Below are 70583 nucleotides of genomic sequence, written 5' to 3' on the forward strand. Positions count from 1 at the left end.
CCAAATTCCGGCTATTCTCCGGCGAACTCAACTTTCTACAGCAAACGTAAACCGATTCCGTTTCCGGCGAATGAATCTCTTGATGTAACCACTTTCATTTCTTCACGAGCACATAGTGGGAAAATCGCTTTCATCGACGCTACCACCGGTCGGAAACTCACTTTCTCCGACGTCTGGAACGCCGTTGAATCCTTAGCTACCAGTCTATCCGTTGATATGAGTATTCGTAAAGGTGACGTTGTTCTTCTCCTTTCTCCTAATTCCATCTTCTTCCCCATTATTTGCCTCGCCGTAATGTCACTCGGAGCTATAATCACTACAACAAATCCACTCAACACGAACAACGAAATCGCTAAACAGATCAAGGATTCGAACCCTGTTCTCGCCTTTACAATCCCTCAACTCCTCCCGAAACTCACCGGATCTAATCTCCCGGTGATTCTAATCGACGGAGTGAATGATTCAAATTCAAATCTCAAAATCGTTGGGGATTTACAAAAAATGATTCAGAGAAAACCCAGTGAAAGCAGATTGAAAGAGCGAGTTACACAAAACGACGTAGCTACTCTGCTTTACTCATCTGGTACTACCGGAGCAAGCAAAGGAGTTATTTCGTCTCACAAAAACTTAATCGCCATGGTTCAAACTATAGTCGGTCGATTCAATCTAGACGAAGGTGTACGAACCTTCATTTGTACTGTACCTATGTTTCATATTTACGGATTAGCAGCTTTTGCAGCTGGGTTATTAGCATCTGGATCTACTGTTGTTGTACTATCAAAATTCGAAATGGATGAAATGCTCTCATCGATTCACAAATACAAAGCAACTTCTCTACCATTAGTGCCTCCGATTCTCGTCGCGCTTGTGAATAACGCTGATTTGATTAAGAAAAAATATGATTTGAGCAGCTTGGTGAGTGTTCTCTCCGGCGGTGCGCCGTTGAGTAAGGAAGTAATTGAAGGATTTGTAGAGAAATATCCATCTGTGAGGATTTTGCAAGGGTATGGGTTGACGGAGTCGACCGGAATTGGGGCGTCGACGGATTCTTTGGAGGAGAGCCGGAGATATGGAACGGCGGGAATGTTGTCGCCGAGCATGGAAGGGAAAATTGTTGATCCGGAGAGTGGGAAGGCTTTGCCGGTGAATAAGACCGGTGAGCTTTGGCTAAGAGGGCCTACCATTATGAAAGGTATGACTCTTTACGAGCATAATATATAAATATGTCATTTAACTTACGTATTTTAACTTGTAGATACATATATCTTATGTGAAATGATAATATCGTCTCGTATAGGAGGTAAATTGCTATGTAAAACGTGTAACTAATTATTCAACTTTATACACGTTTAAATATCCTTAGTATATATCCAAAGTCAGGGAATAAATGACACGTTTAGGTATTATGTTTTTTTTTAAAAAATATTTTGTTTTGGACTTATGTTTTGTTAGCAATAATTGAGTTATATATGGTACATGTTTGGACTAGACGGGAATTATAAAGAAATTATTGAAAGAGATGGTCAAAATTTTTATTTTATTTTTATAACAGTGATGTCAGGTGCTAGTTAGAATACATATAGGATCGGAGTAACTAATTTTATAGGTTAGTTGTTAATTTCCGCACCACTCGGCTAACTCCATTCACCAAAACATGGATAAATTGAAAGAAAACATCTTATATTTTTTGTTTTAGATTTTGAATTTGAGATATCATAGTTCTCTATTCACTCAAACACTCTTTCCTTTTTGATGTGTCAAAAAATGGTTTAACTTGAGCTTCAGCATGCATGTTTTTATAATCATTAAGATAATCATGCTATGTAAGCTAAATAAAAAAAATTATGCAAGGTTATGATTATAAGTTTCAAAACGTTTTTTTAAAATTTTTTTTACTCAAATCACTATCATATAAAATGAAAACTGTTGGGATATTTTTCTTTTTAAAAGAAATTTTCAATTTACATATCATTTAATTTGATAAAAATGCCTCTGCACTCTTTGCTTTGGAAAAGATCTTCTTCTTTGGTAGTGAGCTTTTGTTCCAGTCCATACATTATGAAAGTGTAATTATTAATATCAGCTTTGCATTATGTTTTGTCTGTCCCACTGCTTTTTCATAGTGCTTTGATGGTCCCATAAACTATTGGGGGACTGAAGAAATATTCAGCACTTTCTCCATTTCTTTATTATTTTTTTTACTCCAGAAACAATTTCTTTATCTTCACGAGATAGGGAAAACGACTATGTACACTCTCTCGTCCTTCACTGGGTATATTGTACATCAACTGAATAGTCACTTGCACAACATAGGATCAAATTAAAGTCAGTTCAATATCACCTTAAAGGATTTACTTTCACATGTTAGAAATTGTTTGTCATATTTAGGTATTTGGAAATTAGTTTGATGTTTTGAGTTTTGACCCAAGCGTAGATCATGGGTTCTAGCCAGGGAAGTAATGCTTGCATTAGGGTAGATTGTTTACATCATACATCTAGAGGTGCGGTCCTTCCACAAACCCTGCTAAGCGAGATGCTTTGTGCACCTGGTTGCCCTTTTCTTTTCGTATCAATTGCTTAGTTCATTGATAATTCACAAGTTTGTGAGAGTGATATTCATTGACCGGCATAATACATAAATATGCCTTTTAACTTGACCTCATTTCACATTTATACTCTCCAACTTTGGGTGTGCATAAATAGACGCTTAAACTTGTATAAAGTTGAACAAGTAAACACATAAGTCCTAAGTGGCATAATACACATAGGACACCACGTAGGACGCAAATTGTCATGTAGGATGCCACATAGGGCGTGTGTGTCTATTTGTTCAATTTTATACAAGTTTAAGTGTCTACTTGTGCACACTCAAAGTTGGACACTCAAAGTTGGAGGACATAAATATAAAATGAGACGAAGTTAAAGGGCATAATTATGTATTATGCCTTCATTGACCTATTGTTATAGCCTTCATTCATGATTGTGTTGCGTATTTTCTATTGCTGGAATATCCGTTAAGTTATTCAATTCTTGCTGCGAAAAACAGGTTATTTCAGTAATGAAGAAGCTACTGCTTCCACTCTAGACTCTGATGGATGGTTAAGAACTGGAGATCTATGCTATATAGATGAAGATGGTTTCATTTTCGTGGTTGATAGATTAAAGGAGCTCATCAAATATAAAGGATATCAGGTAAATGAAAACAAACTTCTCATTCTTCCAATATATTGTTGGCTTTTCGCCAAATGCCCTAAAACATATTTTGCACATCAATGTTATCTAAGGTGAAAAACGCAAAAAAGCTCTAAGGTCCGTTGGGGGCTAGAAGCATAAAGCACAAAAAAAACTTAATGAAAAAAGGCGCAAAGGGAGAACAAAATACAAATATGTATATGTAGTATTTGAATAAACTGAAAAAAAAATGATAAAGTGAAATATCAACTATTTAGCATTGCATTTCACGATTATGCTCATTGATAAGGAAAAGTGTGCTTTAGAGTCTTGATGACGACATTGCAGTGGCTAAGTGAGGCAAAAGATTCAACATGTCTTGCTCCTTGCTTCAGAGCTTAAGTGCGCCTTATACATGATCTGACACTTTTCTTTATAGTTAAAACCTACAACAGTACTCTCTTAACAACTTTTCATATCATCTTCTAGGTTCCTCCAGCAGAGTTAGAGGCTTTGTTGCTCACTCATCCAGAAATTTCTGATGCTGCTGTTATACCGTGAGTATTACTTCAAATCGCGCTTCCTCATATGCTTTACTGTTTCAGTATGAATCTCTGATGATCGTTTCATAAATCTCATTGTGTTTTAAGGTTTCCGGATAAGATGGTTGGACAGTTTCCTATGGCATATGTAGTACGAAAAACTGGAAGTACTATATCAGCGAGTGCAGTCATGGATTTCATTGCGAAACAGGTAAATTTAGAATGTCACATTTTACTAGATCAATATATATGATATGAACTCAGATTTGAAACAGGTTTTCGATTTCTGGTAATAGAATCTGTAAAGATGGCCAAATTTATCGCGTTTGTTTGTGTAGGTTGCTCCATACAAGAGAATTCGGAGAGTTGCATTTGTGGCTTCCATACCGAAGAATCCTTCTGGCAAAATACTTAGGAAGGATTTAATAAAGCTAGCAACATCAAAACTCTGAGAACAAAAGTTATGATTTTTGCATTTTAGTAAGTGTAACTTTTCAGCAGCCATAGTGTTGTTATTGTGCTAAATAATGAGTGTATACTGAAGTTTATTCTTGTTGATTATAAGTAATTTGAAGAGTTCTATCTTCTCAATGAATGCGTGAGCTTCTGTTAACTTGGTATGATTGTGAAGTTGGTATGAAGGGAATGATTCGTGATTTCGCATTTATTAACTCAGTTCATTTTGACCTGTCTAAATTTAACTCGACCGCCCATTTGACACCCCTAATGTTGTGCAAAAAGTAAACAAATGAAGCAGTTCTTAACAATAGCAAATTGCAAGTGGAAAACATTTCTCATCAACGTATGAAAATGTGGCTTTTGGTAACAGGTAAAGTTGTTGTCATGTGATCATGAGGTCACAGGTTTGATCTATGTAAACAGCCTCTTGTAGTTTACTGAAATGCAGGGTAAAGCTACAAATAGACCCATAGCAAGAGCTTAGCGCACTAGACTACCCTTCAAACGAAAATGTGGCTTCTATGATCTCCATTTTTATCTTTCTACAACTTCAACTAGATGACTGCACAACAGGTTGCAGCCATTTTTATTTTGCTTGCTAAGCATTATTTTAGGGTCATTCTATTCCTGTAAGCATCTAATGAAGATAATTGGTCGGCAAAATAGAATGCACATAAGCAAAAAGAAAGAAATTACTCGATCTATTTCCATATCGCTCATGATATATATCAAAACTCTTGACATCCATTGCAACTGTATATTGCACTATTGCCCAGCAGGGTAATGAAAATCCACGAGATAAACGAAAAGGTATATGAAATTTCATAATATGATGAAGGATAAAACCAACAAGACCAAACATCACCAGCAGGAACATCTGCAGTAATAGGAGCGGGCGAAATAGCTCTATTGTTAAACTATATCCCAAAACATTTGATCAGCTTCCCTCTAATTCCATTGCGTATTAAGGAAACAAAAAAGCACCAAAGGTCAAAATAGCAGTAAGATATTTCTCTTAATTTACAGGAAAAAGAGTTTGTCCCCGTTGTAAAATAATTCTTGCATCCTACACCTCTCTACATGGATAATGGGAGAAGCATCCTTCGCTTCCTTTTCCGCGCTGATCTTACTTGCTTTGCTATTTTCATGCATAAAAGCAATAGCAAGGTCACACATACTAAAATAAAAGCAAGCTTTAGATGCCTGAAGTACAGTGATACAGCAGAGAAAACCAGGAAAGCTAAAATAACCAGTTCCCATATCACAAAGATGACAACATCCACCCTGCATCAACAAAGAGAAAAGAAATAAGAGAAGGCACAGTGGAAAGCGTATTTTAAGTTACAGCCGGAAGTGGCAATGATGCATAGACAATGATAGTCCTTCACAGCAGGAATTTGCAAAAAGAGGTTATTTAAGAGACCTACACAGTTCTAGGAACCAAGAAGTAAGGATCCATTCACTCAAGTCTTCATCCGGTCCATTATTAAAGGTCTGGCCTTAACATTTTCACTTGATCCAGCATTTGCTGCCTCCACATGTACTAGTATATTCAATGTTTTTGAATAAATCTCTCAAAATAAATGACTGATAAATCATCTCTGCCTTTGAGATTTTAATTTGCTAATTTCTTGTTATTACCAATAACTCATCTGACTCTCAACACTATCGAATAGAGAGGAAGAACTTGCACATCAACCTATGCCATAGCTCATATCAACTCCTAAAATGTGTTAAACATACCAAATTTTTCTTTCTGAAGGTTAGCTAATACTCCCTCCATTCCATATTAAGTTAATTTTTGAGGTGTTTCACACCCTTTAAGAAAAGTAGATTAAGACATAAATTGAACTTACTTTTCCATTTTTACCCTTATTAATTATTGTCAAATTTATGATTAAAATAACTAAATATTAATTAATCACTAATTCCAATACTAACTAATGAAGGGTAAAATTGGAAAAACACTCTAAAAGTAGTCTTGAAAACTAAACAATTAAGTTAATTTGAAAAATGAAAAATGCCTCAAAAATTAACTTAGTATGGAATGGAGGGAGTAGTAGATAACTCTTTGGTAAAAGTAAGAAGAGGCAACTTATCAACAATATAAAAATACAAAAAGAGGTAGAGAAGCCTCAAAATGTTAGGAGCCACTTTTAATAATCCATGGAAAAAGTGACATTTCAAAAGAATTTAGATATGATTGTATAGTATATAATGATTAGACTCAACAAGAGTGGGATGACACTGCGTAATATTTGTCAGTAAATATTCTGTCATTTGAAGTGGAGAAAGTCCCTTATACCGTAGTCTACTTCTCAATGCATCTAGTGGAAAGGTTTTGAGGAAAGACTAGCAAGGTGGAAGATGCATTGTTTAGAAACAGGGGCAAGTTTAACCAGATAATACATATATTGCCTTTTCTTATTTCATATTAGAAAAACATCCTCATACTAGAAAGCACCAATGAAATGTAAACGGTATTAAAAGTATTCCAGCTTACATTGTAAACGGTATAAAAGTATTCCAGCTTACATTCCATACAGAGTCGGTAACCATTGAATGTAATTATTTTTTCTTATTCAATACTGCAGCTTTAGTAGCCAAAATAGTCTAGCAAATCTAAAAGAACTTATGAGGATGAAATAAGGGGAAAAAGAAGGCATGTAATAACAGATGTAAAGGCTTTTGATGTGGTTGTATTTCACCACAGGTGATCTATCCTGAGTTTGCAGAAATTCAATAAATTAAGGCGGGGATCATGTCAAAAGGTTTTTGGGTGGAAGGCAATACTAAAAAAAGTGGGTAAACCTAGACTGCTGAGTAAGCTATCCTACTAGGTTGAGCATTATTGATGAAAATATAACTAGAAAGAGGGAAACAGGAGAAGTTCAAAAAGCTGTATAGCAGTCACTCCTTAAAGTATTATGGATACTCAGGAGTTATCGAATAAATATCGGCTGCTGAGTGAGATGATATCTATAATAATGAGGGATATATGTGAGGGTTTTCAACATTTAAGACTTAGGAGAGAAGTGAAGGAACGGAAGCTTGTTAATTCCAAGGAGCTGTTGGAGGACTTGGAAAACTACAACAAGGAGAAGGATAAATGTTCATTGAGAACTGAGCATCAAATGAACAACACATTCAGTCTCAAATGCTTCGGCGTGTTATTATTGAAACAAGGAGAAACTCAAGCGACTTCATGGAGAAAGAGGAACCCAATGAAGAGGATTCAAAAGATTCAAAGAAGGGTAGGAAATGACCAACTGCACTTAAGAGCAGTTTAGTGACCTTTGTGTATAAATAACCCATTGTAATCAGTTTACCCTTGTCTAATACAAAACTTACGTCATCTTCTGTATTTTTCTTCTTTTAGAGCCATTCGATCAAAATTCCTTGGTTCCCTGAATTGTGAAACCTCGAATACTTCTTGAAGTCCTAGTTTTTCATGTAACGCATTCATTGCATAAATGGCCTCATCTCTTTAGACTAATTAGTGAAACAGGATTGTCCACATCAGAAAACTTTTCTGGCAAACAAATACTTGGAGTATATCGAATAGCTTCACAATATTCCTCTATTCAAAAGACCCAATCTTTAACCATCCAAAGAACTTTGACGAGCCAAAATCATCAACTGACAACAACATACCAAATGTAATCCTACAAAGTGCAGTCTGGGGAAGGTAGGTGTATCTTACCCTACCCTGAAGGTAGAGAGGTTGTTCCCTATAGACCCTCGGCTTGATGAAAACAACAGCAACAACAATATACCTAGTGTAATCCCACACGTGAGATCCGGGGAAGGTAGTGTATACCCCCTACCCCCTACCTTGGGAGGTAGAGAGGTTGTTTCCCCTCTGCTCACAAGAGTCAATAAACAAAGGCAAAATACTACACAAGCAAAACAAAGGAGTCGGAAAAAGAACACTATACGATTATCGAAGTATCCTATATTATAATCCCGAGTATAATCACAAAAATTAACCTCCAAATGCTGGAATTTACCAAATCAAATCCAATTCTCACAAGTATCAATTCAACAACAATCTCATATAACATACATATGCTTTAAGGAGTGCAATTCCATAGGATAAGCAAAAACATGAGAGATATCAATTCAAAAGGTAAAACAGAAAAAACCTAATCGGAAATGAATGATACCTTGAGGATGTTAAGTTAGAGGTAGAAGAGAAGAAAGAGACGGATGCCCAATCGTGCTTCGATCTAATCTGATACTCTCTCAGCTGCTCTGCTAGCTTCGATCTCGTAATCATCGCTCCGTTCCACCTTCCGATTCCTCCCCCGCGCTTCCTCTCTCTCTATAGCTCTCAATCGATTCAAATGTTGATTCTGTGCGTAAACCTACAGCTCTCCTATGCGCGCATCGATAGAGAGGAGATTCCGAAGAGACGAACGTGCCGGCGGCGACGCGGCGGCCGGCGATCGGAAGGGATTTTGAATTATTTTATTACTAACAGAAAAAACTTATGTTCGTTTGGGTTATTTTCCGATTTCTCGTACAATATTGTGACTCTTTTCTAATATTTCAACTAAATCTTTTTATTATTTTATTTTTATTTCCATATATTAGACATAAATCTAAAAAAAATAAAAATTATTTTGTTCTATTGTATATATATATATGTCCCTAGTTATCAATTTCTAGCAATCGTCACAATTTGTAACAAGCCAATTTTAATTTTTATAGCAATTCATCGTAATGTCGAGATTTAGTAGCTAATTCTGACAACTCGTCTTTAACTTCAAAAAAGAAGGTTATAATAACGAAAAGAACATATGATAATTTGGTTTTAGCTAGTGAAAACAAGAAAGACATGAATTTGTATTCAATACGATCAAAAAAATTGACACTCCTTGCTCGAGGAGTGGCATACCATAAAAAAAATAAAAAATCTTAGAGTAAGTTATTACTATATAAATTGTGCCCTTAAAATGTGAATGTTTGTGAGCGCATTAAGTAATATGTTTATTTACTTCACTCCTTTAACTTCTGATTGTGCTTCAAATGAAAGCAGACAACAGAAAGATTCAACAAAAATATGCAAAAGAGTAATAACATTACACTGAAATATTCTTGATCTTGTATAATCCTAGTTACATATCGAATTAACGTCACGATTCATATGGATTATGAAGCAATCCTTTTTCAAGAACACGAGACAAGTATAGTTACAGATTGAATTAACGTCACGATTCATATGGATTATGAAGCAATCCTTTTCAAGAACACGAGACAAGTATAGTTACATATACGAATTAACGTCACGATTCATATGGAATATGAAGCAATCCTTTTTTCAAGAACACGAGACAAGTATAGTTACATATCGAATTAACGTCACGATTCATATGGAATATGAAGCAATCCTTTTCAAGAACACGAGACAAGTATAGTTACATATTGAATTAACGTCACGATTCATATGGATTATGAAGCAATCCTTTTTTCAAGAACACGAGACAAGTATAGTTACAGATTGAATTAACGTCACGATTCATATGGAATATGAAGCAATCCTTTTTCAAGAACACGAGACAAGTATAACAGGGATCGATCACTTATCCATCCAAATAACACATCGTAGACTCTTTCCTTCAACGAGTAAATCAAAAGCCTTGTTGATGTCTTGAAAACTCACTTCGTGTGTTACAAACTTGTCTAGTTCCAATTCCTAAAGCAACACGAAAAAGTAGGGACTAGTAAAGATGCAAATGATAAACGACACACACAAGAATCAGACCAAAATTGCATTTACCTTGTCAAGGTAACGTTTGACAAGAAGAGGAACGTCAGATTTGGGTTTGAGACCTCCAAACAGTGATCCCATGATGGTTTTCCCCATATGAAGAATGTCGAAAGATTTAAATGTCAGCATTGCTCCCGGTTTATCAACTCCTAGGACAATTGTCTTTCCCCAACCCTGATATAACAGCCAAAGTAGGAACTATAACAACATATATATGTATGAAGAGTAGTTATAAGGAACTTATTTTGATGGTTATGAATGGAAAAGCTATGTGGGAAAACCTTTCGACAGCAGGCATATGCTTCCTGCACGAGTGTTCCCATACCAACACACTCGAAGCAGTAGTCAGCACCTCCGTTAGTCATCTCATTTATCACCTGGTCAAAAAATGGCCAAAAGGAAATGTGATCATCATCGGCATGAGAGGATCTAATATAACGTACATTTGTCATCTCATTTATCATCAGCACAAGAAATGAGAGACATGTAAAAACTTGGGCATGGAATATAAGAATCCACGCCATATGTTGAGCTAAATATAGAAATGATTCGTGCTACTTGACCAATTCAAAATTGGCAAGATTTTTACTTGAAATATCATGTTGTCATCAAGAACGATAAGTGATAGCTTTTGGAACATCGAATATCAAGCTGATCAATAAAAAACCGACCTGGCTAATAGGTTTATCCCCATAGCTATTCGAATTGACAAAGTCAGTCACTCCAAATTGCTTCCCTGAGTCAAATGAGAAAAGAAAAGAGCATGGAGGACACGAGAAATGCGGAAGAGTATTATTATTCAATCTTCTCCTCGGATGAATAGCTCAAGTTTCTAGTAGCAAACAAACAGAGAACGAAACGAATTGGGAAGAATGAAGAAGAAAGTTCACCTATTTCGAACTTGTCAGTGTTTATATCTACGCCAATAATTCTTGAAGCACCACATATCCTTGATCCCTCTGCGACCTATAAGACGTACCGTAAGCATATAAATCCACCAACTCGACTACCAATATAAGCAAGAAGAAGCAGAAGAGAAACATACTGCTAATCCAATTCCGCCCAAACCAAATATTACAACAGTTGATCCTTGTTCCACATTTGCAGTTTTCAGGGCAGCACCTACTCCTGAGCTCATCTTACATAATATCAGACTTGAACTTATTCAAAATTTTAAAGAGAGTTAGATAAATTTGTATTCGTCTTTACACATTCGTCTATAGATTTCCTTTTAGACATCTGATGAATAAGATTACAGAAAACAATTTCGTATGATGATTTAAGCACGGCGGCTATTAAGAAGTTGAAACCGAAATGACATTAAGTCTAAGAAATGATCATGCTGGAAAAGGAAATTTAGACGGGGTCAGAAACTAACCTGTTGATACTCCACAGCTAAAGAGGCATGCCCTGTTAGGTGGAACACGAGGATCAATCTTTGTTACATTAGCAATGTCTACAACAGTGTACTCGGTGAAACTTGATACAGACAGAAAATGGTATAAAGTTTCTCCATCAACGGTAGTGAATCTACTTGTATCATCTCTAAGCATCCATGGAGATACCTTAAATTGGAATTTTGAACAATTGTTGCTCTTCTTGGATGTGCAATCTATACATTCAGTACAGTCGGGCAAAAATATCGGGATAACTGAATCTCCTTCTTTTAAATCCTGGACATTTTCTCCAACACTCTCCACAATCCTTCAGTGAATAACATGCGATAAGGAAAGTGTGTTTTCACGCACTGGTCAATTGACGGTAAAGGTCATAAGGATAACAAAAGGAACGCCTTTACATATTACACTAAAAGTACCAGAGGAAAATGAACTTTCAGAGAGAAAAATCTTAATCTCACAAGAACGCAAGCTTAAGGATAACCACGCCATCATCAATGCACAGTTGTCTCTTTAAAGCATGCATGATTGACTTAAAGACATAGCCTAGTAGCTTTACGATAAGTGGCTAGCGCTACATGAAATTCTTAAGGAGTTACATACTAAAGCCCAATTATTCCAAACATGGGCTAAAAAAATCTGCTTCGAAATTACAGACTGGCGAAAAGGGGTCTGCAGTAACTTCCAGCAATAGAATAAATATCGAGCTGACCCTCCGTTTCCATTTAAGTGTCTTAGTTTGACTAGGCATGGAGTTTCAGAAAATAAATGAGACTTTCGAATCCCATGGTCTTAACTCTTAAGCTAAAGGTGTGTCAAGTACTAAATGTGCTTTTGAATCTTTGTCTTAGACGTGCTATGCGGAATATAGCATGAAAAATCTACCAAACATAGATAGATACATCCTTTTTTTTAGCAGACGGAAAGTATGATACTTGACTTGAAACAAAGGGAATAACATTTACAAACAATCAAGTATTCTTTAAAACCCTTACAACAGATAATAAACCAATTTGATAGGAGAATATACTAAAAGTACCCGAAAGCTTCATGGCCCAATATTCTTGGAAAGGATCCAGGAAAGTCCTAAAGGAAAACCAAGAATCAGATGATTCAAAAACAAGTTCAGCAAACACTTTCTACAGTAAAAAGATTAAATTTTTGCAACTTTAATTAGCACAAAATTACATACTTTCAACTTCCAGAAGGTAACATCACTGTGACAGAGAGAGGTACAAATGATCTTTATACGAACTTCACAGGATTTAGGAGGAGCCACAATTACTTCCTCTATCACCAGAGGTTCTCCTGCTTTTCTTGCCACTGCAGCTGCGATGTCACTCACAATTAAGTGATTTTTTTCACTAAATAAAACAAAACTGACAAAATTCCTCCTACCCCTTTTCAAGATTCCTCAAAAGATTCAACCTTTGATCCATATAAAGAACAAAGAACTTTTCCATAGGCTGACACCAACTAAAATTACTCAAATTTACTCATATTCCTTAGCCTTTAAGTGGACCTAACTTAACCCCACAAGCTAACTCGACCAATGGACATGTTAGGGGGCACAAGTTACATCGTATATATAAGGTCATTATTTAGGGGCACAAGAGGTTCATCCGTAACTACTTCGTAATAAAATTACACTGTATATATAAGCTCATTATTTTAAGTATATATCTCAACTTCTTTACCCCCATTTCAAGATTCCTCAAAGATTCAACCTTTGCTTGCAAAACATAGGCAATCCTTAGATCCACATAAAGAAACAAAATTGTTTCTATAGCTAACAACATCAACTAAAATTATAATCAAAGATTCTTTAAAGATTTGATTTTGAAAAGATGGGGACATTGAGGTGGTGGGAGTGGGGGCGGGGGGGTGAAGGTAGTTTCTGAAGAGTACCTCTGCAATGAATTGGCTTTCCAGCAGTTTTGCTCAGTTCAGCTTGTGTGGCAGCCATTGTTAAAAGCTAAAAAAAAAAACTAAACACTCTTGGAGAGGGTGAGTGGTGTGATTGTATTTTCAATTTTTAGTGTTGGTCAATTTTTATGGTGTCATTCTCATCTATCTTTCTCATTTTAGGAATAAAAAATTTATGATACAAGTAGATTTTGACTTATGTGTTTATAAATGGATAATGGTAGTGTGTTAGGTGTGGAGGAAAAGAAAATGTTTTTTTTTTTTTAAAAAAGAAAAATTCTAAAAGTTTATTAAGATATTTTAGAAAATATATTTTTAGAAAAATGAGTTCTTTAAAAATTATGAAAATGATATTTATGTCCTCTAACTTTGGGTGTGTACAAGTAGACACACACTTAAACTTGTACAAATAAACACATTCGTCCTATATGACTTCTTAAATCTTACATGACAATTTTGTGTTCTACGCAGAGGCGAATCTAGGATTTTTCAAATATGGGTGCACCCAGAAAAATGTATTAAGTGGGAATTGATCCGAACATGGATGCATCAAGAAAAATGTATTAAGTGAGAATTGATTCTTCATCCTCAAGGTAGAAAGCTCAACATTTAACCATGTGGACCAGATAGACTTCTTATAGCACGGGTGCAAGAATATAATAATATACAAATTTTAGAAAATATATACATAAAATATCTAGTTTTACGAAGAGACCACGGGTTCCGGTGCCCTATTTTTTACCTTTAGATTCGCCACTGGTTCTACGTGACGTCCTATGCGTATTATGTCACATAGGACACGTGTGTCTACTTGTTTAATTTTATATAATTTAAAATGTCTACTTATACAAATCAAAAATTGAAAGGCATAGATATCAGCTGAAGTCAAATTAAATAACATATTTATGTATTATGTCTATTTTTAAAGTATATCGATAATATAATTTAAGGGAAGGAAACATCGTGACACACATTTTGACCAACTATGCAAGGATATATAGCGTTTTCCACTAACTTACCTATTATTAAATAAGTAAGTTTGAGAATATATACTAGTATCCCAAATGTAATAGTTTTTTTTTTTTGTAGAAAAGGATATATATTATATATAGTTAAAACAGTACATGAAATATAAAATTTCCTTTCTCTTAAAAAAAAAAAAGTTTTTCAAGAACATGTGTCCTATTATTTTCTATGAAAAGAACTAACCCATTGTGTTTCAATTGCTATAGCCTATATATATAGATGGCCCCCAATCTTTTTTCACTCAATCTGAAGTGGAATTTTAAAATTTTCAAGATTTTTTTTGAAAAAAAAAGTATTTCCACTTTAAATTATTTATAAAAAGTTAAAAACAACTTCAACTTATATTCATAACCAAATTTCTGAATGAAACATAGTGAAATATCCGCAATAAAATATAACAACAAAATAATTGATTTAACTAGATTAAAAGTGTCGGATTCGAACCTTGGGTATAGAAAAGTCCTCGGTAGAGAGCACTTCCCCCGAATGGAGCCCTACGATGCGAATTTGAAATAGTTAGACTTCAATGCGGATACCAAACATCAGATCGGATGAATATTTAAAAATAAAATAAAATAAAATATATAAGATTTAACTTTTTTTGATTGAATTTTCTATTGCTTAGTTTGCAGGCTATATATTAGGGGTGTGCATCCGTTTTTTCGGTTTGATTTTGCACTATTTGGTTTGGATTTTTTTGATTTTTGGTTTTGTAAAAGTGTAACCCAATTCGATTCAAAATAAATTTGGTTTGGTTTTCCTCTATTCTGTTCATCTTTTTTTGATTGGGTTATTTGGTTATGTCAATAATTAATAACATAACGAAAGTAATAATATTGAATATCTTAAATATACTTTCTAATATAACTCATAAATAAACTTAAAACACAATATTAATAGGTATCCCTATTATAGATGTTCAAACATAAAATATAAACTTAATCATAATGAAAAGCAATAACAAAAAAGAGACAAAAGTGGTTAACTCCAACTTAATTTTAATCCTAAACATTTTATTTATAAATGTATTTGTATATATATAAAATAATTCGATTTTTCCAATTTTTATTTTTTAAAATTCAAAATCAACCAAAAAAACCAAACAAAGTAGATTATTAATCCAAAATCAATCAAAAAACCAAACAAGTAAATTATTAAATCCAAAAAATCAATTCAAATAAAATTTGATTTGATTTGATTTGGTTATTCTATTTAATCCAAATAACGCACCTATAGAGAGAGAAATAAAGCATAGATACTTGTAAAAGAAGTTATTGTCAATTGTTCCAACGAAGAAATGGCTGATACCAAATTGAACCCAAATTCCGACGAAGAAATGGCTGACACCAAATCGAACCCAAATTCCGACGAACAACTCCTTGTTTGGCAGAGGGAACTGCCCCGCCGGTTCTTGGCCGGTGAGGTTCTCTGGGACGACGACGTATTCATCCCTGCAGGCGTTTCGAAGGAGCATAGCGCTATATTACAGAAAGTTTACACGAAATACTTCTCTCAGATTTGTGAAACTGATGTCAGTGTTCTTCCCCTGCTTTATCTATCGAGTATCTGTATTCATACATTGTTTACTATCTGTAAACCTGTTCATAATCTGATTTGTGAAAAATTGTTTTGAGGAATTGTTGTTTAAGGTAGTTGCGATCAGTTTTATGATCAATAAGAGTACCAATTATTAAGAGAAGCTTTCGTTGGCTGAGGGTGATCTTAATATTAGTAGTATATTTTTAGATGTTGATTAGGTGTTTAGCCTGTTTATCTAGAGTATTCTCAACCCTAGGATTTTTAGATGTTGATTAGTATCCCCTGCTTTATCTATCAAATATCTGTATTCATACATTGTTACTACCTGTAAATCTGTTCATAAACTTATATTGTCAATTTGCATGCCAATGAAAAAGTGTTTTGAGGAATCGGTGTTTCAGTTAGTTGTGATCAGTTTTAAGATCAATGAGAGTACCAATTATTAAGAGAAGCTTTCGTTGGATCAGTAGTATATTTTTTTAGATGTTGAAGTTGTTTAGCCTGTTTATCCAGAGTATTCTCAACACTAGGGTTTTTAGATGTTGATTAGTTGTTTAGCCTGTTTATCTTAATACAATTCCTGCCGCGATCACCTCCCTCTAATTTGAGCCTAGCTAACCTGTAATGTCCCAAGCTCTGCCCAGTCTGATCTCCCCATGCTTTTAGAGGCGCAAGTGTGGCAGATAAGATTGTGTAACTTACTTACAAGTTACAAGTCATTATTGTTTTGGTGTTACATGTTAAAATATATATATATATATATATATAAGAGAATTCATGCGGTGGTGTTCAAGTGAGTTGATTAGTACTACTTAATAGAACAAATACTGAAAGAGCCTGTTAGCTCCATAAACTTATATTGTCAATTTGCATGCCAATGAAAAAGTATTTTTGAGGAATCATTATTTCAGTTAGTTGCAATCAATTTTAAGATCAATGAGAGTATCAATTATTAAGAGAAACTTTCGTTGGCTGAGGGTGTTCTTAATATTAGTAGTATATGTTTAGATGTTGATAAGTTGTTTAGCCTGTTTATCTAGAGTATTCTCAACTCTAGGATTTTAAAAAAAAATTATTATTCCGGATATTAAATCTACTCCGATCACCTCCCATGCATGTACGATTCCTGCCGCGATCACATCCCTCTTATTTGAGCCTAGCTAACCTGTAATATCCCAAGCTCTGCCCAGTCTGATCTCCCAAAGTTTTTAGAGGCTCAAGTGTAGCAGATAAGATTATGGGGCTTACTTACAAGTTACAAGTCATTAATTTTTTTGTGTTACATGTTAAAATAAATACATAAGAGAATTCATGGTTCTGTTGGCTGAGGGTGTTCTTAATATTAGTAGTATATTTGTAGATGTTGATTAGTTGTTTGGCCTGTTTATCTAGAGTATACTCAACACGAGGAGTTTTCTTTCTCTTCTTCCGGATATTAAATCTACTTTGAGACGTGCTTGAGGAGGTTGTGCAATCTAATTGATCAAATAAAATAGACAGAACAAATTGACTGATTATATTTATACTCCAATTCGTTATAGTCTCCGTTGTGTATCTTTTTCTTTTTTGGATGATACATATGACATGCTTCTTGTTCATCTATATTATCTGTAACATGTCAAACTCTCATGAGCCGAAGTTCTGCAAAAAAGATAACTGATACTTAAGACTTACATCCACATGTTCTCAATTCTTCCCAATTCCTGCCACGATCACCTCACTCTTATTTGAGCCTAGCTAACCTGTAATATCCCAAGCTCTGCCAGTCTGATCTCCCTAAGTTTTTAGAGGCTCAAGTGTGGCAGATAAGATTATGGGGCTTACTTACAAGTTACAAGTCACTATTGTTTTGGTGTTACATGTTAATAGAAAATGCATGGTGCTATTAGCCGTTGTGTTCAAGTGATTTGATCAGCACTGCTTCTCTTTATTAAACAAAAAGACCAAATACTGAAAGAGCATGTTAACTACAAAAATTAAATTTATGTACTTGATTGAATATCTGCTTCTTTGACTTTCGCTTCCTCTAACTTTGTCTCTGCATGACTAAAATTCTGAACCGATCTGTGCAATAGAACTTGAAAATGAAATCATGTCTGATTGGCTAATTTGACAGGGTTTCGACATTGACATCTATCCGGGTAAATCCCAGGCAGCTATGTATATACCTTATCTGGATTTTGAGAATGAGAATGACTTGTTGATGGATCTGGCTAACCAAGCTATTCAGGACTATAATGATAACAAAATCGATGTATGCCTCTATTCATCTAATCGTATTTTCTCTGTTTGAACAATCACCCTGAATGTCCTTACAGTATTTTCTTCATGCCTTGCAGGGTTTTGAGTATAAGGCCGAGTATGTTGAAAAAGTGAACTTTATTATGGCTGAATGCCGTGAATTCTTTATCACTGTTAAAGTCAGAAATCTCACTCTGCGTACACCTTTAGTAACTTTCCAAATCCATGCATATAAAGGGCCAAATGAGGAGAATGTTGTTCGTCTTTGCCGGAGAAAATGAGGTGAGGTATACAGATTCCCTCCCCTTTTTAGGGGTTGGGGAAGAAATATGTCATTTTGAGTGAATCTTAGTGCTATATATTTTTTGTTGTTTCTTTGGCTTTGGTTACTCTTTTGGGAATTGGGATGGAGGCGTAGTTTTTCTTGTTGACTTTGGTTACTCAAATCTATGTGGATATGGATATTATAAGATGATAGATAACCCATGAAAAATTAAATATTTGCAACGTTTTTTGGGGTAAGCTTTGAAAAATATTTTTACCGAGACAATTTTATTGCCACTGCATAACAAAGCACATACATTTTGTAGGAGCGCCAGACTAACCTTCTTGTACATGGTGAGAACTTGTTGAACCAAGTTGATGAAACTCAAAATGTTATCTTAACTATCACCAATTCTAAATGTTATCTTAACTATCTTAACTTTTCTTTATCTCATTTACAGTACCCTCAAGCTTATATGCCTGCACATTCCCTATCTCATTCACCTTGATTTTGTATTTGTTTCACTTCCTTCAGCAGTAGATGCATCTTTGGAAATGCTAACGTTATTACCATTATTCTTCCTTCTCTTATCTGTTTGTCATGCTTCCCCCTTTGCTGCCTCTCCCATTTTTCCCTCCGTTATCACATCATTAGTATTCTAATTTGTCGCATATGTTGTCCTGAACTTCATCTTGAGACACACATTCGTAGGAGTTGAGAATTCGATAGGACACACAAATATGAAAGTATGTGTTGCTGGACCTTCTTGTCTTTAGGGAAAAGACAAATATGATTATCAACCTGATGACTTGCACTGGATTAGTGGTTGTTTAGTTGTCAAAGAGTTGGAGTTCAATATTGACCTATACTTAATAGTTAATTTGCCTTGGTTTGCATCTATACTTTACGGCTAATTTAGTTTAGTTTTTTTTTTTGGTGCAGTTCAGATGAATTGAGAAGAAACTTGACTGGAGGCAGTTGAACATTGTTTTCTAAATCTTTTTTTAACAGACAGATGCTGTGGAGGAAGGGTCCAATGGATACATAAATAGTTTCTCTGGCTTTGGTTACTCTTTTGGGACGGAGATGTTAGTTTTGTTGTAGGCTTAGATCTTACTAGACATTGTTGGCAAAAGAGATTGGCCTTCAATGGAAGTTTTTGAAGTGAGACATTGAATCATTGTTGCAGGGTTATAGAGTATTGACGTTTGATTTTGTGTTTAGTGTTTAGTTTAACATGATTGATGCTTTCAACAGCATATTCTGGTTAATCTCCAATGTTGCTTCATAATGATTTGTCTGTTAACCCCATTCCTTTGTTAGTGATTTGCTAAGTTTAGTTGTCTAGTTGGAAGGACTCATCCAATTTCTTGATTTGAATTGTCTGGAGAGTATCTTATATGTGTATTATAGATGGAAAATCAAGCCTGTTTTTCGATGGTTGAGCTCAGACGCTAAATCTGGAATCAACAATGAGGGCGTCTAGTTTAGAAGTTCCGGTCCCTGAGCAAAAAGGCGAATGGCTTGGAAGCTAGTGATTGTCACAGTGGTAATGTAGGCAGCAGGTCTAATGTATCTGTAGCAACAGCTACAACACGGGGAAGAAGGGAATCGAAATATGTATGGGTGGTAAATGCAAGCAATCAGGTGGTGGAGCTAGCGATATCAATTAGAATTCCAACGCATTAGAAGAAGAACAACAACAACAAGAAGCTCAACCTTTGTACCCTACCCTGGTGAGTTCCATATATAGGGAAAATTAGCATGTCTAATCATATCTTCTTTGGTAATTCATCATTAATATTGTTGTTCAACCATATTCGATCGCCTATTTATGACCAATAAGAAGTGATTGCATCATTACCTTTCTGAAAATGAGAGGTTTACCGTCACATTATTATATGCGAATTAAAGAGAGCTTGCTTAGTTCGTAGATTGGTCCGATTTGTAATTCACTTCATCCTGTGATCAATAGCCCAATTATAATGATGTTAATTGTTTACATTCATAATAACTAATAGTAGTATTTTCCTTGGTTTCCTCCTAGATCTACGTAATGTAAAACACGTGACATTTTTCTTTGTTCAATATTGACTTTGCACATCCTTTAAGAAGTAATGTAAAATAAAGTGTTGTTTGTTATTATTAGCACTACGTTTTTACGATGTTACTGATTCACAAAGTACTTATTTATCACTCTTTGTATGGAAGAATTGAAAACTTTAAATAGAAATGTTTGGCTAATCATCTATATTTGGGGACATTGCTCAAACATGTCCTTGAGCAATGGTGGTGCACTACCTCTTGTTCCGACGAAGGGGTGTCGGTCGACACCCCTCAATTGTATGTGGCTCTGCCACTTGTAGATGAACATGTCCTTACGATATGTGAAAGAGTGAAACAAAGAGGGTTAGAATTAGGTTGAGCGGAGTTAACAACACATGATAAGGAATGAAAGAATGTAAGTGTAGCTGATAAGTACATTTTCGTACCGAGCCACAAAAATCTCCTAGACAATATTTTTGTACTCAAGAGACTGGTGGTGAACATGCTTTGATATTAAATTATCACAACCCAAAAATTCTTAGTCGTAATGAAACCTACCCAAACCCCGTAGGCAAACCAATAGCACAACTAAATCCATTTTGAAAGCAGAAGTAAGAAAACACCAAATGTAAAGTAAAAACATGGAACCCTCCGTATAGAGTTGGGGGAGTAGTATGAGAAGCCTCACCATTTTTTGCACATATTTTGGGCATTTAAGAGCTATTTCACAGAAATTAAGTGTTTTTCTAAGTTTTTCGTGTGTGTTAGCCCATGAATATTTTGGTGATATTTCATGATTGTTTTGCAAAACCTTTACAAAACCCTCTGTACGGAGTTGGGGGAGCAAGTACATGAAGACTCGTCATCTTTTTACACATATTTTGGCTATTTAGGAGTAATTTTAGGAGAATTAGTGATTTTTTCAGTTTTTCGTTGGTGTTAGTTAGCCCATGAATATTTTTGTGATATGACTTCTCAATGGTGTTTTGCAAAATCTTTATGGAACCCTCCGTAGGGAATTGGGGGAGCAGTACATAAAAGTCTCACCATTTTTTGCACATATTTTGGGCATATAAGAGCCATTTCATAAGAATTAGGCGATTTTCTCAGTTTTTTTTGTGTGTTAGTTAGCCCATGAATATTTTGGTGATATGACTCCCAGACTTTTTTTGCAAAACCTTTACGGAACCCGCCGTAGGAAGTTGGGGGAGCAATACGTGAAGCCTTACCATTTTTTGCACATATTTTAGGCATTTAAGAGCCATTTTACAGTAATTAGGAAATTTTCTCTGTTTTTTTGTGTGTGTTAGTCAATGGATATTTTATGATATGACTTCCAAATGATTGTTTTTGCAAAACCTTTACAGAACACTCTGTAGGTAGTTGTGGAGCAGTACATGAAGTCTCACAATTTTTTTTGCACATATTTTGGGCATTTATGAGCCATTTTTCACGAGTTAGGCTATTTTCTCAATTTTACGATTGTGTTAACCCATAAATATTTTGATGATATGGCTTCCGAACGATTTTCTAGCAAAAACCTTTACGGAACCCTCCTTAGGGGTTGGGGAAGCAGTATGTGAAGCCTCACCATTTTTTGCGTATATTTGGGCATTTATGAGCAATTTTACAGGAATTCTATGATTTTCTCAGTATTTCGTGTGTTAGCCAATTAATATTTAGGTGATATGGCTTCCACATGATTTTCTTGCAAAATATTTACGGAGCCCTCCGTAGGGAGTTAGGGGAGCAGTATGTGAAGGCTCACCATGTTTTGCACATATTTTGGACATTTAGCAGTCATATTACAAGAATTAAGTGATTTTCTTAATTTTTGTGTGTGTTAACGCATGAATATTTTGCTGATATGGCTTACAAATGATTTTTTTTTTGCAAAACCTTTATGAAACCCTCCGTAGAGTGTTTGGGAGCAGTACGTGAAGTCTCACCATTTTTTACACATATTTTGGGCATTTAGGAGTCATTTTAAGGAATTAGACAATTTTCTTAATTTTTCGTGTGTGTTAGCCAATGAATCTGGTGCCTTAGGGCACCTGAAAATCTTTTATAAAAAAACTTTATTAGGACCTCTGTAATGAGTTAGGGAACCATCATTATGAAAAAACTTTATTAGTATATCCACGTATACTCGCACCATTTTTAACGTCTATTTCCACATTTATGGTCCTTTTTTAGGAATCACGCAAATTTCTCAATTTTTTGTGTGTATTAGCCCATGGATCTGCCGCCTCAGAGCACCCCAAAAAATGTTCGCAAAAAACTTTATGAGGATCTCTTTAATGAGTTGGAGAACCATCACGTATACGCGAACCATTTTTTCAATGCTCATTTCCACATTTACATGCCTTTTTAGGAATCGCACAAATTTCTTAATCTTCATGTGTATTAGCCCATGGATCTGGCGCCTTGGAGCACCCAATTTCTCTCTCTCAAAAGACTTTATAAGGACCTCCATAATGAGTTGGAGAACCATCACGTATACTCGCACCGTTTTTAATGCCTATTTCCGCATTTACAACCTTATCTTAGGAATCACGCAAATTCCTCAATATGCAAATTTTTTCTCTAAAAAAACTTTATGAGAACCTCCATAATGAGTTGGGGAATCATCACATATACTCGAACCATTTTTTTTAATGCCTATTTTTGCATTTACATGCCTTTTTTTTTAGGAATAACGCAAATTCCTCATTTTTTCTTGTGTATTAGCCCATGGATTTGACGGTTCGGAGCACCCAATTTTTTTTCTCAAAAAACTTTATGAGGACCTGCGTAATGAATTAGAGAGCCATCATGTATACTCGCACCATTTTTATAATGCCTATTTTCGCATTTACATGCCTTTTTTAGTAATTGCACAAATTTCTCAATTTTTCATGTGTATTAGCCCATGAATTTGGCACCTCGGAGCACCTAAAAAAAATTTCAAGAAAAAATTTATGAGGTCCTCCTTAATGAGTTGGATAACCATCACGTATACTCGAACAATTTTTTAGCGTCCGTTTCCGCATTTTTAGGCCTTTTTTTAGGAATCGCGCAAATTTCTCAATTTTTCATATGTATTAATCCATGGATCTGGTGCCTCGGAGCACCCAATTTTTTTTCTCAAAAAATTTAATGAGCACCTTCGTAATGAGTTAGGGAACCATCACGTATATTTTTAATGCCTATTTCCACATTTAAAGGCCTTTTTTATAAATCGCGCAAATTTCTCAATTTTTCGTGTATATTAGCCCATGGATCTGGCGCTTCAGAGCATCCAAAATATTTTTCTCAAAAAACATTATGAGGACCTCCGTAATGAGTCGGAGAACCATCACGTATACTCAAACTATTTTTTAAACACCCATTTCCGCATTTACAGGTCTTTTTTAGGAATCACGCAAATTCTTTAATGTTTTGTGATTATTATTGTATAGATTTGGCGCCTCAGAGCACCCAAATTTTTTCTCAAGAACATTAGGAGGACCTCTATAATAAGTTGGGGAACCATCACGCATACTCACACCATTTTTTGAATACCTATTTCCGCATTTACAGGCCTTCTTTTAGAAATCACGCAATTTTCTCAATTTTTCGTGTGTATTAGCACATGGATCTGGCGCCTCAGAGCAGCCAAAATATTTCTCTAAAAAAACTTTATGAGGACCTCTGTAATTACTTGAGGACCATATTGTATACTTGAACCATTTTTAACGCCCATTTTCGTATTTACAGGCATTTTTTTAGGAATCGCGCAAATTCTTCAATTTTTCGTGTGTATTAGCCTATGGATCTGGCGCATCGGAGCAACCAATTTTTTTTCTCAAAAACCTTTATGAGAACCTCCGCAATGAGTTGGAGAACCATCTCATATATTCTAACCATTTTTTAACGCCCATGTCAGCATTTACAGGCCGTTTTTTAGGAATTGCACAAATTACTCAATCTTTCATGTGTATTAGTCATGGATCTGGCGCCTCGATGCACCCAATTTTTTTTAAGTACAAAACTTTATGAGGACTTTCGTAATAAGTTTGGGAACCATCACATATACTCGCACCATTTTTAATGCCTATTTCCACATTTAGAGGCCTTTTTTAGGTATCACTCAAATTCCTCATTTTTTGTATGTATGTATTAGCCCATGAATCTGGCGCCTCGGAGCACCCAAGATTTTTTCTCTCAAAAAACTTTATGAGAACCTCCGTAATGAGTTGGGGACCCTTCACGTATACTCACACCTTCTTTTTAACGCCCATTTCCGCATATACAAGCCATTTTTAAAGAATCGGCCAAATTCTCCGATATTTCGTGTGTATTAGCCCATTGATCTGCCGCTCGGAGCACCTAAATTTTTTTTCTCAAATAAATTTATAAGGATCTCCGTAATGAGTTGGGAACCTTCACGTATACTCACACTATTTTTTAACGTTCATTTCTATATTTACAAGCCCTTTTTTAAGAATCGCCCAAATCTCAATTTTTCATATGTATTAGCCCATGGATCTGGCACCAAGATCACTTAAACAAATTTTCTCAAAAAACTTTATGAGTACCTCCATAATGAGTTGGGGAACCTTCATGTATACTCATACCATTTTTAACGTCTATTTCTGCATTTACAAGTCCTTTCTTAATAATCGCTCAAATACCTGATTTTTCGTATGTATTAGCCATGGATATGGCACCAAGAGCACCAAAAATTTTTTTTCTCAAAAAACTTTATGAGGACCTCCGTAATGAGCTAGGGAACCTTCACGTATACTTACACCATTTTCTTAACGTCCATTTATGCATTTAAAAGACTTTTTTAAAAAATCACTCAAATTCTCCGATTTTGTGTGTATGCCCATGGATCTGGCGCCTAGAGCACTTAAATATTTTTTCTCAAAAAACTTAATGAGGGCCTCCGTAATGAGTTGGGGAACCTTCACGTATACTCAAACCATTTTTTTAATACCCATGTTCGCATTTACAAGCCTTTTTTTAAGCAAGCCCAAATTCATTGATTTTTTTGTGTGTAAATCCCAATGGATCTGACGCCCAGAGCACCAAAAAATATTTTTCTCAAAAATCTTTATTAGAACCTCCGTAATGAGTTGGGGAAGTCTCTCGTATACTCACACTATTTTTTTAACGCCCGTTTTCGCATTTACACCCCATTTTTAAGAATCACCAAAATTTCCCAATTTTTAGTGTATATTAGCCCATAGACATAGCGCCCAGAGCACCCAAATTTGTTTTCTCAAAATGTTTTACGAGGACCTCCGTAATAATTTGGGGAACCTTCACGTATACTCACACCATTTTTTAACGCACATTTCTGCATTTTACAAGCCATTTTTTAAGAATCGCCCAAATTCAAGATTTTTCGTGTGTATTATTAGCCTATGGATATGGCGCCAAGAGCCTTCAAATTATTTTTCTTAAAGAAACTTTATGAGGATCTCAATAATGAGTTGGGGAACCTTTACGTATACTCACACCATTTTTAATGCCCATTTCCGCATTTAGAAGCCCATTTTTAAGAATCACCAAATTCCCCAATTTTTCGTGTGTATTAGCCCATAGATCTGGTGCCTTGAGCAACCAAATTTTTTTTCTCAAAAAACTTTATGAGGACCTTCGTAATGAGTTGGGGAACCTTCACGTATACTAACACCATTTTTTAATGCTCATTTCCCCATATACAAGCCCTTTTTGAAGAATCGTACCAATTCTTTGAATTTTCGTGTATATTATATTATCACATGAATATGGCTCCCGAAAACCTTAAAAAAATTTCTCCAAAAAATTTATGAGGACCTCCGTAATGATTTAGGGAACCTTCACGTATACTCACACAATTTTTTAACGCCTATTTCCGTATTTACAATCCTTCTTTAAGAATCACCCAAATTCCTCAATTTTTCGTGTGTTAGCCCATTGATCTGGCGCCCGGAGCACCCAATTTTTTTTTCTCAAAAAGACTTTATGAGGACCTCCATAATGAGTTTGAGAACCTTCGCGTAGACTCCCACCATTTTTAACGTCAATATCTGCATTTACAAGACCTTTTTTAAGAATCGCCCTAATTCTCCAATTTTTCGTGTGTATTAGCCAATGGATCTGGCACCCGGAGCACCTAAAGTATTTTTCTCAAAAACCTTTATAAGGACCTCCGTAATGAATTGATGAATCTTCACGTATACTCACACCATTTTTTTAACGCTCATTTAAATATTTACAAGCCCTTTTTAAGAATCCCCCAAATCCATAATTTTTCATGTGTATTTGCCTATGGATTTGGTGCTCGGAACACCCATCATTTTTTTCTCAAAAAACTTTATAAAGACCTCTGTAATGAGTTGGGGAACATTTATGTATACTCACACCATTTTTTTAATACTCATTTCTTCATTTACAAGCTCTTTTTTAAGAATCTCCTCAAATTTCCTAATTTTTCGTATGTATTAGCCCATGGATTTGGCGCCCGGAGCACCCAAATTTTTTTCTCAAAAGACTTTATGAGGACCTGCATAAAGAGTTTGGGAACTTTCACGTGTACTCACATTATTTTTTGAACTCTCATCTCAGCCTTTTTTTATGAGTCGCCCAAATTCATTAATTTTTCATATATATTATTAGGCTATAGATCTGGCGCCCAGAGCACCCAAATGTTTTTCTTAAAAAAATTTATGAGGACCTCCGTTACAAGTTTGGGAACCTTCACGTATAATCACACTATTTTTTTAACGCTCATTTATGCATTAACAAGTCCTTTTTTAAGAATCATCCAAATTTCCCAATTTTTCAAGTGTATTAGCCCAAGGATCTAACGCTCGGTGAACCTAAACTTTTTTTCTAAAAAAACTCTATGAGGACCTCCATAATGAGTTTGGAAACCTTCAAATATACTCACACCATTTGTTTTACGTCCATTTCCACATTTACAAGCTCTTATTAAAGAATCACCCAAATTTCCCAATTTTTCGTATATATTATGCCTAAGGATCTGGAACTCGGAGCACCCAATTTTTTTCTCAAAAACTTTATTAGGACCTACGTAATGAGTTTGGGAACCTTCAAGTATACTAACACAATTTTTTAACGCTCATTTCGGCATTTACAAGCCCTTTTTTAAGAATCGCCCAAATTTCTCGATTTTTCGTATGTTAAATAATTAGCCAATGGATCTGGCGCCTAGCGCACCCAATTTTTCTTTCTCAAAAAAAAGTATGAGGACCTCCGTAATGAGTTGGGGAACCTTCATATATACTCACACCATTTTTTGACGCCCATTTCCGCATTTAAAAGCCTTTTTATAGAATCACCCAAATTCCCCGATATTTCGTGTGTATTAGCCCATGGATCTGGTTCTCGGAGCACCCTAAAAGTTTTTCTCAAAAAACTTTATGAAGACCTCCGTAATGAGTTTGGGAACCTTCAATTATATTCACACCATTTTTTTAACGGGAAAATGCATAAGTATCTCCCAGCCTATGCCAAAAATCCCTGAGTCACACCTAACTTTTACTAAGGTCCTATTACCCCCCGAACTTATTTTATATATAATTTTCTACCCCTTTTCGGCTTACGTGGCACTTTCTTGTAGGCCCAACGCGTGTTGACAATTTTTTCAAGGATAGTACCACGTAGGTACGGAAAAGGGGTAAGTAAAATTAATTAATAAAATAAGTTCGGGGGGGTAATAGGACCTTAGTAAATGTTAGGTGTGTCTTAGGGATTTTGGGCATAGACTGGGGGAGTACTTATACATTTTTCCTTTTTTTAACTCCCATTTTCATATTTACAATCCCTTTTTTAAGAATCGTCCAAATTATCCAATTTTTCGTTTGTATTAATTAGCTCATGAATTTGGCGCTCGGAGAATCCAAAATATTTTCTCTAAAAACATTATGAGGACCTCCGTAATGAGTTGGGGAACCTTGACGCTTACTCACACCATTTGTTTAACTCCCATTTCCGCATTTACAAGCCTTTTGTTAAGATTCGCCCAAATTCTCTGATTTTTCATGTGTATTAGCCCATGGATCTGGCGCCTGGAGCACCCAAATTTTTTTCTCAAAATACTTTATAAGGGCCTCCTTAATGAGTTTGGGAATCTTCACGTATACTCACACAATTTTTTCATTTCCTCATTTACAAGCCTTTTTTTAAGAATCGCCCAAATGCCCCTATTTTGTCTGTGTATTAGCCCATGGATCTAGCACCCGGATCTCCCAAATTTTTTTCTCAAAATTCTTTGTAAGGACCTCTGTAATGAGTTGGGAACCTTCACGTTTACTCACATCATTTTTAATGCTCATTGCCGCATTTACAAGTCCTTTTTTAAGAATCACCCAAATTCCCCGATTTTTCGTGTATCTTAGCCCATAGCTCTGCCGCCTGGAGTACCCAAAAAATTGTTTTCACAAACTTTATAAGGAGATCTGTAATGAGTTGGGAACCTTCACCTATATTCCCACCATTTTTTAACGCTCATTTCCGCATCTACAAGCCCTTGTTTTAAGAATCGCCCAAATTTCCCATTTTTCCGTGTGTATTAGCCTATAGATCTGGTGTCCGGAGCACCCAAATTTTTTTTCACAAAAAACATTATGAGGACCTATATAATGAGTTGAGGAACCTTCACGTATACTCACACCATTTTTTTATGCCCATTTACAAGCCCTATTTTAAGAATCACCTAACTTCTCCGATTTTTCGTGTGTAATAGCCCATGACTCTGACTCTCGGAGCACCTTAAATTTTATTCTCAAAAAACATTATGAGGACCTCCATAATGAGTTGGGGAACCTTCACGTATACTCACACCATTTTTAACGCCCATTAAAGTATTTACAAACCCTAAGAATCATCTAAATTTCTCAATTTTTCGTTTGTATTATTATCCCATGGATCTGGCATCCAGAGCACCAAATTTTTTTTCTCTAATAAAATTATGAGGACCTCTGTAATGAGTTGGGGAACCTTCACTTATACTCACACCATTTTTTTTACACCTAATTCCGCATTTACAAGCCTTTTTTAAAGAACCACCCAAATTCTCTAATATTTCGTGTGTATTAGCCTTTGGATATAGCTCCCGGACCACCCTAATTTTTTTCAAAAAAAACTTTATGAGGACCTCCGTAAAGATTTGGGAACTTCACGTATAATCACACCATTTTTTTAACGCTCATTTCTGTTTTTACAAGTCCTTATTTAAGAATCGCCCAAATTTCCTGATTTTTCGTTTGTATTAGCCTATGGATCTGGCGCCCGGAGCATTCAAACATTTTTTCTCTAAAAACATTATGAGGACCTCCGTAATGAGTTGGAGAACCTTCACATATACTCACACTATTTTTTAATGTTCATTTTCGTATTTACAAGCCTTTTTTTAAGAATCGCCTATGTTGACACCCAATTTTAGCCCTCCAATATATAAATTAATCTTCGAGCTTTTTCAATTTTCAAACGATTTTAAGATAATTAGTTTTATAAAATTTCAAAATAAAATAAACATAGTTTGCGAGTTATTTTAAATAGTTTTGTCACTTCTTTAATATATATATATATATATATATATAAATATGTGTTTTATAATTATGTATATAATTAATATATTTTAAAAATATTCGAAAATCATCTCAAAAAGATTTTTTTGCTTTAATTAAGTATTTGTTTGATTAGTTTAAGTTATGTTTATATTTTTGAGCAAATTTGTTTACAAGTAAATTAATTGTTTTATTTCGTTAAATTTAAGAAGCTCTTTAATTAATTTTGTTTAAATTTGGCAACAAGTTTAATTCATTTGGTCATTTGTTTAACTACCATTTTTTGCCAACACCTTCAACCCATCTAAGACTCAAAATTGGGCCTATTTATCAGCCCAATTCCCATTCAAATTAATTCCCAGCCCACTTTTTTTTCCTATTCTTTTCCCTTCCAGCAGTTCCCAGCCGACCCAACCCTTTTCCCCTCTGACCCGGCCCAGTCCAATTCAAAAACCCACCCAAAAATACAACATACATCAGCAAACATTCATACATACAGCATACGTACATCAGTAGCTGACAGAGAACCCCACCGCCCATACTCTTCTTCTTCCTCCAGACGCAACCCAGAAAAATTCAGCAAAATCCGAAAAGCTTGTCCAACTGCTCTGCAAAACCCATACCCTGCAGACCCCCCATCACCCTCACGTCCCTTTTCCCCATTTTTAGGGATTTTTTTTCAAAGCTTACCACTGTTGGATTGAAAAGGGGCAGAATGAAAATTTGAAAAAAAAATTCGAAATTTCACGGGGATTTCCTCCGAATTTCCGGCTATATATTGCTCTCTTATGATCACTATTGAGGGGGACGGTAGAGGAAGAGAATAGAATTTTGAAGGTTGGAGAATAGTATTCCACGAAATCGAACCCACGAAGGTTTGAGCCTCAGATTTTTTATTTTCTTTCAAGTTCTTTTACTCATCTGCTGGTGGGTCGAAGGTCGAATCATTCAAGCTCGTCGTCCTAGTCTCGCTGCCCAGAAGAAGGTAAAATACTTCTAACTTTACTTTGTGTAATTCCTGTTAGTTTTAAGTATACCTTTCTTGATCATTGTATTGGTTATTATGTGTTAAGATTGGGTGATTTAGTAACAAAAATCTGTTTTGTCTTGTGGGAAGCTTAGTTTGTATGAAAGAACTCCTGATTCTTGGTTTAAGTGTTAGTTGATCAGCCTTCCTCTAGCTCGTTTCCAATGTCTATATTCACCTGCTCGCATCTCGTATTCAAGTTATATGACTAATCATCTCATTGAATGTCACTGCCCGACCTTCAGAACGAGCTTATATTTTGAGGTTGGTTGATTAATGTTTGGTATTACCTTGATTAAGCATTCTGTTGGAAAATCGCGTTGATCGAGTACGCTATAGTTCTTATTTGTGCTATTGCCTATTAGAGTTATATAAAACTGATTGTTTGTTGTAAGTTTTGGCAGAGTTGAGTTCACTTTCTTATCGTTTGTCAGATTGAGATTCGCATCCTTATCGTAGCTGCATTTTGATATCATTAAGATCTCGTTAAGTTCGAAAAGGGCACGAGGCTACCTCTTCCTTAAAGTCATATTTGTTAATCAGCACTGTAGGTTGCCATTCTGTTTTCACTATTTTTCGTTCTTAGCATATCAAAGTTCATGGTTATTCGAAATTCTATATTATTCATCTAAGTTGTGGTTTGGTTGCCTGTCGGTTCTATTTCGATTTATCTTAAATGTTGTTTTGTTCTATGTTCAGCATGGCAGATTCTACTTAAAATTTAATTCCAGCTTCTGTATAGCTGATTAGGTTCTTTGTTTAGCCCAAGCGTAAAAATCATAATCTAGTTGTTCCAACTTGTTTGCTACCTATTGTTTAGCTTTAGTCCTTGCTGACCACTGTTTAGTATAAAATGTGATTACTTTGAATAATTTTAGCTAGTACATGCGGAGAATTAGTTGAGTCTTAATTTGAATTAATGCTCCTAATTGTCCAATTTGTCCTCAGCCTTTAGTTGTGATTTAATTTTGAGTTTAAATGGGTGATATAACATTCAATTATCAATGTCTATGATATTCTACAATACATTGCTCCTACTGTGCTATTTCTTCCTTCCTTAGGCAGTAATAAAAATGTCAAATAATTTAGTAGTTGCATAACTTGTTCTTTGCGGTGGTTCAAATTTTAGTGTGTTTATTCATGAAGTTATCTCGTGTATTTTCTTTTCAACAATGGTTGTGAACAATTTCAAGTTAAATAAATTATCATTCTAATTGTTGTCATTTTTTTTATGCATGAACTACCTCGGTTTGAGTCCGTAGGACTCCCCTTTTTCTCTTGCATCTCGAGTTGGTTGAAACCCAACATTCCTCCTTCTTCGAGTCAACTTCACCATTGTTTCCAAGTTTTGGAAGCTGATACAAAATACTAGGTTTCAAAAGGCTGAAACATAGCTTGTATACACTGATATACGGCGATATACGCCAACATATATGGTAAAAAATGCAGCAGCCACAGGTTGAGGTCGGGAATAAAAAATGCAGGTGTCCGGAAGCAAGAAATACATGAAAAGGGGCCAAGAAATGACCGATATACACTGATATACATCGGCTGTATACCAAAAACGGGAATTGTGTTAAACTCCAAAAACAACAACGAAATTGGCCAAAAAGGGGCCCGAATTCAATTTCTCCCTTACTCTTTAATTATTTAATTGTGATTATTTATTGTTTGTTGTTTGACTCTAACTTTATAATTGTTAATTAACTTAGTTGAATTCCCCAAAAGACGAACTATTTCTCCGTGTTGTTGTATTTCTAACAAATCTCATTTTATCAACTCTTGTATTTTCATTTATAATCTTTAGTCAAAACTTTTTATTTTTTTTATTTTTTATTAGTTTAAAATAGTTTTCATATTTTGATTAATCAAAAAAATGATTCAAATAAAAACCAACTAATCTAGTCATAAACCAAAAAAATGACTCAAATAAAAACCAATTAATTTAGTTTCGTTAAAATTCTAATTATTTGTCTCTAATTCAAATATTTCAATTAAGGTCCCATTTTCTTAAAAAATAAAAATTGCTCTTTGTTTAACTATTTTCTCAAAGTTAATCTAATAATGTAAATTATTATTATAAATACTTACTTAGTCATTTTCTCAAAAAATGTTAGTTAAAACTTATTCTACAATTAATTCGAAATGATTTTCATGCTTTAATATATTAAATTGGTTTAAGTTATTTTAAAATGAATTAAATAAATTCTAATTAACTTAGTTTTATTAATTTTCTAATCACTTGTATTTCGAGTCAATTATTTCATTTTGGATCCTTTTCTCTAAAAAATAAATAAATAATAAAATAAAATGTATCATTTATTTAATTATTTTCTCAAAGTTAATCAAATATTGTAAGTTATTATTTTTATGTTTAATCATTATTTTCCTAAAAAATAGTCAAATATATTTCAGTCAAGTCGCAGGTCAACCGCGTGTTAGCGGACACTTCGAATGCTTAAACCCTTCTCGAAGTGTAAATTGAACCCCGAACCCCCTTTGGTATTTTCAAATGATTTTTTTTTTCTGTTTAAATCTTTGAAAATTATAAGTTTTCTTAATTTCTTTAAAAAATTAAGTGGCGACTCTTTCTAAGTATTTTTCAAATTGTTTTATACTTAGAACATTTCAAAAAAGTGATTTTTCTAGAAATAGTTAAATTACGGCACAACAGCCTAAATTCTCTGATTTTTCGTGTGTATGCCATGGATCTGTCCCCCGGTGCACCCAATTTTTTTTCTCAAAGACTTTATTAGGACCTCCGTATTGAGTTTGGTAACCTTCAAGTATACTCACACAATTTTTTTAAAGCTCATTTCCGCATTATCAAGCCCAGTTTTATGAATCGACTAAATTCCCCAATTTTTCATGTGTATTAGCCCATGGATCTGGCTCCCGGAGAACCCTAAATTTTTTTCTCAAAAAAATGTTATAAGGACCTCCGTAATAGTTGGGGAACCTTCATGTATAATCACACCATTTTTAACGTCCATTTCCGTATTTACAAGCCTTTTTTTAAGAATCGCCCAAATTCCCGATTTTTCGTTTGTATTAGCCTATGGCTATGGCGTCCGGAGCACCCAAATTTTTTTTCTCTAAAATCATTATGAGGGCCTCCATAATGAGTTGGGGAACCTTCACGTATACTCACACCATTCTTTGACGCCCATTTCCACATTTACAACCCTTTTTTTAAGAATCGCCCAAATTCTATGATTTTCCGTATGTATTTGCCCATGGATCTGGCTCCCAGAGCACCCTAAATTTTTTTCTAAAAAACCTTTATAAGGATATCCGTAATGAGTTGAGGAACCTACAAGTATACTCACACTACTTTTTAACACTCATTTTCATATTTACAATCCCTTATTTAAAAATCGCTCAAATTCCCAATTTTTCGTTTGTAATATGCCTATAGATCTGGCACCCGGAGCAACCAAAATATTTTCTCTAAAAACATTATGAGAACCTCCGTAATGAGTTGGGGAACCTTCACTTAAACTCACACAATTTTTTAACGTCAATTTCCGTATTTAGAAGCCTTTTTTAAAGAAAATCGCTCGAATTCCCCAATTTTCTTGTCTATTAGCCCAAGGTTATGGCGCCCGGAGCACCCACAATTTTTTTCTTCTAAAACTTCATGAGGACCTCTATAATGAGTTGGGAAAATTTCACGTATACTCACACCATTTTTTTAACCCTCATTTCCGCATTTACAAGTCATTTTTTAAGAATCGCCAAAATTCCACGATTTTTCGTTTGTATTAGCCCATGGATCTGGCGCCCAGAGAACCTAAACTTTTTTTCTCAAAAAACTTTATGAGGACCTCCGTAATGAGTTGGGGAACCTTCACATATACTCACACCAATTTTTTTACGTCCATTTCCGCATTTACAAGCCTTTTTTTAAGAATCACTCAAATTTCTTGATTTTTCTTGTGTTAATGCCTATGGATTTGGCTCCCGGAGCATCCAATTTTTTTTTCTCAAAAACTTTATTACGACCTCCGTAATTAGTTGGGGAACCTTCAAGTATATTCACACCATTTTTTTAATGTTCATTTCCAAATTTATAAGCCATTTTTTAAGAATCTCCCAAATTTCTTGATTTTTCGTGTGAATTATTTAGTCCATGGATCTGCCGCCCGGAGCACCCAAAATTTAATTCTCAAAAAAAACTATGAGGACCTCTGTAATGAGTTGGGGAACCTTCACATATATTCACTTTTTTTTTTAAAGCCCATTTCCGCATTTTTGGCGATGTGTGTATTAGCCCATAGATCTGGTTCTCAGAGCACCATAACTTTTTTTCTCAAAATATTTTTTCACGACCTCTGTAATGAGTTTGGAAACTTTCACATATACTCACACTATTTTTTTAACGCTCATTTCTGTATTTACAAGCCTTTTTTAAGAGTAGTCCAAATTTTTCAATTTTTGATCTAGCGCCCGGAGCACCCAATTTTTTTTTCTCTAAAAACATTGGGAGGACCTCCGTAATGAGTTGAGGAACCTTGACGTATACTCACATCATTTTTAATGCCATTTCCCTATTTATATGCCCTTTTTTAAGAATCGCGTGAATTCCTCAATTTTTCGTGTGTATTATTAGCCCATGGATCTGGCGTCGGGAGCATCGAAAAAAAATTCTCAAAAAACTTTATGAGGACCTCCATAATGAGTTGGAGAACCTTCACGTATAGTCACACTATTTTTAAACACCCATTTCCATATTTACAAGCCGTTTTTTAAGAATCTCCCAGAATCCCTGATTTTTCATGTGTTAATGGATCTGACGCTCGGACGATCCAAAAAAAATTCTTAAAAAACTTTATGAGGACCTCTATATGAGTTGGTGACCTTCATGTATACACTACAAGAAAAGTGTAAATTACATGGGGATTTTCCTCGAGATTAGTATGAAAATCCGTAGGAAATTTATTTTCGTGCAAATTTTCATACTAATCCCCAGAAAATCCCATGTAATTCACACTTTTCTTGTAGTGATATCACACCATATTTTAACGTTCATTTTCGCATTTACAACTATTTTTTTAAGAAATGCCCAAATTCTCAATTTTTCGTGTGTATTAGCCCATGAATCTGGCATTCGAAGCACCTAAAACTTTTTTCTTAAAAAACTTTATGAGGACCTCCGTAATGAGTTGGAGAACCTTCACGTATACTCACACCATTTTTTTAACGCCCATTTCCGCATTTACAATATTTTTTTTAAGAATGGCCCAAATTCCCCGATTTTTTGTGTGTCGTAGCCCATGGATATGGCGCACAGAGTACCCAAATTATTTTTTTCAAAATCTTTATAAAGACATCTGTAATGAGTTGGGGAACCTTCATGTATACTCACGCCATTTTTTGAACGCTCATTTCCGCATCTACAAACCTTTTTTTATAAATCGCCCAAATTTCCCAATTTTTCTTGTCTATTAGCCCATGGATCTGGTACCCGAAGCACCCAAATTTTGTTTTTCAAAAAACATTATAAGGATCTCCGTAATGAATTGAGGAACCTTTAGGTATACTAACACCATTTTTTTACGCCCATTTTCGCATTTACATGCCCTATTTTAAGAATCAACTAATTTTCCCGATTTTTCGTGTGTATTAGCCCATGGATCTGACTCCCGGAGCACCATAATATTTTTTCTCAAAAAAACATTATGAGGACCTCCATAATGAGTTGGAGAACCTTCACGTTTACTCACCATTTTTAACGCCCATTTTAGTATTTACAAGCCCTTTTTAAGAATCGCCAAATTCTCTGATTTTTCGTTTGTATTGGCCGATGGATCTAATGTCTACAGCACCCAAAATTGTTTTTTCTCTAAAAACATTATGAGGATCTCCGTTATGAGTTGGGGAACCTTCACGTATACTCACACCATTTTTTTTACTTCCATTTTCGCATTTACAAGTGTTTTTTGAAGAACCACCCAAATTCCTCGATTTTTCGTGTGTATTAACCCATGGATTTGGTTCCCGGAACCCCCTAAATATTTTTCTAAAAAAACTTTATGAGGACCTCTTTAATGAGTTGGAGAACCTTCACGTATACTCACATCATTTTTTTAATGCTCAGTTTTGTATTTACAAGCGCTTATTTAAGAATCACCCAAATTTCTCAATTTTTCGTTTGTATAAGCCCATGGAATGGCGCCCGGAGCACCTAATTTTTTTTTCTCTAAAAACATTATGAGGACCTCCGTAATGAGTTTGGAACCTTCACTTAAACTCACACCATTTTTTAATGCTCATTTCCACATTTAGAAGCACTTTTTTAAGAATCGCTCGAATTCCTCAATTTTTCTTGTGTATTAGCCCATAGATCTGGCGCCCGGAGCACCCAACATTTTTTTTCTTCAAAAACTTTATGAGGACCGCCGTAATAAGTTGGAAAACCTTCACCTATACTCACACTATTTTTTTAACCCTCATTTCCGCATATACAAGCCATTTTTTAAGAATTGTCAAATTCTCTAATTTTTCGTGTATAAATAGCCAATGGATCTGGCGCCCGGAGAACCTAAACATTTTTTCTCATAAAACTCTATGAGGACCTTTGTAATGAATTGGGTAACCTTTACATATACCCACACCATTTTTTTTACATCCATTTGCGCATATACATGCCTTTTTTTAAGAATCGCTCAAATTCCCTAATTTTTCGTGTATTAATGCCCATGGATCTGGCGCCCGGAGCACCCAATTTTTTTTCTCTCAAAAACTTTATTAGGACATCTGTAATGAATTTAGCAACCTTCAAGTATACTCACACCATTTTTTTAAAGGTCATTTCCATATTTACATGCCTTTTTTTAAGAATCGCCCAAATTCTCGATTTTTCGTGTGTATTAACCCATTGATTTGGCTCCAGGAGAACCCTAAATTTTTTTCTCAAAAAACATTATGAGGACCTCTGTAATGACTTCGAGAACCTTCACGTATACTCACATTATTTTTAACGTTTATTTCTATATTTACAAGCCCTTTTTTAAAAATCGCCCAAATTTTCCAATTTTTCGTTTGTATTAGCCCATAGATCTGGCGTCCGAAGTACCCTAAATTGTTTTCTATAAAAACATTATAAGGACCTCCATAATGACTTAAGGAACCTTCATGTATACTCACACCACTTTTTTGACGTCAATTCCAGATTTTTCGTGTGTATTAGCCCATGAATTTGGTTCCCGGAGCACCCTAAATTTTTTTCTAAAAAAACTTTATGAGGACCACCTTAGTGAGTTGGGGAAACTTCATGTATACTCACACCATTGTTTTAACGCTCATTTTCGTATTTACAAGCCCTTAATTAAGAATCGTCCAAATTTCCTGATTTTTCGTTTGTATTAGCCCATAGATCTGATGCTCGGAGCACCAAATTTTTTTTCTCTCAAAACATTATGACAATCTCCGTAATGAGTTGGGGAACCTTCAACTAAACTCATACGATTTTTTAACTCCCATTTCTGCATTTAGAGCCCCTTTTTTAAGATCCCGAATTCTTTGATTTTTCATGTGTATTATCCCATTGATCTGGCGCCGTGAGCACCCAAAAAAAATTTCCTCTAAAACTTTATGAGGACCTCCTTAAAGAAGTGGGAAACCTTCACGTATACTCACACCATTTTTTTTAACCTTCATTTCCGTATTTAGAAGCTTTTTTTTAGGAATCGCCCAAATTTCCCAATTTTTCTTGTGTATTAGCCCATGGATCTGGCGCCCACATAACCTAAACTTTTTTTCTCAAAATTTTTTATGAGGACCTCCTTAATGAATTGGGACACCTTCACATATACTCACACCATTTTTTTTTATGTCTATTTCCACATTTACAATCCTTTTTTTAGAATCACCCAAATTCTCTGATTTTTCGTGTGTTTAGCCCATAGATCTCACACCTGGAGCATCCAAATTTGTTTTCTCAAAAAATTTATTAGAACCTCCGTAATGAGTTTGGGAATCTTCAAGTATACTCACACCATTTTTTTAAAGCTCATTTCCGCATTTACAAGCCCTTTTTTAAGAATCGCTCAAATTTTCCAATTTTTCGTTTGTATTAGCCCTTGAATCTGGCGTATGGAGCACCCAATTTTTTCTCTCTAAACATTATGAGGACCTCCGTAATGAGTTGGGGAACCTTCGCGTATACTCACACCATTTTTTTGATGTCCCTTTCCACATTTACAAGCCTTTTTTTAAGAACCGCCCAAATTCTCCAATTTTTTGTGTGTATTAGCCTATGGATCTGATTCCCGGAGCACCTTAAATTTTTTTCTAAAAAACTTTATGAGGACCACCTTAATGAATTGGGAAACCTTCACGTATACTCACACTTTTTTTTAACTCTCATTTCTATATTTACAAGTCCTTATTTAAGAATCGCCCAAATTTCCCAATTTTTCATTTGTATTATCCCATAGATCTTGCTCCCGGAGCACCCAAAATTTTTCACTCTAAAAACATTTTGAGGACCTCCATAATGAGTTGGGGAACCTTCACTTAGCTCACACCATTTTTTAATGGCCATTTACGCATTTAGAAGCCCTTTTTTAAGAATCGTTGGAATTTCTCAATTTTTCGTGTGTATTTTCCCATGGATCTGGCGCCCGGAACAACTAAATAAAATATATTCTAAAACTGACCTCCTTAATGAGTTGGGAAACCTTCACGTATACTCTCACCATTTTTTTAACCCTCATTTCCGCATTTACAAGCCTTTTTTTAAGAAACGCCCAAATTCCCCAATTTTTCGTGTGTATTAGCCCAGGATCTGGCTCTCGGAGTATCTAAACTTTTTTTATCAAAAAACTTTATGAGGACCTCCGTAATGAGTTGGGGAACCTTCACATATACTCACACCATTTTTTTTACGTCTATTTCTGCATTTACAAGCCCTTTTTTAAGAATCACCGAAATTCCCCAATTTTTTCTTGTGTTAATGCCCATGGATCTAGCGCCCGGAGCACCTAAGTTTTTTTTCTCAAAAACTTTATTAGGACATCTGTAATGAGTTGGGGAACCTTTCAAGTATACTCACACCATTTTTTAATGCTCATTTCCGCATTTGCAAGCCCTTTTTTAAGAATCGCCCAAATTTCCTATTTTTGTGTGTGTATTATCCCATGGATCTAGCGCCCGGAGCACCTAAATTTTTTTTCTCAAAAAACATTATGAGGACCTCCGTAATGAGTTGGAGAACCTTCAGATATACTCACACCATTTTTTGACTCTCATTTCCGCATTTACATTCTCTTTTTTAAGAATTGCCCAAGTTCCCCGATTTTTCGTGTATATTAGCCCATGGATCTGGTTCCCGGAGCACCCTTAAATTTTTTCTCAAAAATTTTATGAGGACCTCCGTAATTAGTTTGGGAACCTTCACGTATACTCACACCATTTTTTTAACGTCCATTTCCGTATTTACAAGACCTTTTTTAAGAATCGTCCAAATTCCCCGATCTTTCGTTTGTATTAGCCTATGCATCTGGCGCCCGGAGCACCCAATTTTTTTTCTCTAAAACATTATGAGGACCTCTGTAATGAGTTGGGAACCTTGACGTATACTCGCACCATTTTTAATGCCCATTTCCGCATTTACAAGCCCCTTTTTAAGAATCGCCTGTTTTTTCGTGTGTATTAGCCCATGGATCTATCGCCGAGAGCACCCAAAAAAAATTTCTCAAAAAAACTTTATGAGGACCTCCGTAATGACTTGGGAAACTTTTAGGTATACTCACACTATTTTTTTAACACCCGTTTCCGCATTTACAAGCCGCTTTTTAAGAATCGCCCAGAATCCCAAATTTTTCATGTGTATTAGTCTATGGATCTGACGCCCGGAGGACCCAAAAAAATTTCTCAAAAAAAATTATAAGGACTTCTGTAATGAGTTGGGGAACCTTCATGTATACTCTCACCATTCTTTTAACGCTCATTTTCGCATTTACAAGCCCATTTTTAAAAATCGCTCAAGTTCCTCAACGTGTGTATTAGCCAATGGATCTGGCGCCCGAAGGACCTAAACTTTTTTTCTCAAAAAACTTTATGAGGACCTACGTAATGAGTTAGAGATTTTTCACGTATATTCACACCATTTTTTTAACGCCCATTTCTGCATTTACAAGCCCATTTTTAAAAATCACCCAAATTCCTCGACGTGTGTATTAGCCCATTAATCTGGCGCCCGGAGGACCTAAACTTTTTTTCTCAAAAAAGTTTATGAGGACCTATGTAATGAGTTGGGGAACTTTCACATATACTCACACCATTTTTTTAACGTCCATTTCCGCATTTACAAGCCTTTTTTTAAGAATCGCCCAAAATTCCCGATTTTTCGTGTGTATTAGCCTATGAATCTGGCACCTGAAGCACCCAAATTTTTTTTTCTCAAAAGACTTTATGAGGACCTTCATAATGAGCTGGGGAACACCATATTTTAGATATTTAGAAGTCATTTTACAAGAATTAGGAAATTTCTTGACGTAGAAATACTCTATCCTTTCAATTTCCCTTTGCTTCTTTGCGTATTTTTGATTTCATCATTCAAAATTTACAGATAGAGCAAACGGAGGCAAACATGTCTGGCGACAACATAATATTCTTAGTTAAATTGCTCATAACATTCTCAAAGAAAATCTTCATTCTAATAAACAAATCTTGAAAAGTCAAAGACTTTGAGAATCTTGCTTTGAATCAAATATTAGTGTCTGAATGAAACTCCACAAAGTATAAGGACCAAAATGACAAACGGAAACAAATATAATGATTTCTCAAGTCATTTCGTCTTTAAATAAAGAGGAGCCAAGAAAAATGATCCAAGCCATTAAGTTTGCTCTTAAAGTGGGTCCAACAATAATTGTCTAATTTGTTCTCCTTCCGTCTCCGTGATTTCTAAACATAGTTGTGTTAAATTATTTTTGTTTTAGAATTAAGTTCATCCCATTTTTATCTTTACTAGTAATTGTTTATAAAGACTACAAACACTTTAATTACCATGATATTATGATTGTTGTGTGTTCAAATACTAATGAAGGATAAAATAGGTTTAAACACTCTTTTAATTAATGTTTATTAAGCGGCATGTAAAAAAGATCACAACAAATAATTTGAGACGAAAGAGGTAACTCAAAAACAAGACATATTTTCCTTTTTGACCATGTGAACGTGTTTAATACTATATAAATGGAAATAAAATTGACATGAGAAGATAAAAAAGAGACTACCAAGGTGCGGTGATAGAACTGCTCTACCCTTAACCACAAGTCTTAAGTTCGAACCTTCGATATGGAGAAAACTTTATTGGGAGCGTCACTCCCAAATGGGCCCTGCAGTATGTGATTCAGATTTAGAGTCGAAACTCCAACACAGACACTGGACTGTATACTACAGTTGTAAATTGGCTTTTTTCCTCTATACAGAAGAATTAATCCGAATAGCTGCCCACTCAACTGCATAAACATAAAACAGACAGCAAATGTATATATATGATTAATGCATAATCTATCGATACTGAAGAAGAAAAGTAAACAGTAAATCCGACCAGATATTTGCATAAAGATCCCCGACAGACGAATAGTATTAACTGTTTAAAAAGAACTACTAGTATTAGACTTCTCTGTCTCAAGCACATAACAAATGCCAACATGTTTCACTGAAGCAGATAGTAATTCAACACAGAGAAGCAATACATCATATCGAAACAGCTTGAACATCAAAATGTATACGCCTAGTAAATTTAGACAGAAATTTTTCATATTTTTTATATCTGATAAGACCAGAATGATATGCTAATTGCACCTACGGTAGATTTATTCTGTCCTGACAGAGCACGAGCTTGAAGAAGATCATCGAAGCATTCCCTGCATATCCTCCTGCAGAAACCTCTATGTGAAAGGAGAAAAAAATGGATTAAACCCACAAATGTTTTAACACTCGAAGGATATGAAAAGCACCTGGCTGGTAGTGCCACTCAAAAAGTGAACAGGAAAAGAAAACAGATGAAAGAAGATCCGAAATGGAAACGAAAATAGAGAAAGTCAGGATAAAAATGCTCCCAAGACTGTATGAAACCTTTTCTGACAAGAAGCTTTGATGTTACAACTCCTGTACATGTACATGATTCTGGCATGGTACCTAGAAATAATCTAAACCTCAATGCTATCATGGAGAAATCTCAAGATAAAGTTACAATGCACCTAGAAGCTGATTTAATGAAGCTAACTCCGCATTCGTTTCCTTTGACTTCCATCTTCCTGACCCTAGAGAATAGACAAATTCCAAACATAAAAAACAAATTAGAAACCATAAACAGTAACCCTGGATCGACAAGCACATTCCCCTCATCTGGGAAAAGTAAATAGTACAAAAAGTCTCGAACTTTTAACAGTTTTGAGATTAAAAACAGACAGCAATTTATGATAATCACTAGACACTAGAGACTCTAATGTCTCCTCAACTTGCACCTAATTATACACAATCAGGCACTCAAATATCGCAGGTAAACTCGCTTTTTTGAATTATTATATTCAGAAAAGTATGCACTATGTCATTAAGGGGTCGTTTGGTAGGACGCATTAAAAAAATAATGCATGCATTCGCTCTGCGTATTACTAATACCCTGTTTGGTACACTTTTTCAACCTATGTATAATAACTAATGCAAGAATAGAGCATGCATTAGAAAAAGTATGCATGCATGAAAAACAAAGGGGCGGGGGGGTTAATGAATGCATTAGCATGGGTAAACACACAATTTCCCTCGAAACCTCTTCCACATTCTTTCCACTATATTTGTGGAGGGTATTTTTGAAAACAAATGACTTTTTTTTAGAAATATGCAATGCATGTTATTTTTATTTAATACACCAAATCAAACAATGCTTAAGAAATAATTAAATAAATTCAGCACAACTAATACACCCTATCCAACACTTCTCTTATACACCCCACCAAACAAACCCCCAAGTACCGAACAACTTCAAGAACAAACTATAGATATTCAAGCTTTGAGCTATGGCCAACCTCATGTCCTCAGCCACCCAAAAGTTGCTAGGAATACGACTACACGGAAAAATAGAGGAACTATTGATTAAATTCCATTTTAGGTGTTTCACCACTAAGAGTGATACCCCAGTCACGGGTCCATATTGCCATTTGGCATCACCATCAGGTTATGATATTCAGCAATAACTAACACACCAATATTTAAAATGCAATCAAATAATCTAACCTAAGAAAAAGGAAAAGAGAGGGCTCACCTCATCCACATTTCTGGAGTCCTCATGTGGAGTTGCACTAGATTCAGATCTGCATTTCGCATGAATAATTGGACCCAACTGAGACCTTTCCATTCCAACAGTTGACCCACTTGGTGCATTCATGTAGACAGCCCCCCTATACATCCATTCTTCAGTCTCATCGCTGTAAAAATCATCAAAAGGCTCTCCACACAGTGCACAAGCATTCTGCTCATCGTCAGCAGGGACGGCCAATTCTTCATCATCCTTCGTTTCGACAACTTGCTCAGTCGGTAGAAATCCAGGAACTGCATCAGATCCCAAAGCCTCTGTACCACTAAGCCACATGTTGACGCTTACAAACCACTTACGAGAAGATTTCTGCTTGCGATTTTTCGATACTCGATTCTTGGTTACATGCCAATCCATATGACTGCTGTGAGCCTCTTGGCATTTAAATCGTAGGCCACAAGTTGTGCACTGTCTTGGAAGATCAGCATATAAAGCAGTTACTGCAGAATCGCGACGAACCTTAAGAAGATCCGGATTAAAATCAAGGCCCACAGGATCCTAAAAATTATATCACATGGCTGAGAAAAATCTTCACAAGAAAATTGACAGTAGAGAAAGCTTGACATAGGAAAAAAACAAGTACCTGTGCGGGAGCTTGATTTGTCAATGAAATCAAACCTTGTGCCATGAGTGAGTTAATCAAGCTTGAAAAGCCTGCTGCTGGAGGGTTAGGAGTAACCTGACCTGGATTTTGGGATGCTGGCATGAATTTAGAAGGCATAGGAAGTGGGCCTCTGGGAAAAGGTGGTAAAGCTCCTGAGGAAAATTGTGATGACGTATTTGGGACATTAACCAATGGCATAGACACCTGTGGACCTGAAACTGGACGGGGGAAGTGAGTACCTATAGAAGAACCAGGACCCTGTAGAGGGTATCTATAAATTGGCGGTAGCAAATGGTTTGAGGTTGGAAGTGAGGCACTTGGAGGCATAGTCTGATGAATACGCTGAGAAAGCAATAGCTGAGGTTCTGCTGAAGCCATCTGTTCAGGGTTTTGATGACTTGCAGAAAATGATGTGGGGTGTTGACTAGGAAATTGTGGAAACTTGATATGTGAGCTGCTCTTCAAATTATCAATATGTTGCTCAGGAAGAACTGGCCTGTCCAAAGTATGATTGACAACTGAATTGCTTGCATTATTTACTTCAAAAGGACTTCTGACATGATTATGAGGCAGAACAACAGGTTTTGAAGTCAAAGATTGGGGAGTATGCACATTTTGGGGAGGCCATGGTACACCAGGGCCCCGTCCAGTAACCACCCGAATATCCTGAACCGAAGAGTCAAAAGTAGGATTCATTCTTGGCGGAACATATGGTGGCCTCCAAGTATGCCCATCAGCAGCCAAATTGCCAATCAAAGGGTGCTTTAATTCACCGGTCGCTGATGAGATGCCACTTCCTTCACCCTTTAAATGTCTTAGAGGCAACTGTGGCACATTTTCTGGAAGCTTTTGAAGATAATGTGAACCTGAAATCAGAGATGTCTCATCGCAATATCCAGTAATTTTATTTCTCGCCCCTCGACCAGACTGCCAAAAGAACTGACATAATTTCAATATGAAAAAAAAAATCTCTCAAGTGATGAAACAAAAATAAAGATGCCCCCTTATACAAGACAAAGAGCAAATGAATTTACTCATGGTGTATTATGATGCTATCTTGATCGCGAAATAAATGTAAGAACTACGAGTTTGGTCCACATCCGTCAAATAACTCAGATAATAATAAATACAACAAAATAAAGTCACTGGCTCCAATTAGGTTTGTTTTAGCCAATGGGAAGCAGATATAGAATTCCAATCTGAACAATCAGCTGAAGATAAGATAACAAAATATGCTGCTAAGGCTAATTTTTATTGCTCCAAACAAATAAGATATCAGAGACATCAAAAAAGTTAGAATAACATTAATAAGCAAAAAACTAAGTTGAATAACATCAGTAAGCAAAAAACTAAGGAAAATAACTGCATGCGATAGTACATCAATACTAACCGAGTGAACATCATCCAAGGAAGAATCATGAACTAAAGAATATTGCCCTCGATTAGCCCAGCTCCTTCTAGGGTCAGTCACCAATGGCACAGCATGTTGTGAATCAACACCAGGTCTCATCCTAATACTCTGAGGATGGCGAACAGATGCTGACAAATCATTAAACGGACTCTGATCTGCTAAAGTTGGACTCATATCTTCCCAGTTGAACTCTTCCTCTTCGGTGTTTTGCCATGTCTTAACTGCTAACCTATTGCCTAAGCCATTAATAGTGGCATTCCCGATCTTTTGTTGCCTCAGATTGGATACTTTTTCCCTTTCATCAATTCCATAAGCATCAATCAAAGCTCTAGGTCCTTGAAGATCAATTCCCTTGTTCATGCGATATTTAGAAGGAATGTCTGGTTGCTGATTAGCACCATCAGGCAAAATTCTCTGCCACTCACTCCTCTCAACATCTCTCCCTCTTACTCTGCTAAACCCATAGTCAAGTGCAGTATGAGATGGTGAGGCCCTTTCTCTGAGTCCTATGGCAGGATTATCCAAGGCAAACTCATTGAGGGTGGGTGACAATGACCTCGGAGGCCCCACTGTATAAGGAGAGGATGATCTCGCATTCTTTGAAGATGTAGACAGAACTTGCTTGGCTTCCAGATCTGAAGATATATGACCTGTAGAATTTTCAGCTCTTACCTGCAACAGTCAAACTTCACTCTAAGAAATTCTACTCATCATCCCTTTTTGCAGTTTAAAACACTTTCACGTGTTTGGCATCTAAGTGGAAACATATTAATAAGTACAATAAAGCAAGTCGGTCGGTGTAACTCAACTATGAAGCCTATGACATTTACTTCAAAATAATACCCTTATAACTACCTAACTAATAAGAATAAGTTACAGGAGTCAGCAGATTTATTAAATGCTATTTCATTCTACCCCATTCATCTAGATTGCGTGAAAGCAAAAAAAAAAAAAAAAATGTGGATTGATAACTAGACTATGATATCTGTAGGGTGACTCCTTGAAAATATGCTAAGCCAAGTTGTTCGAACAGTTCTAACTTCACAAATCAATGTCTAGTGATCATCTGTATCTGGAATAAAAAAGATCTAACCACATTTGACATCTAATGAGAAATGCCAACAGGGCATCCTCAATCAAGTTTGTTCTACACTACCCCCCTCTCTGTCTCCCAATAGAATTACTTTAATTACAGGCCCAGGTACTTCCAAAGGACCAAATTCTCAAAAAGTACCAGTAAAGGGATGAAAAATGAGATGAAAAGGAAAACTAGAATCAAGTGGTTCAATTATGTCTATCACAACTACCTATAGAAGATCCAACCATAAGACTCAACAATGTTGATGATGTGTGTCAACGATGTGTCTTACCTGTACTACTTACCTACTTTTAAGCTTAGTCTCCTTGAATGACATTTCTGCCTCAATTTGATACTTCAAAAAGTAACATTTTTAACAATTATTTCAGTTTTAAGCCCTAGAATTTGTTGGTGTTAAACATATTGTCCTCCCATTGGAATAAGCAACTCCAATGGTGTTGTTATTGCACTTACCCAAAAGAAAGAAGCCAATTAAGGGTATTTTTTTTCACCTCATTGGTATGTGTATAGGAACCAAAGGAAGCTTAAAAGGCATAAATTAATAGAAAAAATTTAGACCAAAGTTTTGTTTCATGCCTACACTAATTAGATCCTCAGTGTTAGAGAGCTGTTAATTCATCTTGTTTTTGTACAGAAGGTTTCCAGTTATGTGTACTACCTTAGTGCTAAGTTATTCTGCTTTTGAATATATAACATACTTACTTTTTTCAAAAAAAAAAAAGTACATTTCAGATTATATTAATTAGTACAATATTTTTGCTGAAGACTTTTCATAAATTTGGCCACATCCTTCAATCTAATTCAATCATTTCAAATATTAGGTATGGCAATGAGAACCAAGAGGGAACAGATGATAAATTAAAATAAATACTCAAGACAGCACCAGAAAACATAAACCGATCTGCAAATAAAGATAATTTAGAAAACAAAAAACTTGAGAAGGGAATAGATGTCAAGGGGGGAATGGGGATTCACTAAAAGCTTACTGAATCAATAGTGGAGTGCCCAAGCTGACGCCTTGCTTCCAAATATTTTGGATTTACATGAATGCCATGAGTTGGTCTCGGTGATTCAGATGCTCTTGACGAAGTCAAGCCAGAAGATTGTTGGACCCCCGGCTGTGAAAACTGAAGACGAGTTTCAATTTTCTGGAGAACAGGTGCTGGGAACACAGTTGACCATGTTCCAAAGAGGTGGCGCATTGCAGGATGCATGCTAGGGTGAACTTGCCTATATGCCTCACAGAAAACCTTGGAAAAGAAAAACAAAATCATATAAAGTGGTATAACATCATAGCAGTCATGCAAATACCATATAAAACTACTCACCTCAGGTAAATGGGCAGAGAAATGCTTGATGTAGTCCTTGCCAATATTTTTTACAACACTATCCAGAAGGTATAATGCAGGTAGTTTCTGCTCAACTGGGACCTAAAAAAGTGAATAATGAGAGAATGCAGAAAAACATGGCTAACAAATACATCAAAATGGCATGCTAAGAACAAAAAATTACCAGTTCCCTGACAAATTAAAAATAAGGAAGGCAGAGACAGCTTAACCTAAACAATTACTACAAGTGATCAATAGTTTCGCTATCAAGTGGTTTTTAACTATACTGGGCAGCGCATACAGCTCTCAGAAAGTAGTCAGTTCCTATGTTTTGTCCTGCTTATATTGCAGGTGATGTGTGATCGAAAGCACTTGAACAGTAATCCTTTAAAAACACACCCTTGCGAACAAAATAATTATCAAAACGAATAAGAGATGGCTATCTTTTCAGCCATAATCCTTACAAAACTCAAGCCACTGTGAACTAGATAATTTTCAAACTAAGCAGGGAGTAGATACATGCTGATTTTCTCTAAATCTCATGAAGTTTTGATTATTTCTTTGCTTCTTTCCAGTTCATTCTAAGAGGAATAACACTTAGCATGCAATCCCAGGAGTTACTTTTCTTCATACAACTCACCTATTGAAAAAGCATTAACTGTAAACCAAACTACTCTTCCATCATATATTTTCTCTTAACCTCTTCTATGTAAGAATATATCAAATCTATGCACCACAGCCAAACAAAGGACAAACTTCCCCACCATCTATTGTACAAGTATTCTGTTCATTTACACAGGGAAGGAATTGATCAAGCAAAGGAGCACGACTACAAATTTTTCTACATCTGCTGCCCAGTTTGTAAGAATCAGTAAGCTTCAAAGACTAATTTGCGTTACAGCAATACTAATCATAAAAATAAATATATTCCATTCATATTGTAACATCAACCACATGACACTAGAACTATTGGATATCATCATTCTATTATTTTAGAAGAAGTACCCTAATCTTTAACTTCATCTAAAAGCACATGTGGAGATGATGAATCCAACGCTAATACTCAACCACAAACTACCACACCAAGCTTAGCCACCAGCAGCCCAAACAAAGAAAAATAAATAGATGAAACAATTTAAGGAGACCAAAGCAAGAGGACTGGAATATTAAGAATGTATTACTTTAACTCGTTAATTTGAATTCATATTTGTCCATGCCCAATATAATCTATAATTTTGAGTGTTAGTCGCTCTCAGGATACTTCTTCTAACTTTTCCTTTCAGATTCAGAAGGAATGAGTGTAAGAGTTTTCACAAGCTCCATACAACATAAAAATCTGCAAGAACAGCTAAGTCATGACAAGTATAAGATCCCAGACTTTGGAACTGCTTCATTCATTTCTACATGTATTTGTCATGGAGAGTAGCTTAAAGCATCTAAGTTCATTTCAATTGCTTAATGCTTATTGCCAAGGACTCCCATACCATAAAATGCCACATTTTCATACCAGAATTCACAGAATACTTGGACTTTAATTCTAGCATTCAACTTTTGATATCTAGATGACAATACTCTCGACAATGCAATAAACCAAACTAAGAAGACACCATTTCCACAGCAATTTTAACAGATACAAGATTAACAATTCACCACTATAGTAATCAACAGAATGCACAAGAATCCAACACTTCTGAAACAATACAATTCATCCCGAAACTTCAATACAGTTCAAAGGGATAGAATTCGACATAGAAAAAGCAAAGGCAATACCATTTTTACATCAGAACAAAAGAAATCACTTTATTAAGATAATCAGATTGAAAATGTGAATTGAAACGGCTAGGATTAACTGTTGTTGTAAGCAGCATTTCAAAACCTTAACAAAACTGAATACTGTAAAACACTACCTCTAGAATCCGATTACAAATCGCATGAGCAATGCCTTCACCATGTTCTCTCTGTTCGCCAGCAATGATGGTAAGGTCAGTAATGATAGGCTTAGAATTAAAAGCCAGCTCGGACAACAACAATTCATAAAGCCTAACAATCTCATTCCTAGACGGAGGCAACACGATAACATCATCATCGCCGTCTGGCATAGAAGCCCTAATTTCCATTTCCCTCTCCTTCAACGCCGCCTTATATCGTTCGATTACGGAAGATGACAAGGGTTTTGGTGGCGCCACGGCAGCGTCGTTTTGGATTAACTTGGAGTTTGCATAGCCGCCGGCTAAAGCCATCGGAGTAGAGTTAGGGTTTAAGCCTCCGGTGGTGTGGGGTGGGAGGAGAAAGGGGGGATGGGGGTTAGAAGAAGAAAGAGAGAGTGATGAATGAGAGTCCCCAGAAGAAAAATGATAATTCATGTCCTAAAAAGGACACACTATTTTAACCAAATTACTGTAATAAGAATAAAATAGAATATGAAATAAATTGACTCCTAATTAGGCAAAAAAATTAAATAGATTACTAGCCAATATTTTTATGGAAAAAAAAATTAAATAGATGTCTAGTAAACATTTTACTAAAGATGTATATGGTTCTGTTTGACTAGATTTTTTCTTAAAAAAATTAAGTTTGAATTTTAAAATTTTAAAATTAAATTAAATAAATAGATTTTTCATTTGGTTTTTATTTATCTAATTTTTTTGCAATTCTTATAATTATTTATTGGTTTTTTATTATACAAATGACATTAATTGTCAACAGATTTTTTTATTATTATATTTTCAGTTAAATTATAAACTACAAAGTAAAATAGTGTTTAGTATGAGTATTTTATCATAATATTTATATTAATTAAAATTTTAATATTGGACTCGAGAATAAATTATTTTTGTTAAGTGTAAAACATAAAAATAAATTATTTTATTAATAGTAAAATATGACAAGTAAAAATAAATTTATTTTAAAACAATGAACAATTTTCATTATTTTGGAAAAAATAACAATTAGAATGTAAATAAAAAAAAAAAAAATAGGACAAAGTACAAATCACACAATGCAAAAAGCAAGGAACTCAAAAAAAAAAAGAGTTTCATTAGACTGCTGCAATTAATTCCTAAGAGATCACTTGCCCGCCGGCGACTATTTTTCCGGCGACATTATTCCCGGCATCTTCAGTAATCTTAATGGCTTCCTCTATTCCACCACCGAGATCGGTCGCTTCCGGCGGCTTCCAGAACCCTAATAAGTCATTAAGCTTCTTTGCAAACGCAATGAAGAGAAAAGACAGTTTCATACAGTTCTTCGCCATGACAGGAATACTTCTATTGAGTGTTAGATCGCTTGGGCAAAAGTATCGTATTCATAATCTCATGGAGGATAATGCTGGGCTCGAGGAAGAACAACAAGGACTTGTTCAGCGAATGGATCATATTAGGCAAAGCTTGCTTGCTGAAGCTGCTGCTGAGCCTACTGGTCGCTTTGCTTCCCGTCTTCGTCGCCTCTTCGGTGAAGACTGTTGAAAAGTAAGCTTGTATTGTTCTATGTGAGTTATTCCTGCATTTTATATTTAGTGTTAACGAATTTAGGAGTTTTCAATTATTTGTAGATGTGATATTTTGAAATGAAATAGGATGAATGCTGCAGAATGGAAAAAAAGGATTGTTTTTTGTATAATGTTATCGGATTACACCACCGCGGGCAACAACCTGGCTTTACCTAAGCTTGCTTGAGCCTTTAACAACACTTGGGCATTCGTTGGGACCAGTTATAGATGATTCATCGTATAACCAGTCCGTTAGTGATCGAGTCTAAGTTGATTTATTGTTTGATTAATAGACTTGTCTTCAGAAACAGCATGTGAAGGTCAAATGAGTGGAAAGTTTGGCTTATAATAACTACTATGGAAACTATATGAACATTCCTTACCAAAGGGAAGTGAAGAAAAGAAAAGAAAATCAATGTTTCAATACTGCATAGTAGTTTGGTCTGTGACCTCCCATGCGAAGCATTAAGAGTTAAGTTCTTAGATGGTCATCCAAGATACAGAAATGGTTTAGTGAAATCACTTTTGTTTGTTTTATACCAATAAAATGACATGTTTTACCCGTTATCCCACAAAATAACTGTCACATGAAAATCACTAGAAAATGACATTACTGGTACCTTAAGTTTGAGAGTAGGTATAAAGTGTTCCTATAAATATACCTTTATGCATATAAGAATTTCTAAAAATTTATCAAAACTAAGCATTTTTGTCCCCTGTTCACGCCAATAGTTAAAATTAACGGACAATCACATGATGAAAAACCTCATGAGATCAGAGGCACTGCCTTCAGGAACTAGTAATTGGTAGCAGATAAGTAATTTATGGCCTTGAAAGTTGGGATGGCTAGAAGAACCTGTTTTTGGAATGATAGATGGTTGGATGAAGAGAAATTGAGGGTTGAATTTCCTGTTCTGTGCAACTTAGCTAGAAATAAACAATGTTCAGTTGCTGAATGTTACACAAAATAGTCATGCTGTAGTAAAAAGAGTTCCTTTTATCAGTTTATGTATATCGTGAAGATTGGAGACGTTGAGTAATATGTCCTCTCTGAGCAGCTCAACTGTAAGCTTTACTACTATCCTGGACACATGGCGTACAGTCTTTCTATACAATAATTGAATGAAAATGTTGTTGCCTTTTGGATTATTATGGATGCATGGCATCATTTGTTTTTCTGCACAAATGAAGTACTCTCCAGAAAGTAAAGAAACTACTCCTCCATTCCAGTTATATGACATACTTTTGTTTTTAGTCTGTTGAAAAAGAATACCATATAACTTATTTAAAAATAATTTAATTTTAAACTTTTTATTTTACGTTTAATGAGAATATTTATAGTCAGACAAATGTCTATGGTATATTCTATACCACTAGTTTCAAAAGTCAGTCTTTCTTTCTTAGACTTTGTGCCTCGTCAAACATTGCTACATAAATTGGGACGGGGGGAGTACTTGACTTTGGATTTGAAGTTTCTACGGTTTGTTCAATAATGTCTCCTTAATAGTTCAAAGACTGTGATACCCATATCTCTGTTTGAAACATAGATCAGGCTCAATTTGTTTTGGAAAAAGCTGGAAGTAACATACTCTGTGGACTGGATTAATCATCGGTAGTTTGGAGGCATTTTTCTTTGTGAATGAGTGAAATGAAGTTGCTGGAGTCATGCCAGTTAAGCTAAGGCCTGAAGAACCCATTACACCTACTTTGAAAAATGATATGGGGTTATGTAACTCGGACTCTTCAAAAATGTTGCGGCGCCCATGTGAGATCCTCCAACAATGCACCACTTTTGGAGGATCCAACACGCACCCGTCAACATTTTTTAAGTGTCTGAACAACATGGAGCCGGGCATTCTCTGAAGGAAGTGAATTCTAGATGTAGGTTGAGCATTCTAGAAATGGAGTTGGTTCTCTTTGGAGGAGTTCTTAATAAAGGTCAAGTGGATGAGTGTTAGGGATCCATAATATTTGTCATTTGCCATGCTTTATTTATGTTGCAACTCTTTTGAAGGACATTGACAAAATTGTGTTTCTTTTTTAAAAAAATTGAATTAAACATTTAGGGGTCGTTTGGTAGGGTATATAAGAATAGTACTAAATAGGGTGTATTAATTATGCGGACATTAATTTTTTATTGACTGTTTGGTTTGTTGTATTAAATGAATAGGGTGTATTAGAACTGGAATAGTATTGAATGAGGTGTATTAGAATAGGAATAGTATCTGTATTGTTAATGCGATGGTTTACTACTAATACATAGGTTGAAAACACTACCGAACAAGGGATTAAATAATACCAAGGCTAATACATGTATTATTTTCTCTAATACCTCCTACAAAATGCTCCCTTAGGGTCTATACTTGAATAGAGAGGATGCAGATGATACTTTGCTTCAAGTTTTTCTTTCATTTTACAAGTTTGTCTTACTTTGTAGAGGCTGTGTGAGATTGATAAACAACTGCAGAAGCTGGCTGCATAGTTACGCTTCTATCACTTCGGTATTAAAAGATGAAATTTTGTTGTACAGTTTTCATATATTTTTCTAAGTGGGAAGGGAAAGGGAGTGCGGAAGGGCAAACAAAATGGAAATTCGAACTTCCACCTGTATGTGTAAGGTGGGTAAAGCTCATTTCACCAAGTGAAACATACCTATTCCCTTTAAGTTGTTTTTACTTTTTTGCTTCTTTACAGATTTCATTTCGTGTCCCTATTTTCCTTTGTCTTGAAGTTGCTTCCTACTGTGAATTATGGCAGATTTTAATAACAATTAGTATGACACCAAACTTGGTTTGACTGTTTTCAGGCATCATGGATTCAAACTGTCTGGAACGAACGTTCAATCTCGTCAAACTGAAGCAGAATTGACCTTCGATTCCCTAATCTCTAGATCACGATATGCAGTTCAATTACTTGACAGTTGACAATAACCTGCCGCTTTGTTGCTTCAAAGGATGGCGATTTACTTGCCAGTTTTTTTATGCCAGATTTGTCTTTGGTGTTTGAATCTTGTAATTTTGTGAACCACGTCGTGCTTCTTTCTTCGAGTGCTGTTATATATATACAGCCTCAGAGAGCAATGTAACGATTAAGTAGTAGTACTGGCTTATTAATGCTCCTATTAGTTTACACAGCTTCTAGTTCTGTTTACACAACATTGCATTGTCTTGAATCATAACAAATGAATTGTTGTTTTCTATCTATTTGTGGAAAAATCAGCAATGTTGCAATAGAACAGATATGTCTCTTTGTTGGTAGAAACACACTATTATCGAGTTTTAAGAAATGATCGTCCCTAAAAAAGAAGATTGGTGACCTAGATGGTCAGGGGTCGTTCCTTGCGTTAGCTGAGCTTTATGTCCTTTCAACATTCCTATTCATCTTGCCTTATCTTGGACACCGCAGTGGTTTGAGTATCTTATATATAATATTTACTCTAAAGATTAAGAGGATAGAGAATCTCCCTTTTATAAATCCAATTAGGATTGATTCTCAGGATCGACCCCTAACCATAGGCGTGTCTACTGATACTTAACAAAGTCTTCGGCTTGCTCAACGTCTCCTTCCATTTGCTCCAGCTATAAAAGAAAAGAATGAAAGTTGAATTTCATCTTGTAAATAAAAGACGTCTCCTTCCATTTGCTCCAGCTATGAAAGAAAAGAATGAGAGTTGAATTTCATCTTGTAAATAAAAGAAAGGGGTCCCGAAAAGTGTGGTTAATTTGTTCTTTTACTACATAGTCATACTCTCATTTAGTTGTCTTGTAAAAAAAAGCAAGGGGTCCCGAAAAGTGTGGTTAATTTGTTCTTTTACTACATAGTCATACTCTCATTTAGTTGATCTAAATAGTCCAAATACAAACTTATTGAGCCCTTCGTGGACATCCGATAAAATTAGACACTTGTAGTATTTTAGATTTTTAAGTTCTCTACAACGCTCTTGGTGGTGGTACATTATGCTTAGACGGAGGATCATAACCATTGGAAGGACTTCTCATATTTAACATCCTTTCTTTTATGTGTAACAATTCTAGAACTTACACAAGTAAACAATATTAAAAGTATCTTTGAGTTGTTTTAATCCAACAGAATTAAACATAACAAAACGTGAATTTCTAATCATAGATAGAAAAACAACCATTCTTAAATTATAAATTTCAAGACAACTAAAACAATAAGAATAGAACCAAATGCATTTTTTTTTAGGGTAAACAAATAATGTACATTATGTTAATGTTCATAAAACTTATACCTAAATTATCTCTAATAATATTTAAAAAAATAATGAAGACATAGCAAATAATAAGGAAATACCTCTGCTACTATACTATTCACAACTAGAAGTGACAAAAAAAACTACTTTACCAATTTTTTAGTAACATATTTGTTTTTCTTCATCTGGACTTTATCTTAATAGAGTATTTGAATTAACGTCTCATATTTAAAGTTAAAAAAAGTTGTATAGAGTCCTAAAAGCTAAAGACTCTACAACTACTTCTTCAAACTTTTAACTTACTTAGAGAAAATTGCTCCATTCCCTTACTATTTTACCTACACTGTAACAGTAGTTTTCAACAAAAAAGAAAAAAAAAGTAAAAAAAAAAAAACATAAATAAAAATATCACGTTTTAGAAATTTTAATACCAACGTTGATAATTATTTTTCAATTATCTCCTTAATATCAGTCATGTTGTTGTTGTTGTTGTTGTTATTTGAAGAAGGTCTAATAAATAAGATAATGAGTATAGTAAACGATGCTTAAGTTTTGGATTTATTATTTTTTCTTAATGAACATTTAAAAAAAAAAAACTACAACGTAGAGAGTAATTAACAACACAAATCAAAGGGTATCCTTTTTATTTTTTGGGACCTTTATTTAAAAGTAGAAATAATTAGTGTTGGGATTTGAAAATAATATCAGAGAAAAGGGTAAATTTTGGAAAAATAAAATAACGAATAGTAACATTTTTGGGCTTTGAAAAATTTGTTTTTGAAGCGAGTATAACCTATAATAATTTGTTACTCTCCAATTTCAATTTAAATGCTTAATTTAACTAGGCACAAAAATTTTAAAAATAATATAAATTTTTTAATATTATTGTGATTTAGATTAAAAATGTATATAATGTACTAAAATGCATTTTACATATTTGGTCTTAAAGAATCTACGGTAGAGCATTGAAATTATATAGAGAGTTAGTAAATATAGGGACATTTTAAAAAGAAAAAAAATTGTACCTAAAGAAAATGTCAATATTTTTTTCTTCCTTATTCTATGCAACTAACTAAAATGTCAATATTTTTTTTCTTTCTTTTTCTTCTTCATAGAGTATTTGAATTAACGTCTCATATTTAAAGTGAAAAAAAAGTTGCATAGAGTCCTAAAAGCCAAAGACTCTACAACTACTTTTTCAATGTTTAACTTATTTAGAAAAAAATCCTCCCTCCGTCCTTCTATTTTACCAATACTTTGTAACGATAGCTGAGTTGATAATTATTTTGAAGTATATCCTTAATATTAATTGGTATGCTGTTGTTGTTGTTATAAATATACTAAAAGAAAATGTCAAATGTTGAAATGGAGCTATGCAAATACTAAAATCCAGGCATTACTTGATTCATTTTTTAGAGATGATACTGCCAACAAAATTTTCTTCATTCCTATAAGCTTGAACTCGAGACATGTGATTAAAGGTAGAGAAATATCAAGTATCCCTCCACAGTTCATGTTGATAAATAAGTTGAATTAGCGTTGAGATAGGTTCGATTCGATTGGGCTGAAGAATGGGCTCAATTTAGCTCAACTCAATGCCAAAGACTTACTAAGTATAAAATTATTTTCGGAAAATGGTATAATGTTGTGCCTAAGTCGTGAAAGTGATTTCAGATTATGTTTTTTTCACTTATTAAACTACAATCATTCTGTAACGTTATATTTAAGCCTAAAATTGTTGCATCAGTTTACTCAACTTCTAGTTGTTTTCACACTATTCGCAAAACAAATTAGTAGATGTTACAATAAAATGTATATGGCTCTTTGTTTGTGGAATCATTTTAGTATCGACTTCTAATAAATGATCGTCTCCAACTCCCTAAAAAAGAAGATTGGCGACCTAGATGGTCAGTGTCTTTCCTTACCTTATCTGAGTCTTATGTCCCTTCAACATTCTTATTCATCTTGTCTTGTCTTGGGCACCGCAGTGAATTGATTATCCTATATATAATACCTATTCTAAGGATTAAGAGGATAGATGATCTCCCTTCAATATATTCGATTAGGATTGATTCTCAAGATCGACCCATTATTATAGGTGAGTTTATCGACACTTGACAAAGTCTTCGGCTTGCACGACATCTCCTTCCATTTGCGAAAAGAATGAGAGTTGAATTTCATCTTGTGAAGAAAAAAAAGGTCCCGAAAAGTGTGGTTGATTTGTTCTTTTACCACTCAATCATTAGGCCTTATTTGTTTTCATTAAGATTAAAACATAACGCCTGAATCTGAATGCACATCTAAATGATTAAGATGTTATTGTAGATCTGAACATTGAATTATTAAGACTGTTTGTTTTCTCAACATCTAAATATATTAAATTAAAAGATTATTAAATATAAAAAAGTACAATAATACTAATATACTTTTTTTTGAGCAAATTTATACCAGTAGGCAGTGTTCTAGTTTTTTTTTTTATTAATAATAAACATATATAAAAAAAATCTCAATAGGAATACGTACAAGCAAAGGAGGTTGGTCCTTACCTTACCAATCCTAATGAGATACCTAACCTCTACTAATTAACAACCATGAAAAAAATACGAGCTAGAGATAACTAGATATTCTATGATCATCACAAAGTTTATAATACACTCTATGATGATATTACAAGTGAGGATTCAAGTAATAAAAAATCATAAAAGCCAAGGAGAAAGTTGAGTTACCAACCTCAAACTTCCTTTTACAAATGTATGAACTAAAAAAGATAGATTGAATTTCTAAAGGAACTTGAAGTATGTTTCTCTTGTCTGCTTCTTCAAATCTGTCCAATAACACTTGATAGTCCATCACTTCTTTGCTTTATTGGATCTTGTTGAAGCTGTTGACACTATCATATGATTCTGTTTCGCCAGTTGCATCAGTAGGGTGCCTTGGAACAAACTCCTCAGTCACTTTATCATCTCAACTATGCTTTCTTCCATGCTTCGTTTTGTTGTTGCATTGTTGCCTAGGAGAAATATCAGCATTCCTAGCTGCATTTGCAAAACAATAATCCAGTATTTCCTCTTCCTTTTCCTCAGAGATGTCCTCATCATCTAGGTTAGCAAATCTACTTGGGGACAAAGTACTACTACAATAATACTAATATGCTCAATATAATTCATAACATACAATTTAAACAATATAGTAATTAAATATTACATCTTTAATATATTTGAAAAAATATTAATATAACATAATAAGAACACTAAACTAATAATGAATATACCATAATATCATCCAATGTATCAAATTAATCAAATGCTTTTTAAATTCATAAATTTTAAAAATTATTGAGATTTTTAAACTGAATATATGGACTGTATTTATTTTTTATGGCCACAACATTAGTTAATTTATTATCCTCCAATAACAATATAAGCAAAATATATGGATGTGTAGAAAGACTGCTATGAAACACACTACTATTAAGATTACAATATATTCAATTCCATGTATCTCTTTTGGTGGTGGTACATTGGGCTTAAACAGAGGATCATAACCATTGGAAGGACTTTTCATATTTAACATTCTTTCTTTTATGTGTAAAAATTCTAGAACTTACAAGTCTAAGCAATATTAAAAGTATTTTTGGGTTGTTTTAATCCAACAGAAGCAGACATAACAGAATGTGAATTTCTAATCATAGATGGGAAAACAACAATTCTTAAATTATAAATTTCAAGACAACTAAAACCATGAGAATTGAACCGAATGCAATTTTTTTAAGGTTAAAAAGATAATGAACCTTACATTAATGTTAGTAGAACTTATCCACATAGTAACACAAAAAGTAAGGAAGATATCACAAATAACTTAAGTAACACAAAAAGTAGGAAAGATATTACAAATAATAAGGGAAACATTCTAGAACATACAGAAAAAAGAAACTTACAATAGTTAAAGCACAATAAACAATATAAGCAGGAATCGAGAGACCATAAACTATGAGAACAGTGCTAATACTAATAATATGCAAAGAGAAACCTATCTCGCTGGACAACGAGACGACACACAACTACCTACTTAACACCCTAATCCGCGAAAATCATATGTCAATCAAATTTATCATATTTATTTGGCCCTTAGTTTAATATGGTCTTGTTGTGGAATCCAACCACCTTGCCACACAAAAGAGCATTATTTGGAATCAGATATTCATCTTGTAAGGAGGTTGATGTTGTGTATACCCTCATGTATAGTTGTTGTCCGAGATACCGTCGCGCCCAAAACTCTGATCTTATGTTCCAAATTCCCACATTGTCTAATGCAATGTATATTGCTGTCCATGACCTCGGATACACCTACATTTTCCAATATTTTCTCATGTTATTCTTTTTTCTTAGGAAATAAATTATTTCATATTATATGAATTAATCTGATCACCTGAGTTGTGCTACGTGAAACTGCATCACGAAGATTGTATTGGTCCCTGCTTGCAGAAGTCCAGTGTCCTCCGTCCATGCTAACATTTAACATCAGGAATAATTCACAGTCAAAATTAAACATAACTCAATAGCACTCCCTTCTTTATGTTTAATGTGATGATTTATAATCTAGTCAAACACCTTCACATAAATTGGGACGGAGGGAGTAATAACTAGAAATTGGAATAAATGACGAGTGTTCTTACCCTACTACCCAAAAGGCGTAACCAGCAATATGCCAACTTTGGACGATACTCTCCTTGTTCTCGAATACAATCTCAATGAATGTCCTATAGTCAGTTTGCAAAACAGATGTGTTGAGGTGAATTCTTCCACCGATGGGGACATCATGTATGTTTCCGGGGTAGAATCCTCCTATCTTGAAGTAGTCAGCGAGCTTCAATGGAGTATCATCAGTGGGCACAAACGACACACTATTGACAGCATATCTCTGCTCACCATTCACCTGGCCAGCAGAAGTTGCAAGTCTGATAGTTCTAGTTGTATTGATCATACCATAATGGTACGCGCCTTGTGGGTTAGGCCTTGGTCCATTAGCTGTCAAGTTAGTCCTAATCAAAGACACGAAAAAAAATGAGTACCAAGTTGTATTAGAAGAGCGAAATATGACAAGTAAAGTGGAGAAAACAAGTCCACACCTGATAGAACGGGCCTGGTGAAGAGACCAACCAACTTCAATGGTTGGTCCACTAGGGATCGGGCCAGAGACCGTGCTGTTAGAGGTGCTGTAGTGAAGTACACCTGTGGTAGTCAGAACCTTAGATGTGAAACGAGATGAAACAACAATGTAGTAGTCCTTAGGAGCTTGATCAGCTGTGATGAGGACAGAGTAGGATTGTCCAACATGAACGTCAAGTGAGGTATACGTCTCTTGCATTGTGTGTGTACCCTCTACTTCCACCAACGTCATGTTGTGTCCTTCAACACGGAAGTTCAATGAATTTTCCAATCCAACATTCGATATCCTTAGTCTATACGTTTGCCCTGCATTCATAAATAGAGATACTCATTGTTAGATATTCCTTTTCTAACTCTGTTATACAAGAAGAATTACGACATCTGCAGTTGTATTTACCTTGATCAACTGTGTAGGAAGCGCCATTAGGGCCACGACCATTGATAAGAATACCATCAGGAAAAGGCAACTTGTGGCCTCTGTCAAGAATTGCTTTAAGGTTCTGTATAAATGTATATTTTAAATAGTAAAACCAAGTAAGTATCAGAACAAATCGTCAACAAATATAATGACATCTAGCATGAAAAATTCATTTACAAGTACCGTGTGATTTCTCTTGTACCAATCTCCAATAAGGGCGATGAAATCGCCAGAATAAGCAGGGAGAGGAACAGTTACAAAAGGTCCACTAAAGATCCTGATGGATCCAAAACCACCAGCAGCTTTGTGAAATGCAGTTGAAGGGAAATAGTAAAAGCTTCCTATTTGATCCTTCATTTGCAAACGGTATGTGAAATTCTTCCCTGGTGGTATGGGGCACGTCGTGCCCCATACTCCGTCTTGGAATGAATTTCTCCTGTTTTGCACTCCATGCCTATATAGATTTCACAAATAATAGACATGTAACGAGTGATAAAAGAACGATATAAGGAGCTCAAGAGCATGTGTGACCATTTCATCTATAGATATTTTTATTCATTTAATAATATCGACGATAACAAATGAAGTAAGTGAGGCAAAATTACCATGAAATAAGAAAATCATCATCTAAATTGTTGAAGACATTGATAATAATATTGTCATTTGTGACAGAAATAATATCAGGTCCAGGAAACTGCCCATTGATCAAAATTCCCTATACACAATAAAAAAAACACAAAACATTACTATAAAATCATCACAATTATAAAATCGAATCTCCAAAATGTTATCTGCACATAAAGTAGACTATCTATATCACATCCGTTCCAGAACACGAAAATTAAACAAACAAACCTGTTGTGGAACACCAAGAGGAGAAATAGTACCATAAGTAACATTCCATTCGTAGAATCTATAAGGATTCTCAGCCACTATACTATTCACAATGAGAAATGAGACCAAAAAAACTACTATCAATTTGTTTAGCAGCATATTTTTTTCTTCTTGATTTTATCTTAATAGAGATGTTGAATTAACTCTCATATTTAAAGTAAAAAAAAAGTTGCATAGAGTCCTAAAAGCTAAAGACTCTACAACTACTTTTTCAAATTTTAACTTACCTAGAGAAAATTGCTCCATTCCCTTACTATTTTACCTACACAGTAGTTTTCACTAAAAAGTAAAAAGAATAAATATAAATAAAAATGTCACATTTTAGAAATTTTAATACCAGCGTTGATAATTATTTTTCAACCATCTCCCTAATATTAGCCATGTTGTCATTTGAAGAAGGTCTAATAAATAAGATAATGAGTATAGAAAATAGTTCAGTTTTGGATTTATTATTTTTTTCTAAATGAACATAAAAAATAAAATAAAAAGCTACAACGTAGAGAGTAATTAACTACACAAATCAAAGGTATTTTTTTATTTTTTGGAAACTTTATTTAATTAAAAGTAGAAATAATTAGTGTTGGGATTTGAAAAAAATATCAGAGAAAAGGGTAAATTTTGGAAAAATAAAATACTGAATAGTAACATTTTTGGGAGTTGAAAATTTTATTTTTGAAGGGATAATAATTTGTTACTCTCCAATTCCAATTTAAGTGGCTTAATTCAACTAGGCACAAAATTTTAAAAAATAATATAAATCCCTAAATATTGTGATTTAGATTTAAAATGTATATAATGTACTAAAATGCATTTTACATAATAGGTCTTAAAGAATCTAGGTAGAACATTGAAATTATATGGAGAGTTAGTAAATATAGAGACATTTTAAAAAGAAAAGAAAAACTACCAAAAGAAAATGTCAAATATTTAAACCGTGGAAACATTTGTTTTTCTTCCTTATTATATGCAACTAATTAAAATTCATGCATTATAGAGGGGATATTCCTAACAAAATTTTCTCCATTCTAAGGAGCTTGAACTTTAGACTTTTAGTTAAAAATAGAAGAATCATAACATAATCATTGCACCATAATTTATGTTAATAAATAAATAAGAGTTGACATGTTAAATTAAAAATGTGACATAATTTTATTGGTCCATGTATAATTTTTGTTGAACTTATAACTATCACACAAAGTTCAAAGCTCAATGTTGACTTCTTAATTATCAGATCCAAACCCTAATTGTGTGAGGAAATCTATGAAAAAATAAAACTTGAAGTGCACTTCATGCTGAGTTGATGCACAAATAATTGTTTATACCAAGTGTTAATATAATAATATAATAAGACAATTTTGACTTAATAATATTAAGATAAGTTGTTTTAATGCCATAATAAGTCAACTCTACTAATTAAGATAAAGCATAGGGAAGGAGGCAAAGCACTTTTTAAAAATATTCCCATAAATTTATTTGGGTTAGATATCAATCTAAACTTTGATGAGCTATAATATGGAGCTATGAAATACTGAGTTAATAAATCAATAATCAATTTAAACTTGGACGAATTAAAATATCATCAATTAACCAAATCGTTAAAACCACCTCCCCTATCTACATGCAACAACAATAACAACTCTACAAAGTCATAATCGAATCTTTCTGTTGAATAAAATGTGATCGATTAACCAAATTTCACTATCTACATGCAACAACCATAACAGCTCTACAAAGTCATAATCGAATCTTTCTGTTGAATAAAATGTGATCGATTAACCAAATTTCACTATCTACATGCAACAACCATAACAGCTCTACAAAGTCATAATCGAATCTTTCTGTTGAATAAAATGTGATCGATTAACCAAATTTCACTATCTACATGCAACAACAATAACAGCTCTACAAAGTCATAATCGAATCTTTTTGTTGAATAAAATGTGACCGATTAACCAAACCAATAAAACCACTTCCCCTATCCACATGCAACGACAATAACAACACTAAAAAGTCATAATCGAATCTTTTTGTGGAATAATAATTCAAGGATGTGGATAAATCCAACATGTGACATGTTATAAACAAAATACTAATGTAACTCAAAAACATATATGAAACTTATGTCTCAACAAATACATAATGTATTATTTACAAGAAACTCAAATGTCAATCAAAATATATTACAACATTCCCCTTGAAACCATGATGTTACACTTACACTAAGAACTAAATGTATATTCAACATGAAACAGAGATAGTCGAAAAATTGTTGCACAACACTACTTGGAAACAAAGGGTTTTCCCACCTACGAATCATTTGGGAAATTCGTATGAAAACTTAGTTTTCAGTACACTTTTGCTTTACCAGAAAGACTTTACATAACTCGTGAAATCCTTCTTGATCGATCTCCCAACTTTATTCTCATACTCCAATCGAATTCCCCAACATAGTTCCCTGTAAAATGAAGATACCTTCAAAAGGTAATAATCATTTGGGTTCTTCCCTTCTTTATTGTCAAATGCGCGCCACAATGTTTCAAATGGTATGTAGATGAAGTACATGGAAGAAGGAAGCTTAGGACAATATTCACGGATGACATACTTCAAGGAATGTTTTCTTTCAGGGTCCGATTTTCAGACCAACGTAGCTATTAAACTCACATTTGCTTCAAGTACAGGACAATAACACAGTGAAAACCCCATGAACTTATCGGTATACCAAGATGGTTTCAGATCAATTGAGATCACTTTTTGATTTATGAACTGATAATCGAACAACTCTGGAATTCTGACTTCAGGAAAACAAATGAGAAAAGAAATCCTTTGGCGGAAGTCACACTGCAATAGAAACTACTATTAGTACAAATCAATTTGACGAGAATATTCAACATTCATATGTGTATGGATAGCTAAAAAACCTGGATGCATGTCTGGAGAAAATGTCGTAGCAACTTCAACACATTAACTTGTTCACTTGAGACAGTTTGGCATTCGGATTTCTCATGACCACGCCATGATATTGACAAGATACGCAGCTTAAGACACTTATTTACTAGATCTCCGAGGCTCTTCAAGTGTCTCAAACTCTTGCAGATCACCAACGTTTCCTGGAAGCTTTTTGCAGCCACGAAGAATAAGCCGTTGAAGATTCTTCAACTTACAGAGGCTGTTTGATAGACTTACAAGATCTTCACAACCTTTCAGATTGAGATATTCGAGGCCACTCAGATTCCCAATGGACAAAGGCAGTTCTCTAATCCCAGTAGACTCCAGAGTCAAACTTTTCAAGCAATGCATATCTCCGATTATTTCTGGAAATGTAGTTAATTTTGGGCAATTAGATATCTTGAGCTCTGTAAGGGATTCCATCTGAATAGAGCTTGGAAGCTTCGTTAAGTTCTCACATTCTTCTACGGATAAAAAACCAAGTTTCTTTTGAACTCCAAGAGATACGGGGAGCTCTACCAATCCAGAACATCGGTATATATAAAGAAATATCCATTGTTGTGATTCAAAGAGGCTGTTTGGCAAAGTTGTAAGTTTATTGCAACCTGAAATGTGAAGTCTTTCAAGATTTAGAATAGAGTCTGGAATACTTTCAAGAACTTCACAACCTTTCAGTTTCAAACGACTAAGGCCGCTGAGAGACGGGGGTAAGCTTCTTATCCAGGGGGATTCTACATACAGTATTGATAAGCGCCGCATATCTCCACAGATTTTTGGAAATCTTTTTAAGCTCGTGCATTCATCAAGGAGAAGAATCTCGAGAGATTCCATGCAGACAAATTTTGGAAGCTTCTTAAGTTTGACACAACCCGTCAAACTCAAATAAGTAAGCATTTTGCAATGTCCAAGATAGGGATGAACCACTTCCAAATTCTCACACCTCCGTAAACTTAGTGTCTCCAAGTTTGGCATATCACCAAAATTAGGGGTCTTCGTTAGCCCAAGGCTCTCGCTTAGATTCAAATACTTCAAGTTGCACAGTTTCTGTTTTCATAAAAATAACAAAATATTAAAACATAACGTACCTGCGAATTACCAGTTAGCTCAAGTAGTACTCCTAATAGAAATATGCTATTCTATTTCTGTTACATGATGTAAATTGCTTATACAAAAGCATTTATTTGGTATAGCATTTGAACCATAGCGCGTGATAAACTGGAGCTATTGTTTTGGAGAGAAAGAAATCACTATACCTTTGGTATTGGCCAAAGTTCAACAAGCCAACTTCCACGTAAACAAAGCCCAACGAGTTGTGATGGTTCAAACCCCTCTGGCAATGAACTTGAAGGATAGTTCGGCCATTCAATCCACCGCAGGTTAGAAGGCAAACAAGTGACAGTGCTTTCCGAGCAAATAGTTCTACGATGAAGTATCAACACCTGTAAGCATTGCATTCTCTTGAATACCTTGTTATAATTGATATGATCATCATCAAACCGGTAACCATTTGGGATCCGTAGGCTTTCAACCTTTTTTGTTTTCTGTAAGGAAAGAAACATATATCTATTTGTCAAAAAAACTCAACATAACGAAGTCACAAAATACTAAGAGCTTCTTAAATTATCAATTTTTTTGATAAAATATTTCTTACCAACTTTCCAGCAAAAAGGTCATGAACTTCCTCAATAAGCCATACTCTGCTGTTTGCATATTCTTCCCTCGACACATTTTGACCCGTTTGACTTATCAAACTATGCATCTCAAACGAGTGATATCTGATGCATAAGAGAGATTTTTCGATGAGGTAGCTTATTCCTATCAAGTGAATACCACAACTCTTAAGTATTCGTTCAACGTAATAGCTATATTCATGATTGTACAAGCATGCTATATCAAGGAATGTTCTCATCTCATCGTTATTCAACCCATCTAGACCAATCTTAAGTTTTCCTAGAATGTCATCATTAGGGATTCTTTTCAATCTATCAATTATATCTCTACATTGCTCTTTGTTTCGTCCATAAAGAGAAGAACCCAAAACTTTAAGAGCTAAAGGGAGTCCATCAGCATACTTCACTACTTCATTTGAAAGTACCTTAAAATCTCTCTCCGGAGATTTTCTTTTGAAAGCATGCATGCAAAACAGTTCAAGAGCTTCGTTCTCAGATAATAGTAAGACTTCGTATACTTTATCCTCCTTCACATGACTGACTATCAGGTGTTTGTCTCTCGTGGTAATCAAAATTCTACTACCCCTGCCAAACCACTCTGTCCCTCCAACTATAAGCTCTAGTTGACTTAGATGGTCTATGTTGTCAAGAACGAGTAAAACTTTCTTCCACCGAAGCCCATTCTTTATAATTGTGGTTCCATCATGCTCACTAGTTACAATCATCTTTTTTCCAAATAGTTTGCAGATAAGAGTTTTCTGTAGCCATCTAAGTCCCTTTTTCCGGTACATTTCTCCAACATCACCAAGAAAACAATAAGCTTCAAATTGATGACGGTATCTCTCATATATAACACTCGCGATTTCTGTCTTACCAATACCACTCATTCCCCATAATCCAACGAAGTAAACATCATCAGATTTCATATGTAATAATGAGATTACTTTTTCAATTTGAGTACCCACTAAGCTTTCCGAAACGGTTGAAATAATGTTTGGTAATATGTGATCAACAACCTTCTTGATGCAATTTGCCTCATCCCTAAACGACAATGAAATGAACAACTACTTAGAGATCAAATAAGATTATAGAGTTCTTTACATTTAGCACCCAAGTGTGTGCTCTCTTTTATGATTTATATCTTATTTTATTACTTCTAATGATTCTTTCACAACAACAACAACATATCCAGTGTAATCCCACAAGGGCTATCTGGGGAGGTTAGAGTGTACGCACACCTTACCCCTACCTCGGGGAGGTAGAGAGGTTGTTTCCAAAAGACCCTCAACATAAGTGCAGCAAACCAAAGCATTTACGAAAAAAGGGAAGGGAATATGACAGAAAATCAAAGTATTTACGAAAAAAGGATATGGTGCAAAAGAAAGAAATCTTACTTGCATTCTTGTAAATGGTAACCTGATATTTTCCCAGCTTCCTTACAAGCTTCTCTCCATCTTTGAACCTTCTCCAACTCATCATCTTTGTATTTTGAAAACGACTCAGCGAATGGTGAGTTTTGATGGCTTACATCAGATGGACTAACATCATAAAAAATTGGAATCACTATCTGATCTAATTCATTTCGACACTTTATAATATGTGCAAGCTCCTCCAAACACCATCTTGATGATGCATAGCTTTCGGAAAATATTACAATAGCAAATCTAGACTCTTCTATGGCTTTCATTAGTTCATTAGGAATTGATTTTCCCGTTTCCAACCGCTCATCGTCTTTAAAAACATCAATTCCTCTTTGTTCTAAAGCATTATAGAGATGGCTCACAAAGTTTCTACGTGTATCTATACCTCTAAAACTCAAAAAAACACCATATTTGCAAACTTTTGAAGAAGAAGCATGAGACATTGTCGAAAAATATTGCTAAAGACTACAACAACAACAACAACAACAACAAGAAACACACATAATAAAGAGCAAGACTTTAACATTTTTCACAATTCATAGTCTTTTATGGTAAACTTCTTATCATCTTCCTTATTAGAAGACTTATAACTTTGTTATTGACCAAAAACTAAAAGTCATTACATGTTTACAACTTAAAAGACCTTATTGTAGTATCTTTATTGCCTTAGGGTTTTCCATGCGTTATCTGGTATCCGCATTGGGACCTGACTAAATCTAAATTCGTGTCAGGAAGTCTTACATAGTGTACACATCTTTCTAATAAAAGAACTTTGTACTTGGGGGACTCGAACCCGGTCCTGGTTAAGTACGAAGTACTCCCTCTGTCCCAATTTATGTACACATTTCGTTTTTCAAGAGTCAAACCATCTAAGTTTGACCCAAAATATTTATATATTTGTAAACTATTTAAAAATTACTATAAGTCATAATAATTGACAATTCAAATTATTTAAAAAAATTATGGTCAAAAATACTGATTTGAATCTCGAAATCCGAAATGTGTTATGTGTCGCATAAATTGAGACAAAAGGACACTCACTACCCTCCTTGTTGTATGTATATTTAAAAGCTTGAAAATTGGGGGAAAATTTTAAGTTTCCCCATTATAACTTAATCATGCCTTTCTGTAAAATCATATAAATTAGATATTTCCCAGAAAATGAAGAAAAATTAAACAAAAATTTTGTAAGAGAACACAAAAGACTGACCTCAAAGATATTTATTGTTCCAAAAGAGTGTGAATTAGCATAAATATATATTGAAGAAACTTCTCCATTCAGCAGATTGAATTTTTTGGGGAAGATGAAGACAGAGGAGGTAGGTGAGTAGAAAGAACAATTTTTAAAATTTTTAATAACAAATTTGGTACGGTTAGAATCATCCGAATGAGGGTTAGAACCGTCAATATAAACTAAGCTTGTTTGATGACCTGGTCTAACCCATGATTTAATAAAATTAGGCAAAAAATAAAATTGGAGCTCATTTAAGAAGTTTAAGGGGAAATTAGATAAAATGTTTATTGGGTTAAATTTCTTATAAAAAAAAGTTAATTTAAAAAATAAGTCACTTATTATTGAATAAACAACACAAATTTCACTAATTTGATAGTTAATTATTTTCTCCCTTTAATTTACATAA

General features: G+C 34.7%; 8 protein-coding genes across 14 annotated transcripts in view; 3 read left to right on the top strand and 5 right to left on the bottom strand.

Annotated features, from left to right (window-relative positions):
- LOC102581161 (4-coumarate--CoA ligase-like 5) overlaps positions 1–4326 on the top strand; it is a 4441-nt gene extending 115 nt beyond the window's left edge. Inside the window, exons 1-5 of the mRNA XM_006342485.1 lie at positions 1–1192; positions 3047–3192; positions 3661–3728; positions 3822–3924; positions 4052–4326. The exon at positions 1–1192 is cut by the window's left edge and continues 115 nt beyond it. Coding sequence (XP_006342547.1) covers positions 1–1192; positions 3047–3192; positions 3661–3728; positions 3822–3924; positions 4052–4165 — 1623 coding nt within the window. The 3' untranslated portion in view covers positions 4166–4326. The remainder of the gene's footprint in view (positions 1193–3046; positions 3193–3660; positions 3729–3821; positions 3925–4051) is intronic.
- Positions 4327–4983: 657 nt separating this feature from the next.
- On the bottom strand, positions 4984–8708 carry LOC102581496 (uncharacterized). Its single transcript, XM_006342486.2, has 2 exons — positions 8339–8708; positions 4984–5456 (listed from the first exon to the last, which is right to left on the bottom strand). Exons 1-2 carry the CDS (start codon positions 8449–8451, stop codon positions 5249–5251), a joined length of 321 nt encoding a protein of 106 aa, XP_006342548.1. The 5' UTR covers positions 8452–8708; the 3' UTR covers positions 4984–5248.
- A 798-nt stretch (positions 8709–9506) lies between these two features.
- Positions 9507–13404, bottom strand: LOC102581826 (alcohol dehydrogenase-like 7). 3 transcript variants are annotated; one of them, XM_015306597.1, is made up of 11 exons: positions 13251–13404; positions 12535–12671; positions 12382–12428; positions 11324–11649; positions 10991–11073; positions 10836–10911; positions 10617–10681; positions 10227–10322; positions 9955–10119; positions 9716–9870; positions 9507–9639 (listed from the first exon to the last, which is right to left on the bottom strand). In XM_015306597.1, exons 1-10 carry the CDS (start codon positions 13306–13308, stop codon positions 9754–9756), a joined length of 1170 nt encoding a protein of 389 aa, XP_015162083.1. In that variant the 5' UTR covers positions 13309–13404; the 3' UTR covers positions 9507–9639; positions 9716–9753. The 3 variants fall into 3 exon arrangements, with proteins under 3 accessions (XP_015162083.1, XP_015162084.1, XP_006342549.1); XM_015306598.1 differs by lacking the exon at positions 9507–9639 and having other exon boundaries at positions 9646–9870; positions 12535–12665; XM_006342487.2 differs by lacking the exon at positions 9507–9639 and having other exon boundaries at positions 9646–9870.
- Positions 13405–15528: 2124 nt separating this feature from the next.
- Positions 15529–19698, top strand: LOC102582152 (uncharacterized). Of its 2 annotated transcripts, none has more exons than XM_006342488.2 (4): positions 15529–15825; positions 17950–18087; positions 18173–18356; positions 19282–19698. In XM_006342488.2, exons 1-3 carry the CDS (start codon positions 15592–15594, stop codon positions 18353–18355), a joined length of 555 nt encoding a protein of 184 aa, XP_006342550.1. In that variant the 5' UTR covers positions 15529–15591; the 3' UTR covers position 18356; positions 19282–19698. The 2 variants fall into 2 exon arrangements, with proteins under 2 accessions (XP_006342550.1, XP_006342551.1); XM_006342489.2 differs by having other exon boundaries at positions 19287–19698.
- Positions 19699–42606: 22908 nt separating this feature from the next.
- On the bottom strand, positions 42607–51074 carry LOC102582930 (polyadenylation and cleavage factor homolog 4). Of its 3 annotated transcripts, none has more exons than XM_006342491.2 (7): positions 50634–51074; positions 48727–48828; positions 48385–48648; positions 46279–46971; positions 44868–45815; positions 44234–44782; positions 42607–43235 (listed from the first exon to the last, which is right to left on the bottom strand). In XM_006342491.2, exons 1-7 carry the CDS (start codon positions 50964–50966, stop codon positions 43194–43196), a joined length of 2931 nt encoding a protein of 976 aa, XP_006342553.1. In that variant the 5' UTR covers positions 50967–51074; the 3' UTR covers positions 42607–43193. The 3 variants fall into 3 exon arrangements, with proteins under 3 accessions (XP_006342553.1, XP_015162085.1, XP_015162086.1); XM_015306599.1 differs by having other exon boundaries at positions 44868–45827; XM_015306600.1 differs by having other exon boundaries at positions 44868–45827; positions 48727–48821; positions 50634–50718.
- A 651-nt stretch (positions 51075–51725) lies between these two features.
- On the top strand, positions 51726–55412 carry LOC107059742 (uncharacterized). Of its 2 annotated transcripts, none has more exons than XM_015306602.1 (2): positions 51726–52213; positions 55020–55412. In XM_015306602.1, exon 1 carries the CDS (start codon positions 51855–51857, stop codon positions 52188–52190), a length of 336 nt encoding a protein of 111 aa, XP_015162088.1. In that variant the 5' UTR covers positions 51726–51854; the 3' UTR covers positions 52191–52213; positions 55020–55412. The 2 variants fall into 2 exon arrangements, with proteins under 2 accessions (XP_015162088.1, XP_015162087.1); XM_015306601.1 differs by having other exon boundaries at positions 51726–52193.
- A 4986-nt stretch (positions 55413–60398) lies between these two features.
- Positions 60399–63006, bottom strand: LOC102583585 (L-ascorbate oxidase homolog). Its single transcript, XM_015306604.1, has 8 exons — positions 62868–63006; positions 62618–62727; positions 62196–62466; positions 61992–62094; positions 61555–61900; positions 61102–61467; positions 60855–60933; positions 60399–60772 (listed from the first exon to the last, which is right to left on the bottom strand). The coding sequence occupies exons 1-8, from the start codon at positions 63003–63005 to the stop codon at positions 60554–60556; spliced, it is 1632 nt and encodes a 543-aa protein (XP_015162090.1). The 5' UTR covers position 63006; the 3' UTR covers positions 60399–60553.
- A 1990-nt stretch (positions 63007–64996) lies between these two features.
- LOC107057669 (TMV resistance protein N-like) lies at positions 64997–69805 on the bottom strand. The gene is made up of 5 exons (XM_015306603.1): positions 68917–69805; positions 67504–68563; positions 67106–67393; positions 65825–66896; positions 64997–65744 (listed from the first exon to the last, which is right to left on the bottom strand). Exons 1-4 carry the CDS (start codon positions 69384–69386, stop codon positions 65952–65954), a joined length of 2763 nt encoding a protein of 920 aa, XP_015162089.1. The 5' UTR covers positions 69387–69805; the 3' UTR covers positions 64997–65744; positions 65825–65951.
- Between the last annotated feature and the right edge of the window lie 778 nt (positions 69806–70583).

Source organism: Solanum tuberosum, unplaced genomic scaffold (assembly GCF_000226075.1).
Source record: "Solanum tuberosum cultivar DM 1-3 516 R44 unplaced genomic scaffold, SolTub_3.0 scf00034, whole genome shotgun sequence".
Classification (NCBI taxonomy): Eukaryota; Viridiplantae; Streptophyta; class Magnoliopsida; order Solanales; family Solanaceae; genus Solanum; species Solanum tuberosum.

Coding starts and splice junctions, on each gene's coding strand:
- LOC107059742 (XM_015306602.1), top strand. CDS start 51,855: ATGGCTTCCTCTATTCCACCACCGAGATCGGTCGCTTCCGGCGGCTTC.
- LOC102583585 (XM_015306604.1), bottom strand. CDS start 63,005: ATGCTGCTAAACAAATTGATAGTAGTTTTTTTGGTCTCATTTCTCATT. Junction 62,095..62,195: donor GGTACAAGAGAAATCACACG/GTACTTGTAAAT, acceptor ACATTTATACAG/AACCTTAAAGCAATTCTTGA. Junction 61,468..61,554: donor CACCAGGCCCGTTCTATCAG/GTGTGGACTTGT, acceptor GTCTTTGATTAG/GACTAACTTGACAGCTAATG.
- LOC107057669 (XM_015306603.1), bottom strand. CDS start 69,386: ATGTCTCATGCTTCTTCTTCAAAAGTTTGCAAATATGGTGTTTTTTTG. Junction 68,564..68,916: donor TACCATTTACAAGAATGCAA/GTAAGATTTCTT, acceptor ATTGTCGTTTAG/GGATGAGGCAAATTGCATCA. Junction 66,897..67,105: donor AACTTTGGCCAATACCAAAG/GTATAGTGATTT, acceptor TTATGAAAACAG/AAACTGTGCAACTTGAAGTA.
- LOC102581826 (XM_015306597.1), bottom strand. CDS start 13,308: ATGGCTGCCACACAAGCTGAACTGAGCAAAACTGCTGGAAAGCCAATT. Junction 11,074..11,323: donor TAGCTGTGGAGTATCAACAG/GTTAGTTTCTGA, acceptor AGATGAGCTCAG/GAGTAGGTGCTGCCCTGAAA. Junction 10,120..10,226: donor CATATGCCTGCTGTCGAAAG/GTTTTCCCACAT, acceptor CTGTTATATCAG/GGTTGGGGAAAGACAATTGT.
- LOC102581496 (XM_006342486.2), bottom strand. CDS start 8,451: ATGATTACGAGATCGAAGCTAGCAGAGCAGCTGAGAGAGTATCAGATT. Junction 5,457..8,338: donor TCTAACTTAACATCCTCAAG/GTATCATTCATT, acceptor TTGTTGATGCAG/GGTGGATGTTGTCATCTTTG.
- LOC102582930 (XM_015306599.1), bottom strand. CDS start 50,966: ATGGCTTTAGCCGGCGGCTATGCAAACTCCAAGTTAATCCAAAACGAC. Junction 46,972..48,384: donor GGCACTCCACTATTGATTCA/GTAAGCTTTTAG, acceptor TGACTGTTGCAG/GTAAGAGCTGAAAATTCTAC. Junction 43,236..44,233: donor ACTCCAGAAATGTGGATGAG/GTGAGCCCTCTC, acceptor TCTATTCTCTAG/GGTCAGGAAGATGGAAGTCA.
- LOC102582152 (XM_006342488.2), top strand. CDS start 15,592: ATGGCTGATACCAAATTGAACCCAAATTCCGACGAAGAAATGGCTGAC. Junction 15,826..17,949: donor CTCAGATTTGTGAAACTGAT/GTCAGTGTTCTT, acceptor CTAATTTGACAG/GGTTTCGACATTGACATCTA. Junction 18,088..18,172: donor ATAATGATAACAAAATCGAT/GTATGCCTCTAT, acceptor CATGCCTTGCAG/GGTTTTGAGTATAAGGCCGA.